This window comes from Cupressus sempervirens, chromosome 4 (genome assembly GCF_028749045.1).
Source record: "Cupressus sempervirens isolate cs-2001-9-10 chromosome 4, ASM2874904v1, whole genome shotgun sequence".
NCBI lineage: Eukaryota > Viridiplantae > Streptophyta > Pinopsida > Cupressales > Cupressaceae > Cupressus > Cupressus sempervirens.
Window position 1 is genome coordinate 500,240,251 of NC_143121.1, and position 72,089 is coordinate 500,312,339.

General features: G+C 34.8%; 2 protein-coding genes across 2 annotated transcripts; both read right to left on the bottom strand.

Moving 5' to 3' along the window:
• Positions 1-21,134: 21,134 nt before the first annotated feature.
• On the bottom strand, positions 21,135-24,403 carry LOC149562129 (ammonium transporter 3 member 1-like). The gene is made up of 4 exons (XM_089825667.1): positions 24,173-24,403; positions 22,823-23,490; positions 22,417-22,702; positions 21,135-21,901 (listed from the first exon to the last, which is right to left on the bottom strand). Exons 2-4 carry the CDS (start codon positions 23,465-23,467, stop codon positions 21,366-21,368), a joined length of 1,467 nt encoding a protein of 488 aa, XP_089681793.1. The 5' UTR covers positions 23,468-23,490; positions 24,173-24,403; the 3' UTR covers positions 21,135-21,365.
• Positions 24,404-32,127: 7,724 nt separating this feature from the next.
• LOC149562130 (uncharacterized) lies at positions 32,128-32,553 on the bottom strand. Its single transcript, XM_089827938.1, has one exon. It carries the CDS (start codon positions 32,551-32,553, stop codon positions 32,128-32,130), a length of 426 nt encoding a protein of 141 aa, XP_089684064.1.
• Between the last annotated feature and the right edge of the window lie 39,536 nt (positions 32,554-72,089).

The following is a 72,089-nucleotide window of genomic DNA, read 5'->3' on the forward strand; positions in this document are numbered from 1 at the left end:
TCAAGTAACTTCCTAAACTACCCAAATCAAGATTCATCCTCACAAGCGAAGAATCGTCCACTAAGGCAACATGCGAGTTCAAATCCTCTAATCCTACATATGATTCATTGACTAACTCAGTTTGAGAACTATATGTATGAACAACATCAACATCCATATCAACTGTGGAAGATTCTGAGAAAGAATCCCATTCATACTCATTAGAATCTGTTTCAAAGTCTCGACTAGGATGCTTATACCATGAATGCTTGGGATGTCTAGATGTGGAAGCTTCAATATCATCAAGAGTCACACTTTCTTGTTCTAAATTGGCAACTATCTCATGAGATACCAGATTATTTGAATCTCCCCAAAGGAGATTAGTAGAAGGGACCCACTCTTCACACATATCTTGTTGGTTTTCTGAATTAGGTATGTATTCTTGTTCTTCTTCACTATCTGACTTATCAAGGATAGAAGCAACATTCTTACTTTGATCCACATACCCTAGGCCAACTGACTTGTTAGACTTGCATCCAAAAAGTTGATGATCAAGAGGTTCAGCTCTAGCATCCAATCTATTACTAAGAGGACCATGTCCAGGATAACCCATTTTCTTGACAAAAGAATACCCTCTTCCATAAGCATTAGGTGAAGGAGTGAAATCTTCATTGTGCAAATACTTCTTTTCTCTATAAATCCAATCTCTAATAGCCACATCTTCTTTCTCATCTTGAATAGGCACTGATGACTGTACAAATGTGTCAAACAATGTCATAGCTGAAGAAGAAGGTTTCATCTTTTGTGAAGGTTTACCATAAGACCTAGGTGAAACTGGTAATGCAGCGAGGGAGTTGAGTTGATATCCCCCCATGCCAAAGTCTATGGACTTAAACTTGTTCTTGCAATTAGTTAAAACTGCATTAAAATCATCTGCTTGTCTATTAAGGGGAACATGAGTACTTTCTGAAATCGAGTTGATAGACAAAGTATTATCCCCAGGAATGCATATCTCTGTTCCACTGTAAGGAAACTTGACACACTGATGATAAGTAGATGGTACTGCTTGCATATCATGAATCCATGGTCTCCCAAGCAAAATGTTGTATGCAAGGGGTCCAGCATCAACTATTTGGAACAAAACATCTTTTTCCACGGGGCCAATCCTAACAGGAAGGACAGCCAACCCCTTTGAACTTCTCTCTGCCTCATCATAAGCTTTGATAGTAATCCTTCTTTTGCTATCAATAACATGTTCAGAATAACCCAATGTCTTTAAAAGACTCAAAGAACAAATATTAAGCCCGGCACCCCCATCTATCAACACACGCCTAACACGGGTCCGATGTATCATAACCTCAATATGAAGAGCAAGATTGTGCGGATGACCCAAAGATTTATCATCTTCCTCCGAAAAGGAAAGATGATGAGGGCTTGCAATATGATTAACCATGTTTTGGAATTGATCAACGTCTAAATTATTGGGGACATTCGCCATGCGCAAAGCATCCTCAAGAACCTGTTTATGTCTTGGAGACAACTCTAAAAGCTCAAAAATTGAAATTTGAGCAGGGGTTCTTTGCAATTGATCAACAAGATTATAATTTGACTCGGGATTAACCATTGGTTTTGAAGGAACATTCTTGGATTGCACTTGTTTTGGTTTACTTGGTTGGTTTGAACTAGATCCTTTGATAACAAGGGGACCTTGACTTCGTGTAACAGCATTGAGACTTTGAGAAGACACTTGCTTAGGTTTACTTGACTGGTTTGAATTGGGTCCTCTAATGACAAGGGGACCTTGAGATGACTCTCTAGAGTGAGTACCCCTTAACACCAACATAGGTTTTTCACCAAAGGTAGGAGAATTCAAATTTAAATTATAACCATTGGGATCTTTATCTTCCATCATGTTGACACTTTCTTCTACAACCTCAAGCATATTGATAACATTTTCTGCATTTGAATAAGTGTAATTGATTGCAGCCCTGCCATTCTTAGGTTGGGAAGCTTCCCCTTTCTCATATTTGGGCAAAGGCTCTTTGAATGCTATGTGATCAGCATTGGTATTTAGTCCATCTATTTTAAGTTTTCCATTCTCAATAAGATCTTGAACAATATGCTTGAATCTCCCACATTTTTCAATATTGTGTCCAATGCCATTGTGAAGCTTGCAATAAGCCTTCTCATCCCACCACCATGGCTTAACTTCAGGTATATAGAACCTTGCAGCATCATAAGGGTGCACGGTGGGCGCCAAAAATGTGTGCCAAAATATTGTCACACTTCTATGAATCATTACATGTAAGAAAACTCAAGAATGAGCCCTCACAAATCGATCCATAGCTCTCTACTCATAGAGTGCAAGGGTTTGCAATGGAGGCCCTCAGTTTGACCTATTTTTGTGCCCATGCAAGTACACCATGAGATGAGAGATTCAAAGAGGAAAAGCAAGAATGCTAGTCTCCATGATCTTCAAATATGCATGAAAATAAGATCTAATCTATGAAAGAAAAATCTAATCTATAAATGCAAGATTTAAGCTAAAAGCCCATGATGGGTGCAAGAGAGAAAAAGACAAGAAAATAGAAGTTCTCCACAAAAAGCTTTTGTATTCAAACTCCTTCAAAAATTAGTCTTCAAACCTGCAGCATAACGATAGCATAATCATGGGTGTCTAACATGAGGAGAGGGCTCTCCCTTATAAAGGAAATTATGGAGGTGAGAGGCTTCTCACAACCAATATGGGATAATAGAGCTTGATCCATGTGAGACAAAATTCCACCAATGAGAAAAGAGGAGTGGTTGAGAAGAAAGTGGTGATCCATGTAAGACAAGATTCCACCAATTAGAAAAGAGGAGTGGTTGAGGAGAAAGTGGAAAGATAAATCCCACTTAGATCACATTTTTAAGTGTAGAGAAATTAAATAAAAAGAATTTATTTTATTTCCTTTTTTCATCAAAAGAGATATTTAAGTGGGATTTTTATTTAATTAAAAGGGAGCAAGTTCTTTTTAATTAAATAGAAGATATTTAATTAAATTAAAAGAGAGGTTTTTCTCTTAATTAATTAAATGTGGATGAACTGTTTAATTAAAAGAGAGGTTTTCTTTTAATTAAATGGGGATTTTATTTTATTTAATTAAAAGAGAAGATTTTCTTTTAATTAAATAAGACTTGGAATAAGATGATCAATCTTAGAAATGAAATAAATCGAATTTGATCAAGGAAATTGATTTGAATTGATTTAATAAAATATTACAAACCATTGATTCAGAAAATTTGATAAATTGATAAATTGAATAATGGGGGCCTATAGTCTAGGCGACCATTTTTGGGTGCATACACCTACAACTTGAATATATAGTCTTGCTTCTTTTCTAACTAGTGCTGAAGGAATGAAGGAATGCTGGAAGATATAACAAAGGAAGTGTACAATCTATTCTCTTCACTACCTACAGCTTGAATATATAGTCTTGCTTCTTTTCTAACTATTGTTGAAGAATTCTCAATGAAAGGAAGTAGCTACTACTGTAGGCTATGGTGAATTGTGTGGAAGTATCTTCCAATGAACTAGTAGATAGACAAAATTCTAAACTCTTCTACACTATGAACCCCATATGTATAGATGCTACATACAAAGAACTTGGCAGAGAAAGAGCTATATAAATATGCCCATCACAGCCTAGAGTAGTGCAATTGTGAGCATACAAAGCCTACGAGTATGTGGTCCACCAGATTGTTTCAAGAATGAAAAGATATTGTAGACCGTGTAGAAAACCTCCACTCCATGGAACTCCAGATTGGTCCAGCAATGAGCTCCACTCCATGGAACTCAAATTAAACCTCAAGAGATTCGTGCTTCCTCTAAGCATAAAACAAATTCCATCCCTACCATCTGATGCAACTAAAAAATCTGTACCATGTGATGACTTGACGGCAGCTTCCAACAAATCTAGGGGAGACTTAGAAAGTAGAGACCAACTCTTATAATTTGATGTCAAATCCAACTCCCACAGCCCCACCAAATCGTGCTTTATCACAGGCAACCAGCCCAAGATGGGACTGCTGTTCCATAATCTCCCCACCAAAAACATCCTCTCACCACACACCAATAAGGAAGGGAGTGTGGCATGAGGATTCTCATCAAAATCAAGATAATCAATCATATGAGGCAGCCCTTCATCAATTTCTAGATATATTGCATGATTTACAAATAAGAAGACATTATCTACTGGAGTTCTCCTATCGCTGATGGTGAGAAGATTGTTCTAAACAAACGTAGAAACTAAGATTTGGAACATGAATAAAAAATCTGAGTTTTATTTCTGTTGTAGCAACATTTTCTATTTGGGATATATTCTGGTTTCTGCTATTTATTATGAGATTTATGCCTTTAAATATGTGTTCTAGCATATGCATTGTATGGTTATCTTTAGTTTTTCTCAAATTCTAAAATTTTCTGCTAAGAATAGTATTATCATATCCATGCTTGCAAATGCTTGTAGGATGGTGAAGTCTTTTCTAGCCTCCCTTGAATGTTTTGGCAAGGTGGGATTTTCAACATTTGGGTTTTTCATAGTTTTCTTGGTTTCTTTTCTACTGGTCACCATGTCTGCAAGCTCAACTTGTTGTTCCCTCACATTCATATGATTTGGAGCAAGGAACTTGAGTCTCCATTACAAAAACTTTCATACTGTCAATCTCTGTCTTAAAAACAACTACATGATTTGCCAACAGAAATAGCATGATTTTAACAGAAACAACTCGGTATCCTGACTGGGAAACTCTCACCTTGTTCTACAACATAATCATAAGCATAAAAAACCCTGCCAGGGAAAGAGCAACATACAGAATTCATATATCCTGTAGTCTCCCATGTCTTCTCATTCATCTTCTTCTAAGAGACACCACAAACTCCCCCATCACAAAAACAATAAAAAACAAGGCAAGGTGGTAAATTCATATTTATGGATATTGATGGTTTTATATTTTTTTACACTGAATAATATAATATTTTTATATTAGATTGTGTAGAGATTTTCATATCAATGGTTTTACAGTCTGTTCTGATCAGAGGATGTGATTTGAAAAATAAAAAAGAAGTGCATTGCTATTTAAAGTTTGTCCATTTTTAATGATCTAAACTTGGATGAATCTTTCTAAGAGGATTTTTTCTCAAGAGATTCCTCCTGATGTCACCATTGTCATAGGAGACACATATTTTTCCCTACACAAGGTATAAAACTTTCCTGTCAGGGTGAGGTAAGCTAATTTACAGAGAATTTGATGTGAGGAGAACCGAGCAACTCAGAGCTCGTACTGATGGAGTTTTAACAGATCGCCCATTTGTCTTGAATTAATGGAATTGATTTGCCTCTGATACATCAACTGAATATTTTGTGCACAAATCCAAAGCATGTATCTGTAAACCAAGTATAAATTTACACAAAATAATCCAATTGATTTGATTGTTGAAAGACATTTAATAAGAGATAAAGGATCTTGAGCAATTTATTCGAGAAGAGAAAAGTGAAAATTGGTTTGGTCTAAATATATAGCAATGGTTTAGGGAATAGCATCAACAAAAGAAATGAAAAGAATCAACGTCTCAAGTGCAAAATTATGTCATTTAGACCTTGTTTGTTTATAAGCTGAACATCTCTCCTGAAGGGATGACCTTCACAGCTTAGATGCCATGGCTGAATGGTAAATCTTCAATCAAATTCTCCCAAGCCTTGCGCACCTAGCCTCATTTATTGTAGTGCACTACACCCAAATCCTAAATACAAATCGATTGCCAAGGTTATCTAATATATTCTAGGTTTTTTTTTAGTAACATCTATTGCGAGCGATGAACTACTACAACTTGAACTCATTTCTAAAAGTGACAAAGCTCAAACCTGTGAATCCACTAGAGAGAAATTTGTCATCTTAATTGGTATTCTTTATTAATATTCTTACTAAGAACATAGGACTAGATAGCATAATGCAGCCTCAAGCCTAAATCTAGAGCCAAACTACAAGACACAAACCCAATCTAGGTTCAAAGATCACAAACTAATTTGTGTCAAATTTGCTTTGAGTTATTCAAAATTTAGATCACATAGCGGGTCAATGGCGTTTTCTATTCCTCCATTGCTTCTGTGTATAGTATGTTTTCCTTTTCATATCTGAAGATTGAATTGTTTTTTCAACAAATTGAGAAGATGGACATGAAAGAATATGTGACCGAACATGTGGATGGGCATCTTCACTTGACGAATCGGAAATAAGATATACACAAAGCTGAGGGTAAGGCCGGTCTTTGTCTTATATTCAAGTTTCGGAAGATCAACTCACTGCACGGTTTACATGAGATTGTCGGGCGGTCTAGAGATTTCTACGTTGCCAAATGTCATCGTGGGTAGGAAGATGCCACGAAATGCAGTAACACGTACTTACATTCAAAGGCCAAATTCTTTCTGGAAGTGCTTCATCTCGTCGAGTAAGGAATGTAGGTCCTTTCGTTCACCAATTTCCTATCTCCACCCCTTGATATGGTATAGTGGGGCATTTTATTTTTTTCTAAATTTTCTCAATCTGTGTAGGGTTGTTGCTTGAGCAGCATGTAAATTTAGCACAATGGCTTGTTGGTGTCCAACAATGGAGCTTACTGCTCCACCTTGTAGAATAGCATGCACTCACTTCTTGTCAAGGCCTCGTTTCCATCATGTCAATTTATTCACTTATTAGTTAAAAACAAGAAAGATTAAGAACTGGGGAATCTTAAGGGCTGTGTGTGAAACTAAAACAGATAGAAGAGGGAGACCAAATGATTCATGTTTCTGCTTAGTTGATAATGAGGAAGAACTACCTGCTGATGAATGGATTGTAAGAAGATTCTCTACTTCCCTGCATTCAAAACCTCCTCCCAAGCAAAATTATGGAATTCTACATCAATACAGGTTATGCCATCAGAGCTCTCAGGGAAGAACTTCCCTCTATGTTCTATAGAGAGCTTACACTTGATATCTATAGGTATGACTGCAAGCCCAAAACTTTACTTGTTTTTCTTTTAGCTCAAGTTATCACAAACACGACTTATGAATTGGAGAGTCAAGTTAGGAGAATAGGGGATGAAGAATTTTGCTAAATTTTTCAAATTCCTTTCCAATAACACATGCCCAGCTCTATGCTTTCAATATTTAATGTAAATTTTCAAGAAAACATTGTTAACAATTCATGTGCACTCCAAAGTAATCCTCTTAAAGTTCTCCGGATGGACAACAATAATTTACGCCAATCGTTCATAGGCTTATGCTGAAATATCTTAAATTTACCTGAAAATCTTCCCTGTGACAACTTAAGCATATTCCTTTTGCAACTTTCTTAAATTTACCTGAAAATCTTCCCTGTGACAACTTAAGCATATTCCTTTTGCAACTTCCCAAAAATAAAACATGATATAGATAGGTGAAGACATGAATCTGATGGAATGTTATTTACAATATAGTTGGAAAAATTGTGTTGGATTTTATGTGCTGGTCTTGCAGGGTTTGTTGTTACAACTTGATGCTAAAGTATCCAACAATGCCTACACAAGTTCTTAATTATTGTCATGAAATAACTAAGTTGTCAGGGGACCTTTCATTTTTAACTAGAGATCAGCTGAAAATTTTGTTGGGGGCGACATAGAGAGTGAAATGGGAATTATAGAGGAAGGGATAGTAGTTGAAACTTGGGAACAATTAGAACATGAATCAATACGAATAGGGAAAAATCAAGATGATTTTATAAGATTGATTCATTGCTTCACTTAGATCCATGTAGATTGATATTGTGATAGGATGTGAATAGTAAGGTTATTTGCATGGGAGAAGGTAAAGTTTGCTAACTTAATTATAAGCTTATCTTGAGGGCGATAAGCTTTACGGTTTACACTTAAAAGAGATGAAGTCTATAACGATTACTATATTTTTAGACTTTGTGGTATTTATATGTTAGCTAGATTATCTCATTTCATTTGATCAGGCTTAGTATAAATTAGAGCTCCCAGGCTCGAATTCAACAAGGCCAACTCAACTCGTGACTCGCCTATGACTTGGGAACAAATCTGCAACAAAAAAAACCCTTTAAATTATATACTTTTATAATAATATATATGAAATTGTATATCACATTCCATGACTTGGGTTGAGTTATAAAAACTCGGCCAGGTCTACTCGGCTCAATGACCCAGACTACTCATAGAGATTCATGGAACCACGACATATATATCCAAAAATGTATGTTACCAATTAGATCTTCTGTGGCTTATGCAAAGTTATGTAGTCACTGGTTAAATTGTGTTGGTACTTGATGACTATGGATATCATGGAATTTCCCCATGTGCATAATGGATCTATACTAAGTAATCTTTTATAAGTTAATAATCATTTTTAGCTTTTGGAATGAGCTTATTTTCTATGCGCAGTTTGGACATATAATAATGTTTTAACCAACTTTCGTATGGCTTCAGTAACTTCATTGTTCTAAATCTTAATTATAGACTCAATGACTTGTTAAATGCTAATAACTTAGTGATTGGTTAAAAGTTTTCAAACAAGGGCTCTGACTCCCACACACTTCAATATTTGAGTTGCCAATGTGGTGGTTAAATAGATTTCAAATAATGAATGTAGATTTGAGCTAGTGCTGCCCACAATTATAAATGGCTTGGATTCAGTGGCTGCCAATTGTGCTACTGCAAACATCCATAAACAAATCCAGGAATGCAGATGAAGGACATGAGTCATGCCTACACTAGCAAGACAGCTCACAGACAGGAAATATGGCAACTAGGTCTGATTGTCCAAGAATCATCTATTGAATTGATCATATAGGAAGTTTAAAGTTTCACTCCACTTGGGTTAAAGATAAATTGTAAGATCACTGATAGGAAATTCATTTTAAGGCTCTCCAAATGAGATAATATCAGACCTGACAGAGCGAGAGCTGACCTGATTTGAACTGAACTTGTATAAATGTTCTAAGCCAATGCACCAAGCCAATATATGAATGAGTAGGCCAGAGCATAAGTTACCTCATATATGATCTGATGTTTCTTGCATAATTTTCGGTATTCATCAACCCAACCCGACCCAACCCAATCAATAGGTAAAGTGTTTTATAACAGTAAAAAATTGCTCATTAGATAATTATCTTCGAAGATTTGAAAACCTATCCAAACACAACTTTCTTAAAAAGTTAGAAGATGCTCTAAAGATCCTAAAAACTAGTTTAGAGGCAGTCAGTTGTTCTCAAGATTTTAATACTACCAACAAATGCAAGGATGCCCAATGTAATAGGCGAAGCATTTACATAACATTGAAAAATATTACAGTGGGACCATGACCGTATGCATTTCTATCACCAAAAAACATAATAGAGACCATGACTATAAATTTCTCTCCCAAAATAATTAACAGACATCGTGACATCACAAAATAATTAAAAATACAAGAATTATGTGATCTATATCGTTTCCTTGGCCTTGGTACTATATCATTTGTCTAATGCGAAGATACCCCAATCTTATTGGAAAGCAGAGAAGTTGATGTGCTTGGCACTGAGAAAGAGAGGCAAATGAATCTCCTCGTCATATCTTGTCGTGGAGATAGGGTTTGGGGACCAATGTTTCGATCGGATTAGATTATGTTTTACGTACTAGTCAATGTCAGATTGTAATTATTTCCCCAATCTGTACACCCATTTTTTTACTCCAAGCATACAGGAATGAAATCTTCCCGTCGTCCTGTCCGATTATTTGAGCCTATATGTATTCATAAATTATTTCATGGGTTTCCATTCATTTGTTACTATTAGCATGGAATCCCTCAATTTGAATGATGCAATCACCGTAGGATTTGGGGTAATCAAACATCGTGACAGTCAATTTCTCTCACAAAAAAATAACATGCCTTTTCAAACTCATTCAAAAGTATTTTTTAAAGCAAATCTAGGGAAACATTGACCAAAAAACTAGATTGAAAAGAAAATTTCTTCTGGGCATTGTGGTTTTTCCACCAAACAAAACGACATGGCTGGCACAGTAAGAAAACAACAAAACCCTAATAAGAAACAAAGCTAGCAGTAAGAAAAGAGTTCTACCCAGCAACATTTACCTGGCCGCAGCGTGAGTTGTGTCGAATCCACCTGCATATAAATTGACCACCATTATTACTACCATCCAAACAACTGCATAAAAGGTACTCGATTTGCAATGTCATTCCACATGAGTGCAAAATAAATGGGGTCCAGAGTAGGGTTTGCCATACGACCCAAAAACTGAAGCATACAATCAAACAATTTTGAAAAGTCTATACTTGCAAAGAACAAACAAGCAGAGGTCGGAACCAGCAAGGCAGGAACGAGCAAGGCGTGAACTAGCAGAGATGTGCAAAGGCCAAAAATGTGGTGTTGCAAAATGAGCGCCAAATATGAGTCAATCGAGCGGACGCGATAAAACATTGTTTTTGCAATAATTGTAATGCTCAGTTTTATAAAAATGGAATTAAAACAGGATTTTGGGCAATTCCACCTATTTTGGTGGAAGCCCAAATCCTTGTTTTGGGGGGTAATTAAGCATACGGGATCCCACTTTTTTACAATTCTCGTTCCCATTCGGCGGACCCAAACGATGGATACGAGATTCTTCAGAATTTCGTATTCTAATACCATCTCGTATCCATGAGCCAAACGGGCCCTAAACTCTTCCTTGGCGTACCTTCTTACCTTGGATAGCACGACATACTTCTTTAAAGCACTTGGTTGTGGGTTTTAGGGTAGTAATATTTTATTTAAAGTTTCATTTTCAATTTTATTTAAAATTAGTTTTAGTTAGTGTGTTTCAATTAGTATTTTTTTAAATATTAGTTTTTTAAAATATTGTTATTATGTTAGTAAATTAATTAATGGAAGTTAGTATTAATAAAATGGTTGTTAATTTTAGTTTGTTAGAAATTTAATTAATGTGTATTAGTATTTAATAATTTTAGATTTTTGTATAAGTAGAGTTGTTAGATCTTAATTAGTTTTATTCTTATAATATTATATGTTAATATCATTATCATTTAGTGTTGAATTGTTTTAATAATGAATTTATATATATATATATATATATATATATATATATATATATATATATATATATATATATATATATATATATATATATATATATATATATATATATATATATATATATATATATATATATATATATATATATATATATATATATTAGTATGCTTTGTTTTAGTTTTCTTTATATGAAGTTAGTTTTAATGTTTTTTAAAATGTTAGTCATAGTTTTAAATATTAATTAGTATTAATGTTTTTTTTGTTAGTAATAAAATTAATATTTCTTGACTTTAATAGATTATACAGTTAATTGATATTGTTGTTTAGAAATAGAGTTTAAATTTGTTATGAAATTTAAGATAAAGATTAGTAGTTAGTAAAGGGATTATAAATTTATTTTAATTATATTAATTTAGTATGAGATGAAACATACTATGTAATAAAAGTTAAATTTATCTTTAATTATATTGTTATTTGAATAATTGTAAATCTATTGTTTTGAAATTAATATAAAATGAAGCAAGTGTCTAAATCGATTTGATAACGAAATTTTAACTTAATGATCTTGTCCCACACTTTAATTTTAAAACTAAATGGAATATCAAGGGTCTTGATTGAAGAACATGTTTCTATCTACGTTGTACCTACTCTTAATTTTATGAGAGAATAATCTTATAGAACTTAGTAAATTTAATTATTATTGTTAATTTAAAAAAAAAAAATTTGTGTGTTTTTGCCCTATATTTGGGGCATGACATTTTGGTATCGGAGCCTGTGTTTCAACACTAGGAACCTAAAACCATTATGCTTCTGAAACTTAAATCTAAAACTTTAAATTGTGTAGGATGCCTCCTGTTACACGAAGCAATCGATGAGGCAGAGGTCATAGGGTGAGAGGTGGTAGAGTGGGACAGGAGGATGGACCACCACGTCCACCACCACCACTGAACCCAAATCAAGATATTTTGGATGCCCTCCAGACATTGATTGGTGTAGTCTAGCAGAGGATAACACATGTAGTACAACCAGGGCAACAAATTCTCAAAGGGGAAGCACAGGATCCCAGAGGAGGCGAGGCCGGAGGCAGAGAGAGGAGTAGGAGTCCCCCACCAAGGCAGGTAGAGGGACAGGGCGAGCATGAGGGTGAGTCGATACATCATAGAGGACCACCACTTGATAGACCTCCTAGACATGTAGGAGATGATATCAGGGAGTTGATATGACTCGGACCACCATTCTATATTGGTTCCACAGAGGGAACAATAGTAGAGGCTTGGTTATAGAGTCTTCAACAGTGCTTTGGATTACATCCATATGGGAGTAATTTGAAAGCCCATCTAGTAGTCCATTAGCTAAGAGGAGATGCCTCCAATTGGTGGCATCAGGAGGAGACTATAGGAGGAGTGAGGATGGAAACCCTCACATGGGAGTCATTCTTGGAGAGATTCTAGGAGAGAAACCTATCTGAGCACTTTAGACAGAAGCAGATTGAGGAATTTCATTCTCTATATCAAAGGGGTCTCATAGTAGCTCAGTAGGAGAGAAAATTTCTCGAGCTCCTTCTATATGTTGAATACATGAAGGATGAGAAACTGCGAGTACATCACTTCATCATGGGCCTGAATTTCACACTCCAAGGTCTAGTTTGTTTGGCCTTCCCTACCACCTTCATACAGGTAGTGGAGATAGCACTAGTTGCCGAGGATATTCAGGGTAGATAGGAGTCACGAGATCGGTCCTCGAATCGAAACTCTACCCAGCAAAAACCCCCTTGTAATTGTAACCAGTACTACACAACAGGGTCCTCTAAGGGCCAACAGTCTCAGCAGCAGTAGAAACCCTCATAGGGTTATTAGGGCTCCAAGCCCAAGCAATGGCAATCACAAAGTTCCAAACAGGAGTAGAAGGTACAGGCCCCACAGTCACAGTCAGTGAAGACTCAGCAGTCTTCCAAGGGTGGATATAGTGGATCTAGTAGGACAAGAGGCCCATAGCAGTCTAGACCACAGGGTGTACAGACTTATACCCAAGGACCATGCTACACTTGTGGTGGCATGGGTCATATAGCTAGAGAGTGTCTACAGGGACAGTCATTTGGTGGTCAGAGAGGCTTTTTCAAAGCCGATAGTTGGTGATATGGGTAGATCTCACAGAGTTTTTGCAGCGGTTGACAACTGCCAGGCTGAGCATCAAGCTATAGTTATCAAGGCTACAGGTATAATACAAGGTAGTATGGTTGCTATTTTAATTGATTTCAAAGCTACTGACTCTTTTATATCTCCATATGTAGTGGAGCATTGCGGGCTAGTGATAGTTAGACAGGATGTCAGTTGGGAAGTAGAGTTAGCTTCAGGAGCTAGAGTGTCAGTTAGTTCCATGGTGCATAATTGCCAAATGTAGATTGGAGATGTGTCCATGATGTTTGATCTATGCATTACCCCTCTAGGTTCATATGATGTTGTCCTTGGCATGGATTGTCTTTATGCCCATAGTGCCAAGATGGATTGTCGATAGAAGAGGGTGAAATGTGGATGAAAATAGTATCTCTAGAGTGATCTTTGGAGTAAAGAGACCAGTATCCCTTCGTATGATTTCTGCTATGTAGCTTAGATGGTGCATGTGAAAGAGATGTCAGTTGTTCACTATCACCATTAGTGATAAAGAGGAAGATTTAGAGGGGGAGCCATCCCTTGACGACTTTCCAATCCTGCAAGAGTTTGCAAATGTGTTTCGTTCAAAGCTCCCTGGTATGCCTCCACCTAGAGCAGTGGATTTTCATATTGATCTTGTGCCAAGAGCCAAGCCAGTTTCGAGAGCACCATACATGATGACTACTCGTGAGCTCAGTGAACTAAAGACTCAGTTGGAGGAAATCTTAGAGAAGGGGCATATTCGACCTAGTGTGTCACCTTGGGGTGCACTAGTGATCTTCATAAAGAAGAAGGACGGATCACTTAGGTTGTGTATTGATTATTGGTAGTTGAACAAAGCAACCATCAAGAACCGATATCCTCTTCCCAAAATTGATGATCTCTTCAATCAGTTGCAGGGTGCCTGAGTATTTTTGAAGATTGATTTGAAGTTGGGTTATCATCAGTTGAGGATTGTGGACAATGATATCCCCAAGACTGCATTTCATAAGAGGTATGTTCACTACGAGTTCACCATGGTACCATTTGGCCTCACGAATGCTCCAGTTGTATTCATGAGCCTCATGAATGAAGTATTTCATACATTTTTGGATAAGCTTGTGGTCGTATTCCTTGATGACATTCTAATTTATTCTCGCAATGAGAAGGAGCATGAGGAGCACCTGAGACAAGCATTGCAGAAGTTGAGAGAGAATCAGTTGTATGGCAGCTTGTCAAAGTGTGTGTTCTATAGACATGAGATACATTATTTTGGCCATGTCATATCAAGCGATGATGTCTCAGTGGACCCATCGAAGATTAGGGCCATCATGGATTGGCCAGCATCCACCAATGTCACTAAAGTGAGGAGCTTTATTGGACTAGCGGGATATTACCAACGCTTCATTGTGGGATTCTCTAGATTGGCACACCCAATCACATCTCTTTAGAAAAAGGGGAAGAAGTACGAGTGGACAAAGAAATGTGATAGAGCTTTTCAAGAGCTCAAGAGAGCCCTCACGAGTGCATCGATTCTTGTAGTACCAGATCCTACTACAAATTTTATGGCGTGCACCGATGCATCTTTGGATGGTATAGGGGCAGTCCTTATGCAGGATGGATGACCTATTTCCTTCGAGTCTAGAAAGTTGAAGACTCATGAACTCAATTACCCTACTCACGACCTAGAGCTTGCAGTAGTGGTTCATGCTTTAGTGAAGTGGCGACACTTCCTTCTAGGTCATAGATTCGAGCTTCATTTTGACCACCAAAGCTTGCAGTATATATTTATTCAGTCGAACCTTAATGCTAGGCAAAGAAGGTGGATGGTGTTCCTTTGTGAGTACGATTTTGATGTTCATTACATCAAGGGAAAGGAGAATGTGGTTGCAAATGCCTTAAGTAGAAGGCACCATGAGCTCTCATCTATGACTACTTGCACTGACTTGAGAGAGAGGATCCTACAACACTTGCTAGCAGATGAGCTTTATGTAGAACTTAGTCAGATAGTACATTCTTAGAGACCCTTGGAAGGAAAGTATTCAGAGTATTCTTTGGAGTTTGATGGACTTTTGCATCACAAGGGACGTATGTATGTACCTTTCATTGGGGGTTTGTGCAAGCTCATTGTACTTGAGGCTCACATAGCACCTTATGTAGCACACCCTGGTGTTAAAAAGTTACATGTAGATCTGAGACAGTTGTATCACTAGCTAGGCATGAGAGTGAACATTGCTAACAGAGTTGTGAGATGCCTCGAGTGTCAAAGGGTGAAGGCAGAGCACCATCATCCTAGTGGGCTTCTTCAGCCTCATGAGATTTTAGAGTGGAAGTGGGATGCTATATTTATGGATTTTATTGTTGGTCTCCCTATGTCATCTCATCGCCATGATGCTATTTTAGTGATAGTTGACACATTGACCAAGGTTGCCCATTTCTCACCCATGAGTACTACATACACAGCACAAGAGATAGCCCAGGTGTTTTTGTAGGACATTGTCAGACTTCATGGCATTCTCCATAAGATCATCTTAGATAGAGACTCTTTGTTCACTTTATCCTTTTGGAGAGAGTTGCAGGCAGCATTGGGCACTAGGCTCAATTTCAGTATAATGTACCATCCCTAGACTGATGGTCAAACCAAGCGAATGAATCAGGTTTTGGAGGACATGTTACGTATGTACGTGATGGACCATCAAGTCAAATGGGAGGAATACCTAGATCTTGTTGAGTTTGCCTATAACAATGGGCATCATTCCTCCATAGGTATGCCACCTTATGAGGCCTTGTATGGAAGACCTTGCAGAACACCCTTGAGTTGGGATAGGATCAAGGATCAAGTCTCTATTGGCCCTCGGTTAGTAAAGGAGATGGAGCAGCAAGTGACCTTGATTAAACAGTGCCTGAGAGAGGCACATGATAGGTAGAAGAAGTATGTAGATGCGAAGAGGATAGATCGAGAGTATTAGGTTGGAGATAAAGTCTTCTTGAGGGTGCAACCACACAAGAGTCCTATTCAATTCGGAAAGGGCTCAAAGTTGGCACCCCGATTTGTTGGACCATTCGAGATCCTAGAGAGTATAAGACTAGTTGCATATTGTTTAGCCTTGCCACCTAGCCTGTCGTACATCCACGATGTGTTTCACATTTCAGTACTTAGAGGATATATTTATGATGAGTCTCATATTATAGATTGGGATGCTTTGGAGGTGGAGTCGAACGGCCAGTTAGCACTGGAGCCTATCTGTATTATTGCTTGACGGACCCAAGCTTTTTGAGACCGAGAGTTGGACCAGGTTAGGGTCTAGTGGGATTGTTATGATGAGGTCATGGTTTCATGGGAGGATGCAGCACGGATGCAATCTCAGTACCCTTATCTTTTTGATGAATTCTAGGAAGAAGTTCTTGCCTAGTGGGGGAGGATGTGAGGCCTTGCCCCGACCCATCATAGCATAGTTGATGCATTATTATTTTGATACTCACAACTCGATATGTCGAGATACTACCAGATACACTGAACATATTATATTATTTTATATTGTGTGATGTTTTACTTTCAGATATTTGATTTCATCATTTAATGCTTTATGAACATGTATACTGATAAAGTAAGTGAATGCATAATTAACACTTTGATTATGCAATTTTAATGATTAAGAATATGAACAGAATTGAGATAAATAGTTAATTAATTGAAAGATGGATGTTTTAATTTACGTGATTTCCCTAATACGTTTATATACATATATGCATGTGATTTTCTTGAGCTATCGATGTGTGCAATGAGTGTGCAGGAATATTTTAGCTGAGAAATCTAATGGAGAAACGAAACTGAACCCTATGTACCGATTGTGGAAACCAGGGTTGAATCCAACAAAGGATGCAAACCCTGTTGTTCATGTTTTATTTGTATTGTGGATTGAATGAATGTATCATTCTGTAATCTTTAAATGTTAATGTTTCGTAACAGTGTTTTTATAGTGTTTCTTGACACGTGAATTGTATATGCATTCCAACATGATAGATGGGTTAACCGAGTAACCTAAAGATCTAAGTCGGACTAGGTTAGTGACCTTTTTGCTAATCAATGAGTAATTGAGGTTAATTACTCTAATCTTGATTAGTGAGTAATCTACATTTTAAAAGGTTGTTAGTAAGTCCTAAAATTTTCTTAGCTTTTGACAGGTCCCTAATTAATCCTAAAGGCCCAAAATCATGAAATCTAAGTACCCAAGGGGTATGGGTATGGATTGGGGACATTTTCCACCTCCTTAGCCCTTTTGTTGACTTTTATGGTCACTCAAAAAGTCCATTTTTGCTTTAGTGCGAAAATTGAATGATTTCACCATGGATTGAATGACTTTAACTCCACCTTAAGGTTAGCCTTAGGTTTAGTTGAGTTAGAAGCCTCTAGAATTTTAGGCAAGTGGGGAGAGTTATTACATTTTAGAGGTAGTTGAGTTTATGACCTTATTTAGAGGCATTTTTGAGAGGGTTTGTGGTGTTCACCCAACCTCTAGTTTTAGAGTGGAATTGAGGATTGAAGGAGAAGGAGAAAGAAGGGATTGCTCATCTCAAATTTGTTCATTTTTCATAACCCAATTTTGAAGGTAGGAATACTTCACCTCATGTTGTTTATGTTTTGGTCATGCTTAAGATATTGTGTTTGCATTTGTATGTTTGTATGTGTGTTAAGTATGTTTTGGAAGGGATTGAAACAGGTTTTCTTGAATGTTTTTCCTTTGTGTTTTTGCTTATTTTTCGAAGGGAATTGTATGGGTTGTTTTGGCATTACTCACCCTCGGATAGGGCAGAAGTGGCCATGTACGGGGGAAGGTCTTTAGTTGGACTCCAACAGTGTAGAGTCTCTTCTCAAGATGAGAAGAGAGAGAGGGTAGGGTGTTATGGGCCCTTACCCGTCAGCACAAACCACGTATGAGTTTTGGAATGTAAGAATGGAAGTTCTTTAGTATATAGCCCCAATTGGGCCCCTATTTTGGCATTGCATCTGACATCTCCTGCTGGAAAAATCCACCTTCTCCCTTGTTTGGTTCAATGTTGAACCTGTTGTGCAACCTAGGATGGGAGTGAATATTCAATTCTATCTTTATGATATGTTTTTTTGTCACCTGGTTAGTTTTCGTTCTCTCCACAATCTCCATGATGCTTTGCATAATTCGAAATGGATCCCTTGTTGAGGGCCAAGAATAAAATTTAAAGTGTTATTGAAATTTAGTTATGTTCGGGATTGAAATCCTGTGTAAAAATGTATTTTTCAAGTTATTGTTGAAGTGGCAAGGATGTTGGGTTTTCTTACTGGTTCTTTCTCGATGAATCCTTGAACCAGGTGGTTTAATAAATTGAAAAAAAAAAGATAAAGTAATATCCTTGCTTTTGAGATTTAGATATTTCCAGTTATATGTATGTGTGTATCAAAAATGAGATTAAATGATGTTTACTCTTCCTATGGTAATCTTATGTTTTCGAAATTTTACTCATTTGATTATGATTGATTAGAAAAAAAAATGATATATAGTTTTGCATTCTATAATCAAATATGATAAATATATATATATATATTCTTGTGTAATTTAGATCTCATTTAGTTATTTTTCATGAGTAGTAGGAAGTTTAAAAGTTCATCTCAAATAATTATGTTTTACTTTTAGTCCTAAAATGAACTTTAAAAAATTATCTCCCTTTGATAAATTAAACAAGTTAGGAAAAAAAAAAAGCCACACTTAGGAAAAAATTTACATTAAAAAAAATCCATACTTAGACAATAAAAATGACTTTAAAAAAAAAACATTGTATTCTTAGAACAAAAAATACTCATGATTTTTGTATGAGAATTTTTTTTTTAAAAATCCCTAAAGTATCAGAGAATATTCTCTCTAAGATGCTCTTTAAATTTTTTATTTAAATCATTAAAAAATAAAATAAACAACACAAAAAGAAGTAATTAATTCATAAAATAAATATCCTAAATATCTACTATCCTAAGTTTCTACCTAGCTAACTTTTTCTCCCTTCCATATTAAATGGAGAAAGTTGGGCGGCTGGGCAAACCTGCACACATTTATTTTTAAAATTATAAATTCCTTTCCATCTTCCTTACACCACATGACTTGTCATTTGAGTTGAAAATTTGGGAGAGGCATTAATGTTGGCATATTAAATAGGGAGGGTGGCATGTTAAAGTTTGTGATTTAAATTTTGTTTTTTTTCAACTCTTCCTTGGCGTAATTCCAGTAATATTTTATTTAAAGTTTCATTTTCAATTTTATTTAAAATTAGTTTTAGTTAGTGTGTTTCAATTAGTATTTTTTAAAAATAATTTTTTTAAATATTAGTTTTTTAAAATATTGTTATTATGTTAGTTAATTAATTAATGGAAATTAGTATTAATAAAATGATTGTTAGTTTTAGTTTGTTGGAAATTTAATTAATGTGTATTAATATTTAATAATTTTAGATTTTTGTATAAGTAGAGTTATTAGATCTTAATTAGTTTTATTCTTATAATATTATATGTTAATATCATTATCATTTAGTGTTGAATTATATATTATGTTTTGTTTTAGTTTTCTTTATGTTAAGTTATTTTTAATGTTTTTTTTTAAGTGTTAGTCATAGTTTTAAATATTAATTAGTTTTAATGGTTTTTTTGTTAGTAATAAAATTAATGTCTTAACTTAGTTAATTGATATTTTTGTTTAGAAATAGAGTTTAAATTTGTTATGAAATTTAAGATAAAGATTAGTAGTTAGTAAAAGGATTATAAATTTATTTTAATTATATTAATTTAGTATGAGATGAAACATACTATGTAATAAAAGTTAAATTTATCTTTAATTATATTGTTATTTGAATAATTTCAAATCCATTGTGTTAAAATTAATATAAAATGAAGCAGGTGTCTAAATCGATTTGATAACAAAATTTTAATTTAATGATCTTGTCCCACACTTTAATTTTAAAACTAAATGAAATATCAAGGGTCTTGATTGAAGAACCTGTTTCTATCTACGTTGTACCTACTCTTAAATTTATGAGAGAATAATCTTATCAAACTTAGTAAATTTAATTATTATTATAATTTTTTTATTTTTAAAAAAAAAAAATTTGTGTGTTTTTGCCACAAGGTGCTACAAAGGAAACACATAAGTCATGCAAATTCCAAATTTGCTTACACACATGGGTAACTTGGGCTGTCACGGGTCAATGTGTACTCTAAGTACATTTATGTATGTAAGAGATGTTTAAGAAAAAGGTTAACACTTTTAGAAAGCGTAAGAGGTGAAAGAGTCCCTTGTTTGAGGACATCACGAAATGATTGGAAAGGTCATTCCTTGGGAAGATTGGGCCACGTGTGAGTAAATAATTAGTCCTAATAAGCTTGAAATATTAAATTAGCCTATTTAACCACAATAAATTAGTGGATATGTTTATTACGATTAGAGTGATGTTAGTAAGTCAGGTATAGGGTTAGATTTAATTGTGATTTAGGAAGAAAACACATGAAAGGATTAAATAAGTAGAATTTATTTAAAAGAGATTTAATGGAGCAACAAGTATTGAATTAAATTTAATACAATAGGAGTAGGTATTTAAAATAAATTTAAATACATTAGGAAATTGAAAGTATTTAATAAAATAAATTTAATAAATGAATAGTTGAATATAATGATATAATTGATTAATAATAATGTTAGGAAATATTAAATACAACTTAATTTAAACATTAAGAAACAATTTTAGATGTTTGCAACATCTAAGGTGATTTAGACGTTAAAATATGATATCTCAGCAATTTCATCATTACAATTATAATTATCTTACAAAGATCAAACTCATGGATAAATGTCACCTTATAGTAAAATTAAGAACTTAATTATAAATCGATTTTCCATAAAAAAAATGTTAAATAAACTGCAGCATATATTTAATTGACGCAATGTATAATGAACATATAGGCCATGCTAATATGCTTGTTACGAAGGGTACCCAAACATGGTACCCTGGAATCCGGCTGGCTTCACCAAAACAGATGAAAAGAAAGCATAAAGGCCCTGAATTACTCATTTGCTTGGATTCCATTAATCCCCTGACTGAATATGATGTAACATCTGGAGAACGAAGGGCATGGGAGGATCACAAGTCAATGGTTAGTCCTCCTGCTGCACCCCGCCCAACTCCATTCCCTTTAAAGTGTTGCATCTCATCAGAGTACCAGCCATGTTTTGTGTGGTCATATTTCTCCCCATCAGCCCACAGAGCGTACGCTTCCTCTCCATGAACCGCATCATCTCCTATCAAAAGCTCCTCGTCTGGCATCCTCAATGGAATGAAACACTGGATCACTAGCATTATTATACTTGTCACCACTATGTTCCATCCAATCACAAAACTAGCTCCCACCATTTGCTTCACAAATTGCATTCCATCCCCATAAAATGCTCCCTTTGAATTCTTCACTGCGAGGAAGAGGTTGCAGAGAGTGGGCTCTGCAAGAAGGCCCGTAAGTGCTCCTCCTAGTAATCCTGCCACTGCGTGAGTATGGAATACAGCCAATGTATCATCCACTTTCTGTAGCAACGCCGACCTTTTGTGAACTATCATCATGGTGAACCATGGAATGCTACCTGAGAGAACTCCCATTACAATGGCTGCCCATCCTTGCACAACACCTGTACAACAGCAAAAAGAGAACAGTGAGTTCCAATCAAATGCCCTTTACTTCACACTGTCATTAGAAGAGAAAAGAGAACATCCTAGAGAGATGAATATTCTGAATTCGATTGTGTGTCATATTTTTTATCAACATTTCGAATCACAAACAATAATTATTTATTTCCTCTAGTTCTTCCCATCATGATGCTGAATCACACTCAGTGATCACTTATCTCCACTCTTATCCTGATACTGAATCACACATCACTGAGTGTAATTCGAAACTTTGATGCAAAAATATGACACACAAGTGAATCCAGAATATGAATTTCTCTACCATATATAGGAATATCTCTTCATGTTATTTTCTACACAGTTGAATCCAGAATATGCTGTCTTGAAAACCTAGTTTCTAATGCACATCCATTGATTTGAAACAAGCTTGTTTCATAATCTATCCCACAAGGAAAGAAAAAAGGGGTATTGACTTCAGAGAGAAACAGGGCAAAGCTAATGAAGGGTTTGGTTTTACCTGCGCCAGGGGTAATACAGACAAGTCCAGTTATCATTCCCTGAACAGCTCCAATGACTGAAGGCTTCTTGAAGAATATAACGTCCAAGCAAGTCCATACAAGAAGACTGGTGGCCGCACATATGTTGGTATTCAGAACTGCCATGGATGAAACAACGTTGGCAGAGTAAGGGCCGCCTCCATTAAAACCACACCAACCCAACCACAGAAAACCAGCTCCAGCAAGCATTAAAAGCACATTGTTGGGAGGAAATCTTTCGCGGTCCTTTTGAAGCCTAGGTCCTACCTGTAAATTGTATTCCCCCCCACATTCAAACAATCAGGATATATTATTTAACAATCAATAGGTCTCTAAAATCCAGAGGTCAACGAGGAACCAAAAAAGGAAGAAAAAGAGTGAGCCTACCCAATAAGCTGCTGTAAACCCTGCAATTCCAGAAGACAGATGGATGACATAACCGCCTGAGAAATCAATGACCCCCCACTGGAAAAGAAACCCTCCGCCCCATAAGCTATAAGCTCCCACAGTATACGAAAAAGTGAGCCAGAGTGGCACAAAAGCCATCCATGCTTTGATATTCATTCTTCCAAGAAGAGAACCAGCCAAGAGAATCATTGTTATGGCTGCAAAGACGAATTGAAAGAAGACGAGGGTAGCCATAGGAAAAAAGGGCTCCAAAGCATCTGATTCGATGGTTCCGTTATTATACTTGTGCTTTGTTTCAGGAACAATGGCTTGCTTGATCAGAAACTTCTGGCCAAGAGCAGGTCCCGCCTTTCCCCAGAAGGGAAGGAGCTCATCCCCAAATGACATTTTGTAAGCCCATGTCACCCAACATATCAAAACAGCTGCGAATGCGTAGAGAGCCATGAATGCGGAATTAACAGCCCATTTCTTCTTTACAATGCTTCCGTAGAGGATAACAAGGCCCGGCATGCTTTGCAATCCAACCACGGTTGCGGCTACCATTTGCCATGCATTGTCTCCTTTGTTGAGCCATTCTGGCATTCCCGTGCCATTCTGGTACGCAATTGGAACTGTTGTAGCCATGCTTCAATTGCTCAATCCAAACTCTGCATCAAATTTATCACAATACGGCATGTTAGCACGTGACAAAAGCATCCCAAAGGAATTGGATTTTTGGGCAAATCCCCACAAAGGGCTTTTTAGAACAACATTTCAAGGAAACATCTGGAAAACATTCCTCGAAGCTACAGATTTCAAATTTGACATTTCGGTCCAATAAATTGAGTAGTATCACGGCAGGTATTAGAAATTAAAGCATAAATGATATAACACTCAAAAAATTAACCATTAGAGAATTTTTGTACTATCAGTAACAGAGAAGCGTCTCTTCCCCTGCGACGGGCTGAAAGTACGACAAATAAAACTCATCCAAATTTCACAAATACCCATGGGAGGAATTCATGCAAGAAATCACAGAAAGACATAATTCAACATATACAATCCCAAATATACTCACCGAAATCAAAGAAGTCTGTAATGAATATCATAAGCTAAAATCACCAAAGCTATCACAGAAAAAAACATGGACTAACAGAACTCAAGGACGAAACCTTAGCAAGAAAAAAACAAACTAACAGAATTCAAGCAAACCTCGAGAATAAAGCAATATTAAAAGTTCCACGGAAAACTAATACAGAATTTGAAGCAAACAGCATGACCCATTACAGAACTGCATCATTTTGAATTCCCACAGCACATGTTCGAATCTCTTCTGTTTCAGAAATTTACCAGTTGGAAGCTCTGTGGAAGAATTTTTTTAGGAAATTTTGTTGTTCCTGGGCTATCCAATCAGCACTTCTCCCCTGGATTTGCTCGGCTAAGGGCTCATACATGTAGACTGAATCAGATCTCTTGCGGCCATGTGGACAAAAACAATGTCTTGTACAAAATCACAGACACGTAGAATGCCAAACCAGAGACAGAGCGGATGTAATATGAGGCGACAGGCAATCCGATCGTAGCGGTAAAGGAGACGGAGGGAGATAAAATGCGTGTCTTACCCGGCGGCTGGAAAAAGTTTTGTGAGTCAAAGGGAAGGAAGGAAAGCAAAGCAGGTACTGTACGCGTGATGGTCTGTTACTCTATGCTTTACCACGTATGAACACCCAATTTGGAATGATTAAGCTCTCTTTCTTCATGTACCCACTAGCCCTACCAACCCTTATATCGTCATTCATATATGCTCTCAAGCTATATATGTATGATTTGTTTTCTTTTTATTATTATCATTTTCTAATTATAGGTTATTTTTACTATCATAGGTGATAAAATTAGTTTTGATTTCTTCTTTGTGGAAGTTTTTATGGCTTAGTTTTTAGTTAAGTTATTGTTCAAACATTCTTTGATTTCTTATTTTTAATGGATTTTTTATGATATATGTTTTGATATCTAGTTGTCTAAAAAAGGAATCCACACTATTAAAAAAATTACAACAAAGTTCTACCTAGTTTATTTTCCTTAATTAAAAAAATAAAAAATAAAAGTTTATATTTTTTAAACAATATATTATCAAATTTATTTGTTTGTTGTCTAAATGAATTTTAAAGTAGTATATTGTTAGAAGGGAAACAAAAACTCATAAGATACAATAAAGCTAATTCAATAATATTAATTTCTTCTAACTTAATTTATATCAAATTATTGAACTTAGATTTTTAGATATACCAATTTTTCAAAATAAATTATTATTGATTCAAGTGATATAATTCTATGAAAAAATGTAATTTTGGATCTACTTTAGATTTTTTCTTCATTTTATGTGAACTTCATGTTTGTTGACATATTGAATTTAAATTATCATATAGATAAAGCATGACCACATTTGTATACGAGTCTTGTTTTCTTTATGTATGTCATTGCTCAAATGTTTTTATAAGTATATTTTTTGTATGTTTTTGTACTTGCAACATAAGCTGATAGGTGATAGATAGTAAAATTATTTTTTAAATATAATCTTATGTGAACAAATTAAATTATTAATAATTTTCAATTTAAATATCAGAATATTTACTAAAATATTTTAAATAGATTAATAGATATTATTTATTTGAATTAAATTTAACAAATAGGAAAAAAATTCATTTTCAAAAATTCCATAAAAAAATCTATTATGAATTGCAGCCTCTAACATTTTGTCTCAATGAATTGCTTATCTTGGAATGTGAGGGGTTTAGAGTCCCCTGATGGAAAATTTGTTATCAAGCAATTGTTAAATTCTCTACATTCTATAGACTTTTTTATGATGCAGGAAGTTAAGTCTGTGGGATTCACTTTGTATTCCAATCTCAATTTTATTTGGAAAGATGCTATTAAGTTTTGCACTAACCATGAGAGAGGTGGAGGAGGAATTGCCCTGCTTATTAGTAATAAATGGGAAAAACATATTACTAATAATGGATGTTCTCCTTGTCAGAGAGCAGTGTGGGTTACTTTGCAATATGATAACAAGACCTTTGTGGTTTGTGCTATTTATGCTTCAAATGACCCCAAGGAAAGAATTAAGCTTTGGAAATGGCTTATAGACCTCCTAGATATGCCTTGGCTTTTCGGTGGAGATTTCAGCATGATTGAATCTCAGGATGACAAGTTGGGGGGCATTCCCTTTCATTGGAAGGACAATGAAAAATTCTATTGGAATAGATTATTAAATTCTAACTATCTTTTTTATCCTATTGCTGGTAACATGAAAACCAACCCTGGATTATGGCACAACTGGTGCAACTTTCAGTAGGGCATTGCTAGGATTTATTCCAAGCTTGATAGATTTTACGCCAATAAGTATTTTTTCTCTTTTCCTCCCAACATCTCTGGAAATATTGTTCAGATTATTGCCACCACTTTGTCTGATCATCACCCTATTTTGACCAAGGTTAATTTTAACAGTAGTCCCCTTCAACACAAGTCTAGAAGTAGTAAATTCATCTTAAACACCAGTCTCCTCATGGATGAGGATGTTCTTGATGTTGTGCAGATTATTAGAGGTATCAATAAAATTAACCTTCAGCACTTGTCCCATCTTGATAGATGGAAAACTAACCTTTCTTCATGGAGGATTTTTCTTCAAACCATTGGCCAAAAAAAGGCTAAGGATTATAGGTTTGTTGAAAAATAATTATCTTCTGAATTGCTAATAGTGGAGAACAACATCTAAAGAGATTCCTCTAATATGGTTCTTCTCTCCCAAGTTATGGTTGCCAAAGATGCTCTTAGGAAGCACCAGCAAATTAGGATTTGTGGAGCCAAGATCAAATCTAGAGCCTACTAGCTCCAACGTGGGAACAGGGGCTCAAAATTTTTCTTCAATCTTCTTAAGCATAAACATATTAAAGAGTCCATTGATAGACTCTTGATTGATAATCAAAACAATTATAGACCCTAAGATTATTATTCAGGTTGTTGCTAACTATTACAAGACTCTTTTTACTTCCGAGGACTCCTCTGAGGCCAAGTCTTTAAGAAATAAATGTAAAATTCTTATTCCTAAAAAGTTGGACTCGGATGATGTTGCTATACTTGCTAAAGATATCTCTATTGAGGAGATTGAGGGAGCTATCAAGGCTCTCAACAATAATAAGGCCCTGGGCCCTGATGGTTTTCTTGTTGAGTTCTATAAATCCAATATCAGTTGGATATGTAAGGATCTCCATGACTTATACTCTGAAGCTTTGACTATTGGCTCCTTGGGACAAGATGTTAATAGAGGGATCATTAAGCTCCTCCCCAAGGACGGAGATGAGACCCTCATTAGGAATTGGTGGCCAATTACCCTTCTTAATGTGTCATATAAGATTTTGGCTAAAATTATGGCTCTTAGGTTAGTCAATATTCTTCCTAAATTTGTTAACTCTACCCAAACTAGTTTCATCAAGGGTAGATATATTCTCGAGAATCTCATAACTAGTTGGGAAGCCATGGAGTGGTCTAAATGCTCACACCAAAACTCAGCCATGCTTCTGTTGGATTTTGAGAAGGCTTATGATAGGGTTGAATGTAAGTTTATTCTTATGATGTTAGAGACCTTCAATTTCCTCCCTCCTTTTTTAATGTTGTGCAAGTGCTTCTTAGTGATGCCTCTCCTTAGGTTGAAGTTAACGATGTTCTCTCCGCTCCTTTTTCTCTAGGGAGATCCATTAGACAAGGGTGCCCTTTGGCACCATCACTTTTTGTGATTTCTTTGGTGGCTCTTTACTATATTCTTAGAGATAATTCTTTATCTCCTGATGTCAGAGGTATCTATTTGCCTAATGATGAAGAGCTCATCAATTGCTAGTTTGTAGATGATACCGCATTGTTCTGTGAGCTTTCAGAAAGTAATTTTAAGGCTTTGCAATATAAACTCAATTTTTTTGGTTCTATATTTGAGGCTAAAATATCTCAAGCCAAATTAGTTTGTTTGGGGTGGGATGTGCAGCCCCGGATTAGTTTGTTCATTACAATTTTCAATGGGGAGGCCCCAATAAGATCACTAGATATCTTGGTATCCCTTTCTCAGTGGAACCTGCCCTCAAAGACATGTGGTCATGGGTTAAAGAGAAGATTGATAAGAAGCTTAACAAATGGCATAATAGGGTGTTATCTCTAGCAGGCAGAATTTAGGTATGCCAGAAGATGTTTTCCTCTTACACCATTTACTATTCCTCTACCTAGTTTTTTTAACAATTATCAAATTGCTGAAATTTAGAAGTCCATCAAACAATTTCTTTGGTCTAATGGAAAGGGTAATAATAAAATTCATTATGTTAAGTGAGCTTGGTGCCACACTAACAAGACCCTTTGGGGACTTGGGCTGAAGGATTTAAGAATTCAAGGTATTGCCCTGTTTGCCAAATGGATTTTTCAATCCATGTACGGGGATTGTCCTTGGAAAATGTTGGTTAGAAACAACATTGAGACGGGTGTGCCTAAGAAAGTCAAATCTTGGACTAATCTCCCCTTTTGCGACCTCATTATTGGTAATTTTCCTATCATGGTCCAAGGTTTTGCGATTTTCAGATCTATTTGGAAGGCTTGGGAGCATGTTAGTAGATTCATCATTAACAAGGATTTTCATTATAATAATCAACTCCATGGTGAAAGTTCCATTTGGTGGAATATTCACCTAAATGGTAAACCTTTGGCCCTTACCCAAGGGTGTTCTGCCAGACTATGGGCTAAGAAAGGTATTAAATAGTTCATAGATCTCTTTGAGCAGAATCAAATCACTCCTTGGGATGAGCTTAAAAATAAATATGATATCCCTAATTCCCATAAAAGAACTTATAATATGATTGTGCAAGCTATTAATGGTCTTCCCACTATATGCCATGTTGATTCTCAAAGGCACCTTAATTGTAATTGGCCTGGTGGAGTTGTCACAAATCTGCTTAAGGCCAAGAATATATACAGAATCCTTGATTGTAATACAGATATTATTGATCATGTCAATGTTGTTTGGTACTCTTCTTATGATGTTGATGTTTGGAAAAAATACTTTGATATCTTGTGGAAGAATTCTGTTGAGCCTAAAATTAGATGCTTCAGATGGTTAGTCATGTTGGACACGCTTCCTATTAAAAGAGATTTCTCTAATTCTAATATTTGTAATTTATGCAGAGTTCCTGAAATTGGTAGACATGTTCTTTTAGATTGTACCTTTGGTAAAGAAATTTGGAGAATGTTTGGCATTGTTTATCCTATTGGTGTTAATATTCTTGATATTATCACTAGCCATATTAATGGTCTTCCTAAAGATACCAAATTATTTTGGAATATATTATTGTCTAACATTCTTTGGCAAATCTGGAAGTGTAGGAATGAGGATAGGTACCAAGCTAAGTCGAGGGATCTTACTAATTTTTTTTCGAAAACTCACTTATTTTAAACTTTCTTTGTAGGTGCAAGCTACTATGTTGATCGAGTGGGACAAGATGAGAAGGTTCCTTCATGATGGGCATGCTATTTTTTTCTACTATGAGTTGAAGCATGGATACCAATGGAATAGAACCTTAGATGATCTGCAAGCTTTTGAGCAAGCTTGCACTAGGTTGAACAAAGAAATCAGTAAGAAAGTGAATGCTACAAAAGAAGATTTATTTAGGCTGATGCAGATTCATGAATTTAAAAGCGTCATTTGAATGGAGGGTCCCCTAGGTTGGATTGCTTGGGTGGTCAATTACTATGATGTTCTTAGTTAGATAGTCCTTCTTCTTCTCTTTTTGTTATATTGCACAGCTGGCTTTGTTCTTCCTTTGTGAGGCTTGGCCTCCTTGTTGACTTTCGTGGTGGTACTTTGGTTGCTTTGTATTTTTTGAAACTCTTATTTCTAATAGAAAAAAAAAGTGCACTTTGAATTTAAAGATTAAAAAATATTAACTTTAAATTTTAATTTGATTTTTTGAATTTTTAATATAAAATTGATGTATGCATTATATTAATATTAATATAGTATAAAGAATTTTTTTTCATAATTATGATATATATAAATGATATATTAAAAATTTGATTTTAAAAAAATATGATGTTAATGTTTCATATATGTTTATGCTTTAGAATTTCTAATAAAAATATTTAAATTTATTTTATAATGTTGAATGTTTTAATTTTAGTATGTAATTAGTTAATTAATATTGGATGAATATGTTTCATTACTTTTTCCCACAATTTGTAAAGTTTTGATATTTATTTTACATAATCAAATGTTATTCTAAATATTTCTATACTTAACATAAATAGAATTTATTAATATAATTAAGAGCTATTAACTTAACTAATTAAAATTAATTTATAATTATTGTTTTTGAAATTAAAAAAAAACCAAAACAAGGGGGTCAACCCTTACAAAAAAAGCTGGTAACTAGCACACTACCAACAAACACCTATAGAAATAACAAGGTGCAACCTAGCCACATAGACAATATCAACCAAAAAGCACCAGTAATAAGGAAACAAAACTAGCAGAAGTCTAAAATAATCTAACCAACTAATGTTCAAGATCATATAACCAAACACAGTAGCCAAAAGCTATAGTACTAAACAAACTATAAAGTTTCAAATAAAAAATCGTTGGCTTCACTTTGTTACTGTCTTCACAAAAAGTAATGGGTTGAAGGGTGAAACTGGCCGATACATGAGTCTTGGTGGTAATGTCTTTACCAGCCGATGCCAGGATATTACTAGCAAACACCTAGGAATTATCTGCTAAGTTTTCACTTTTCTCTTTTTTCCCTTCCTCATTATCTCTCTTGGAGTCAAAGAGATTTTCCTCCTCCAACTCCCTTTCCTTGCTCTTTGAACTCTCCTCTTCCAATTTATGTCTTTTGGACTTCTGCTTGTACCTTGCTTGGGATTTAGCCAGCCTTCTTGACCTTCTCCTACCCTTACCCCCTCCCTTCTCTTTTGACTCCTCAATTTCCACCTCTACAAGTTTTTCAACCTTAATTTTTTTACAACCCTTTTTTTCTATAGCCGACTCTGGTTTTTTCTTTTTCTTAACATCTTCGTTGGGGGAGGGGTGCAGGGTGTAGATTTTGGTACTTGTGTTGGTACTTGAGGGAGGGGGGGGGGGCAATTTTGATTTTGGTGCTGGTTATCAACCACTATAACCCTAAAGGGACAAAGGGCGAGGTGGAAGTGATAGAGCCTAAAAACCATGCCTTGGTGGATAATGTAAAATTTAGACCCTTACTCTTTTTTTCCCTAACATCATTAACCATATCCTCCAGGGAATGTAAGAGAAAAAATGGAATAGAAATGAAATCCCTTTTTCTAAAATGATTAAGTAGTGGAAAGTGATAGTAGTAGTAGACTCCAAACCTGCCTTCAAGCATAAGGTATTTCATTATCACCAGGCAAACATCATCCCACAAAGCCAAAAGCTTGTCCCTTCTAAATCCTCCCCTATACCTCACTGGTTCTTCATTATCCTCAAAAAAGCTGATCATACTGGCCTTGTTCGCCGTTTTTGTGACCTTCTACCATTCCCCCCCCCTCCCCCCTCATGGACAACCCAGTAACCATTGCAATCACTTCCTCATTAACTTGGAATGTAATGCCATTTATTGTAACCTTGCGCTCATTCCACCCATTCACAAATTGGAGTGCACAATTTTCATCATATCCCACCATCACCTGCATATAGGGAAGAAATCCCCCATCCTTCAATAGAAACCAAGTTGCCATTCTATCTTTAAAATTTTTAATCTTTGATGGTTCCAGTCTATTCAAATCTCCACCCATCTCCTCCTCACTAGTTTTCAACCCTCCAACCTTAGCAATTCACATTTGAATTTTCTTACTATTGGGATTCTTGTAAATATTAATCACCAATATCACAACAATTCTACAATTAACACCAACAAGGGTTTTAATCATCGCCCAAACTAGTTTTCGGGTTGCTTTGAAATCCCAATCAAAATTATGATGGGATTCACATGTACTTAGCATTATTATTCTCACATCCCTAAATGTACTGACAGCCTTGGTACTAAAAGCTTTCATACTTTCGAAAAGGAAGTAATTCAAAATTTGCCTTGTGTTACCATAATGGAAAAATAACTGCCACCTCAAATCATCTCCATTTATTATCCAATCAATATGGTACCATCTTATCAACTTTCCCTTAAAATTTCCACTAAATTTAGCACATTTTGTCTTCCTAGGTATAATGTTGCCAAAATTGGCACTGACCTTTATTTGCTAAATCATGCTTAACTTTTGCTCCCCTCCTTTTCCTTGCCGATCAAGGCCTTCATTTCCTCCTTTAAATTTTCTAAGTTTCTCCAGCATGTCAATTTCCTTAATTCAAATCCCATGGCGGCGACGGTGGCATCTGACACCATATTTCCTTCTCTGTAAATATGTTGTAATTGGAATTTCTCCATCCCATCCACAATATGTCTTATATCCATAATAACATTTAGGATATTCCAGTTAAGTTTAGAAACTCCCTTCACCAAATCAATGATTAATTTGGAATCCCCTTCTATGGTTATTTCCTTTATTTGCATTTCCCTTATCAATTTTAAGCCCCAAAGCAAAGCCATTGCTTCAACCAGATTATTACTTCCTCCTCCAAAATTTCCAGAATATACTAGTAGCACATCTCCATTTCTATCTCTCAGCACACCACACATTACTCCTATACCCCCTTTTGTAGCACCATCAAAATTTAGTTTGAGATGTGTTAAGGTTGGTGTTTCCCATTTTGCTTTCTATCTCTTTAAGACCTTGGAGCTATCAAAATGATTGAAACCCTACTGGATACCCCATCTCCCTGCTATTTGTGTTTCTTTTTCACCTGGTTCTTCCTTTGGTAGCTTGCATTTAGCAGTCATTATATTTTCCTTTAGCGATTTCTACATGATTCTTGTGACAAACTCCTTTGGTTTTTCCTCCTCCCGAAAGATTCTATTGTTTCTTTCTTTCCAAATGTGCCAACAAATATAGGGTGAAACACTTTTGAATAGAAGTATTAGTCTAGGGTGATAGAAGGGACAATCCTAATTTCTCATGAATTGACTTAAGTTATCCTTCAACACCCAACACAATCCCAATTTCCCCTAAACAAACTCTCATATCTTTAAAGTATATGGGCATTTTAGAAACAGGTGGAAGATATTCTCCTCTTCTCCTTTGCAAAGATAACATCTATTTGGTACAATAAAACCCCTTTTTTTCAGATTGTCCAATGTTAGAATTTTTCCATGCTTAACAATCTAACAAAAAATAATAATTTTGGGGACGAGATTGCTTATCCAAACTTTACGCCATATTAGGGGGTACAAGTCTTTACTCCATAGATGTTTGTAAGCCGAATTTACTATAAAGTTACCACTAGGAGTTAAGTCCCATACCACTTTATCCTCTTGAATTAGAATTGGGATTCTTTGTGCTTCCATCAATTCTTCCAATTCTTTAAGGAGTTGAATATCAATTATTATAATAATTATTAGAGCTAAAATTATATTAGAATTAATTCATAACTATTACAACAAGTACATGCCGCTACGTGGCACTTTTTAAGGTTGTCTGTGTGTGTTGCTAAGAAAAACTTATCAATATATTAAAGTTTGTAGTGTCTTGTCCTAAGTTGAAGGTCTTTCAAATTGAATTTAATATTAATCATGAGTTGGTAGAGGGGAAGTCATTACCTAACCTTCACGTCATAATCTTTTAATCATATGATATCACATATAGTTTTTTTTCCTTGAATGTTATTAAAATATATTTTTATGTATCTTTACTATAAATAAATGTTTCTAGTTTTAATATTAATTTTTATTATAACATCATAATTTATGAGTTGAAAAGAATAAAGTTATTTAATCTTTAATTATGTTTTAAGCTAGTAAGTCTCGTGACTCAAATAGATTGCCTTCTTCCTATTATGAATAAGATTGCTTGGTTCAATAATCTACAAATTGAATTTTGAATAGTTACACACATATTTTGGTCTTTTCATTTTATTAAAGTGATGAATCTATATTACCATGAAACAAAGTAAACATTATGATATCTTGAAAAAAGAAAAAAGAAAAAAAAGGAAGAGAAGAAGAATATTTTTTTAAAAAACTAAAAGAAAAATTCTACAATCTTGCATGCCACTTGCATATCAAGTAATTGAGAGAACAAATAATTAAGTTACTTAAGAAATAAAAATTGGTACTTATTCATGATAATCACCATTACTAATGTTTTTAGTTAGCTACTTCCTTTGACAATTATTTAGAGCATTCATGCTTGTAAATGAGCCTTATTAAGGGTGCAATGTTTTACTCATAGTAGAATGATTTACTCATAATAGAGTGGATAAGACATCATCATCATCATCATTGACATGAGTGAAATAGTTTTAAATAAAAGTTTACATTACTTTATAGAGATGAATATATTCTTTTGGGAATTCTTTAAACGCACAATGTATCATAAGGATCATTTAAAGAGTGCATGTTGGATTGTATTGTGTAAGAGTCTTATAGATTTTGATTTGTCTTTTGTTGGTGATATTACTTTATAAAGATGAATATATTCTTTTGGGAATTCATTAGACACACAATGTATCATAAGAATCATTTAGAGAGTGCATTTTGTTGGATTTTATTGTGTAAGAGTCTTATAGATTTTGATTTGTCTTTGGTTGGTGATATTCTTGCAAAAAAACCTTGTCATGCACAAGTATAAATTAGAATCTTGTTGATTTCAAAATAATATATTGAATGGCTTTTGAAGGGTGAAGTTTTTCAATTAAGACGTTTTTTCCCACACCAATATTTGTGTTAAGGTATGAATGATATTTATCTTGTTCATGTTTAGTTTCTATAACTATAGTAAAAGATTTGAAAAAGATTATGTAATTAGCTTCTCAAGATTAGTATAGAAGTTGTTCTACTACTTTAGCTTCCATACAATTTACCTAGTCATTTATATATAGTTGTACATGCCTAAATTGTTCCATGCTTCAAGGAACAATTGTAATGTTCCCATGTTTTAGCCTTCACGTTCTCCAAAGTCTAAGTGGAGGATAAGAAAAATTAAAGTCATTCAATTAAAAATTAAAAGGCAACTTTGTATTAATAGCTTCTAGGGTATGTATTAATTATTGGAAGGACGAAAGCCTCTCATGATTTAATTAATTATTGCCAAGGAGGAATTTCTAGGGTATGCATTAATTATTGGAAGGAGGGAGCTTCTAGCTCTTGCAATTAATTAATGTTTTAGTTCCTTCCAGAAGGATGAAGAAAAGGATAAATAAGGCTTAAAGTCATATTGCCGATCATCGGATGATTATGACTTGCATTTGATAAGAGCTTGGATGTGTGAATCACACTCCCTTCTTTTGGCAATAGAGGATGTTCATTCTTTGTTGTAACATTCTAGACATCATTCCATTAGGGTTTGGCCTTTGGAATACATCTCTTTGTAATTGATTGCAGCATTTTCAGCATTAATATAATTTCAACCTTGGTTCAGCTTTTGGGCATTCCTGGGTGTCCATTACAGTGGTATCAGAGCCATAAGTCCTGCCATCCTATGGAGATCTTCAACATTTATGTTTGAGCATGCGACAAGGGCTTTATAATTTTCACAATACCAGAGCAAGACAAAGTTAGAGTTTGGACTCGCTTAACAAACATGATAGTTTGTTTCTACAGAGGGACATACAATCTAGTCATACAGACACAGAGGAGACATTCTTTGAACAAGACAGTAGCATGGGTGACCAAGATGATAGAAATACCAGTTTCGACCAAGAAAATGTAATATTCAGGTTACTGAGTACATTAGAGGAGGGGCAACGAATGCAATAGGAGCATAATATGATGCAATAGGAGAAAAATAGGCAAATGGATATGATGCAACAGGAGCAGAATAGGCAAACAGATATGATGTTGCAACTAATGGCTAGACAGATGGGCATCAATATTAATCCAGGTGATGCCAACAATGAAAACAACAATAATAGGGGTAATGATAATGGAGGCCGAGACAACATTAATGGTAATAATGGACATGAAAACAATGGAAATGAGGCTGATAACTTTAGACATGTTGCACGACAAACTCAAACAACCAGCTCGAGACCTCTTCTACCCACCTTTCCACCCAGAGAACCAGTTCAACCGATTAATGAACCATAGATTGTAGAGTTACAAGATCAGTTTAGGAGGGATTGGGAGGCCATTGGGCCGCAGTTTCAGGTGGATATCTCTCTCAGAGATTACTTGGACTTGAGGATGAGACACATGCCCAGATTAGGGGGACGAAGTCAAAACTTTGAGTTGACAAAGAAAGTGGGGAAACTTTCTTTACCTTATTATGATGCTTCAGGGAAGATGACTGCACGAGCTTGGGTGTAGAAGATGGATACATACTTGTAGTTGAATCCTATGTCTGAAGAGGACGCTATAAAGTATGTAGCTATTCACTTGGATGGACCAGCACATGAGTGGTGGCACCATGGCATGGTAACCTTGGGACATAATTAGATCACATCTTATGAGGAGTTCACTGAGAAGCTCATAGAGAGATTTGATATTAGGGATCATGAATTACAGTTTAAGGAGCTGACACAACTCAAGTAGTGGGGATCAGTTGAAACATATATCAGTGAGTTTTAGAGGATAGCTGTGTTGGTCACATATATTTCAAAGAGGAGGTTAGTAGTGTTGTTTATGGATGGACTCTCAGAACCCTTGCAAGGTTGGTTCAAGGGACATGACCCAGGTACTTTGCAGGAGGCCACTAAAAAGGCTCATAACTTAGCACCTTCTTCATTTAGGAGCAGATTTCAGCACAAGGATTCTTATATGAAAAAGGACAAGGAGAAGGACAAAAAACCTTTTCACAAGGATGCTCAACCCAAAAGAGATAAGTTGGATAATGACACCTTGAATGATTTAAGAAAGAAAAAGTTATGTTTTCATTGTAGAGAGCCTTGGGATTTATCTCATAAGTGTCCTCTCAAGGCTATGGAAAATCAAATGGATTATTTGTCATCAGAAGAGTCATAGTCAGAGAGAGAGGATCAACACTCAAATTCAGATGAGGATAGCACTACAACGGAGAGCAGCATTCCTAAGGATGAGAAGTCATTAGCACGATTAACGAGGGCTTAGAAGGTAATCACACTCAAGGTCAGAGGTACTATCCAAGGGCAGAAAGTGATCTCACTCATTGAAACTGGGGCTACACATAATTTTATAGATGCACAATTTGTAGCCAAGAGAGGTCTACAGACTGAGGAGCACACTGAATTTATGATTATGGTAGCTAATGGTGACAAACTATTATGCACTCAGAAGATATCTAATCTTCACATCAAGTTTGGAGATGGCTATGAGTTGGAAGATGAGTTCTATGTGGTAGACATGGGAGACTATGATATCATCCTTGGCATAGTATGGATGGCCTCACTAGTAGAGTTCACACTTAACCTAGCAAAATTGGAGATGAAGTTTCAGCATGAGGGAAGAACTGTGGTACTTAGAGGACTTTCAAATGGGAGTTGGAGAGTAGTTTCCTTGAGGAGAATGCAAAAGCTTTTTCGGCATAGTAACATAGAGTGGGCAGCAAAATGCTTCACTATGCCAACTTCATAAGAGCCACAAGTGAAGAGTCATCCACCAGAGATTCAGGAGATACTTGACAGGCACACTAAGGTATTTGGCAAGATTTCGCATGGGGTTCCTCCTAATAGAGGGATAGAACATGTTATTGAGCTTGAAGAGGGAGCCACACCAGTCATGGTTACTCCCTATCGTCATCTTAAGAAACATAAGGATGAGATAGAGAAGGCAATTAAGGAGTTGTTGGAAATAGGGCATATCAGGCCTAGTAAGAGTCCCTTTGCTTCAGCAGTAGTGTTGGTAAAGAAGAAGGATGGGACAATGCACATGTGCATTGATTATAGGGCATTAAACATGAAGACCATTAAGAACAAATATCCCATCCCACAAATAGATGAGCTAATTGATGAGTTACATGGTGCATGCTTTTTTACAAAGATTGATCTACAGTCAGGGTATCATCAAATCAGGATGAAGGAGGAGGACATTGAGAAGACAACTTTTTGGTGTCACTATGGCCACTTTGAGTTTTTGGTTATGCCATTTGGGCTAACCAATGCCCCTGCTACATTCCAGAGATGCATGAATGAGGTATTTAGGGAGTAGCTTAGGAGATTTTTTTTTAATTTCTTTGATGACATTTTAGTTTTTAGTAAGACTTGGGAGGAGCATTTACAACATCTTGAGATGGTGTTGTCTACTTTGGAAAAAGAATCATTGTATGCCAAGGAATCTAAGTGCGAGTTTGGGATGATTGAGCTACTATATCTTGGACATATTATTAGTGCAAAGGGAGTTTGAGTAGATCCTGAAAAGATTAGGGCTATTGTTGATTGGCCTACTCCAACACATCTTACACAACTTAAGGGATTCCTTGGTCTTTGTGGATTTTACAAGAGATTTGTTAAAAGATTTTCATAGCTCGCTACACCCTTGACAGACCTTACCAGGAGATGGGCCTTCACATGGACAGAGGCAGCTTAGAGAAGCTTTGATCATTTCAAGAAGGTGATGTCATCATGTCCAGTACTAGCTCTACCAGATTTCACAAAGCCATTTGAGCTTCATTGTGATGCATCAAGAGATGGGATCGGAGCGGTCTTCATGCAAGAGAAGCATCCCATTTTTTTGGAGAGCAGGAAGCTCTTTGTAGTGGAGAGAAGCTATTCCATATATGATCAGGAGATGTTGGCTATAATGCATGCATTGGCTAAGTTTAGGTCCTACCTAGTTGGGGGAAAGTTTGTTATCAAAACCGATCACAACAGCATCAAATACTTCATGAACCAATGTGATTTGAATGATAGACAACAGAAGTGGATCACGAAGTTGCAGGCTTATGGCTTTGACATTGAGTTTGTCAAAGGTAAGAAGAATGTGGTTGCAGATGCCTTATCCAGGAGGCCTCATATTTGTGCTCTAGCTGAGATTATAGGAGTTGGGAGAAATAAGATCATAGAAGAATATGCAAGGGACACTTGGGCTTCTGGAGTAATTGCAGGCACCATACATGATGATCGCTATGTGGTGATGGATGGGTTGATAAAGTTTCAGGGCAGGATATATTTGATTCCTTCATCACAATTTAAGGAAGTAATACTGAAGGCATTTCATGATGCACCTATAGTTGGACATCTAGGGGTCTTTAAGACCTATAGGTAGATCCGTGAACGATTCACATGGAAAGGGCTCAAGGATGATGTTTAGAAGTATGTCAGGGAGTGTACAATTTGCCAGCAGAATAAGGGAGAGCACACATATCTTGCAGGGTTGTTACAACCTTTGCCCATTCCAAATAGGAAATCAGAAAGTATTTCCATGGACTTCATCATTGTGTTATCACGAGTACAAGGGAAAGACTGCATCTATGTGATAGTTGACTGATTGATGAAGTTTGCTCACTTCTTTTTTATTCCATCCACTTATACAATAGCACAGGTGGCTGATATTTTCTTTAGAGAGATATTCAGATTACATGGGCTACCTACTTTCATTGTTAGTGATAGGGATAGTAAATTCATGAGCACTTTTTGGAAAGAGCTGTTTAGGTTGTGTGGTACTGAACTTACACCTAGCACTAGTTATCATTTACAGACAGAGATTGTGAATAAATGGGTGGAACGATATCTGAGGAACTATGTGACTACATAGCAGAGGGCTTGGGTCAAATGGTTACATAATGGAGAGTACTGTTATAACACCACTTATCATATGTCCATTAAGATGACTCCATTCATGGCACTGTATGGTTATGAAGCACCTAGTTTCATGGATCTATTTTTGGGAGATAGTAGAGTGCCCAAAGAAAAAAACTTCTTGCAGGATAGTCAGGATATTTTGAGGGTGCTCAAGGAGAATATACAGCAAGCCCAAAATCAGAAAAAATTGTATGCTGACCAACATCGGATAAAGCGTAGTTTTGAAGTTGGGGATATGGTTTACCTGAGGCTACAACCATATAGACATTCATCACTCAAGAAAAGTGGAGCAGAGAAGTTGAAGCATAGGTTTTATGGCCCCTACAAAGTGATCCGCAAGGTGGGTGAGGTTGCTTATGAGATAGAGCTTCTAAAGAATAGTCGGGTGCATAATGTGTTTCATGTGTCAAGGCTCAAGAAAGCCATCGGACAAAGAGTTGTGCCTTCAGCAGAATTACCACCATTAGATGAGGAGCGAAAGCTTGTATTAATTCCTAAGGATATTCTAGATACTAGGGAAAGGACTGTGAAGCAGGTTGATTAAAGAATATTTAGTCAAATGGAAATATCTGCTAGAGGAAGATGCTACTTGGGAGAGTGAGCAAGTGCTACAGCAAACAGGATTAAGATTGCTTGAGGGCAAGAAATTTCAAGGAGGGAAGACGTGTAATGTTCCCATGTTTTAGCCTTCACGTTCTCCAAAGTCTAAGTGGAGGATAAGAAAAATTAAAGTCATTTAATTAAAAATTAAAAGGCGACTTTGTATTAATAGCTTCTGGGGTATGTATTAATTATTGGAAGGACGGAAGCCTCTTGTGATTTAATTAATTATTGCCAAGGAGGAATTTCTAGGGTATGCATTAATTATTGGAAGGAGGAAGCTTCTAGCTCTTCCAATTAATTAATGTTTTAGTTCCTTCCAAAAGGATGAAGAAAAGGATAAATAGGGCTGAAAGTCATATTGCTGATCATCGGATGATTATGACTTGCATTTGATAAGAGCTTGGATGTGTGAATCACACTCCCTTCTTTTGGCAATAGAGGACATTCATTCTCTGTTGTAACATTCTAGACGTCATTCCCTTAGGGTTTGGCCTTTGGAATACATCTCTTTGTAATTGATTGCAGCATTTTCAACATTAATATAATTTCAGCCTTGGTTCAGCTTTTGGGCATTCCTAGGTGTCCATTAAAACAATTTTAACAATATTTTTCTTAATCAATTCCATGCCATGAATCAAATTCAAAAATTCAACATTTTGTTTCTTTCTTATAATTAAATAATTTATATTATTTAATTATCTATTTTTATTTTTATTTTAATTGAATAATTTTATTATTTAATTAATCACATCCTTTGACTTCTAACTAAATAATATTTGTTAGTTTAATAAAATACAATCTTTTAACCTCATAATTAAATATTTATTATTGTTATTTAACTAGTTAAATATATATTTTATAATTAAATAAGTTCTTAAATTTATTTTTAAAATATCTTCTTCTAAAAATAAATAAAATTTATATTATATTTATTAATCTCATGCTCATAAATTAAACCATAATTTATAATTATTTAATTAGTTAAATACTTCTTATATACCTAACCATGTTCTCATGCACATAATTAAATAATTATTTCGATTGTATTATTAGTTGCATGTTGTGATGGTTAAGTTGTTGCGTTGTTATCCTTGCTATCCAGGTTCAAATCTCATGGGGATGAGGTCCCCCGTTTGTGGCCTCACTGGTTCATAGCTCCAGGTCAAAGCGTTGGTGGTACCGGTGGGCGTGTCGCGCCAGCGCTACCGGTCATGTTAAAAAGTTTACTAGGCGCATTTAAAAAAAAATTAAAAAATTATAAAAGATTATTTAAATTATTTTATTAGTTAACTAAATCCTCTATAATTAAATAAGTTCATTAAAGCAAGAGCCTCCAACACAATGGTAAATTGTGAGACTCTTATCTAGGAGGTCTTGGGTTTGAGTCTACTCGAGTTGAACACATAATAACAACAACTTATAATAAATAATATATACTTCGACCCATTATGTTCCTTGGCACCTAAAAGACTAAGGTTTACTAATAAAAAAGAATTTAAAAAAAAAGTTAACTACATCTTCTATAGTTGATTTAAAAAAATATTTATTCAGTTATTCTATATTTTAAAAAATTATTTCATAAAAAAAACTTTATTTTATTTATTTGTCTTTCACCCACATTTAAATAATTATTTATTTATTTATTGCAAATTAAATATTCCACTTGTAGCTCCCTAACTATCACTCACTCTTAGTCTAACTAGTCAATTGATCTCATCAATCTTCATCATACAACCAACCAACTTCTTATCACTCTTATTCTTTAGTTCATTCAATCTATCTAAGTCAGGTAACCAATTCTGCATCATTGTCATATTAGCCAACTCAAGCTATCTAACACACGTAAGTAGTTAGATACTATGTTATCATCACCAATAAGTTATTTCATCAAATATCAACTATCAACTATCAATTATTTATTATTATTTTTTGACCTAAACCATCCATTAAAGCCCTAAAATCTATATAATTAGCTTTGATTTTTTATTTAAGTCTATATGCAATCACAAAAAAACTTGGTGTCACAAATTTGAGAGCTTAATGTTACAACTTTAAGAAGATAAGGATAATAAATAATTCATGGAGATTGAGTGTATATTATTTTAAGTTGAATTGTATTAAATTTTGTTTGCATTCGATTTAATTATTCAATCTCTATTAGTATGATAGTACTAATGCTCTAAGAAATTGGTTTTGTGGTTTCTTTGATATTTCATTGCAAGTTTTAAGCCTAAATTCATATCTTGCATGATTGGTGAACATGATATAGAATATGCCTATCTAAATATAAATTAGTTTTTTAGGTTTTGCAAGTTACAAATTCTTTCATTGCATCTGTAAAATCTTTGTCACATCTATCAATTAAATACCACATATTTCTAGATTTTGATACACAACTAAAAAATATTATATGCATATATCACATTTACTATCATAATTATTTTGATTTCATCTTATTTGTAGGCATTTGTGTTGTCTATGTAAAATTGAAAACTACATACACCTAGTTTAGAGCAACATTTAACAAAATTAGTGATGGATCTACAACTTGAGCATTACAATTATTTGGCATTAAAAAGATGGAATAGTTTCAAAATTTCACAATTTATGTAGTTTTCTAGTTCCTAATTTAGGATTTTGTGTTACTAATCATTATTTTTAGCATTGCGATGTGGAATTAGAGAAATAAAAAAGGGAAACCCTCTAAATCTTATATGCTTGACAATGTGAATCACATTTTTATTTATTAGGGTAAATAATAGTTGCATGTCCATGTTGTACTTGTACAATCTATTTAGGTAGAGCCCAAGATGTTATCAAAATATTCTCTCCCCTTGTGTGCTTGTACAAACTTGGGTGTAACTAAAATGGCAACTTCCTCTTTTCTCTTTTAGAGGACCAATCTTTGGAGAAATAATCACTCTAAAAGGAATGAGCCCAAATTCATTTTTTCTTTGGCCTACTATTTGAGATTAACTTGTAATATCCAAGGATTATAATTGGATAGGTTGGTGTAAGTGCCCTAGGTATGGTTGTCTAGATGCTTAAGTTTGTCACCCCCAAATGTGTAGTTGGTGGTCTCTTGAACTATGACTAATAACCTTGTTTTAGAATACACCCATTTGATTGTGTGTTGTGTTCATTTCAGTGGAAGGAAATGCAATTTTTCTTGTAAGATGCTCATTGTATGTATTTCCATGGGATTGATATATAAATTCTTGACTTATTAATCTCATCGTGACTTTTGGAAAGAGGGTGAGTGCTTCTTGAATCAAGGCCCCATAGTTATCCTTCTCATACAAAAACATCTATAAAACAACTCTTAAGGGCTTGACTTTTCTAATATAAACCTTGACCTTAGATTGTAAGAAATTTATTCAAATTATATTTGTTTTGTGCTGGAGCTATGTAAATTTTGTCTTTGAGGATCCTTGGGCATGCCCTATTTTATTCACACAATCAATAAACATATTGTTTGGAGTATTTATTAAAGTTTTTATACTCACAATTTGATTTGAAATTGAAAACCAACTCTAGAGAAAATAAAAGTTATAGTTGTGATATTGCTATCAGGATTTAACTATGTGATTTTGAGTCAAACTCAGTTACCCATGTTTCGAGAGTAGTGATTCAACATGAATCCATCTCTCATGAGAATAAATGGAACACTTAGCACTCATTGGATCAAGGTGATGCTCACAGGGGTGAAGCACCGGGACTTCCCAAGAGGTCACCCATCCCAGTACTACTCTAGCTTTAGTGCGCTTAACTACAAAGTTTCCTCCATGGTTAAACACAAAGCTAGTCTAAAGTTATAGTTGTTAGATAAAATGCCACATGTGAAAAATCTTTACCATAATTACTAAATCAAAAACTATTCAAATTAGCACTCCATATGTTAAAGTTAACACTTCAATTATCAAAATTATCACCACATTTGTCAACTATTCTATGTAGTTGTTTTTCAAAAATAGGGTTTCTAAAAAATGAAAATACAAGCTATTGGTTAGAGTTTAAACACATAATTTTGAGAACATCTAAACTAGAAAGATGATTGGCATAAAAATTATATATTTATTTAATATTTTACATTATCATTGTACTTTTAGGTCAAACTTGTCATCCAAAATTTGTATTAAGGTCATATTGATTTTTCTATTTTTTAGTTTAGGTCTATAACATGGTTCGCTCAAGTAATTTTCAAATAATAATTAGGGTTCCAATTATCTTGCATTCCCTAATCCTTCTCAAATTTTGAATTTCAATTAATAGTTCAATCATTTTCATTTCAAGCTAGTCTAAGGTTTTTCAATCTTTGCATTATGATCAATAGTCTAATCTTGTCAGACAAGAACCTACAACACAATGGTAAATTATGAGCCTCTTATTTGGGAGGTCTTAGGTTTGAATCTACTCAATATTAATACACAATAATTATTAATCTCAACAAATAATAATAAATAAATTTAATGATATCTAGGCTTTAGTCCATTAAATATTTAAAAAAATGGTCTAATCTTGTCAATCATTAGCACATACTTCACACCTACTATGCTTGTACAATGACTCGTTAGGGAAATCTTTGAGGATTTGCGATTGCAAAACTTGAATAATTTCTCTGTCATTGGTAAGAAATCTTGAACTCATAAACATACCTTTTCTCAAATCAAATTCCATCAACAAGTCAAAACACATAGCTCAAAAGTCTAGTGAAGGCTGGGACATTTTTCAAGCACCATCACCATCATTTTTTCTTTGTAGTTTTGGTCTCCTTTTCCATCACTTAGGCCTACATTCATACAATTACATTCCAACCTTTTTAAAACTTTTCATGGGCTACATTGCCATACTTAAGTTATTATTATAATCATTTCCCAAAATCAAAATATTCCAAAACAATAGGTTCTATTTCTTAGTTGTCAGTGTAGTTGTATTTCCATCATAAGCATTTCCAAAAATTAAATAATTCCAAAAAATTAGATTTTATTCCTCTAGTTATCATTATACTCATGTCATTATAATCATTTCTTAAAATCAAACATTTTTTAAAGAAACAGAATTCATTCTTTATTTGTCATTATAGTCACATTGTCACGATTATTTTCCAAAAAAAAAACCCAAATATAGATTATGTTCCTTAGTTGTCATTATAGTTGTGTTATCATAATCATTTGGACAAAAAATCAAAAATCACAAAAATATGGCAATGGTTTCCTTTTTACATTTTAGATGACATATATGCATTCTAAAAAAAAAGGGACAAATGGACTCAATATATTATCCCAATTTCAAGCTAACTAACATGATTAATTTTGATACTTTCAAGAGCTTATGGTCTAACCACTTGGAGAGCTAGCTACATTCCCCCCTTCTAACTATGAGATCTTAGTGGAAGACATTCACAAAAATTATACAAAAGAAGAGATATATAGTGCATCCCAAGACCCTAATGTTCTCGTAGTTATGAATGCACTATTGTCTATGACCCCTGATAGGTATTTCTTCTTACTTGATGGGGAAAATTTTCCTTTAGCCTTGAACACATCTATCATATTAGAACATAAAATAATTATCATAGAAAAATCAATAGGGATCACACATGAATCATCTTCCCCTCATGTGTCCACATGCATGTCTTTAGACAACACATCCCATACTGCTACATTTGTCATTGCATCAACTGTGTCATATGGGATACAATACACTAATCCCCATTTTAGTGTGACATCATCAACCCAAACTAAAACCATCACAATAAAAAAAAAAGTCCCAATGTTCCTTTATTGATGTCACAAACAAACACCTATGACATCCTTCAATCTACATTAGCTTCAAAAATAACAACAATGCTAATTAAAAAAAATACATTAATCCCATTGGAAAGCAATGTTAGTATTCCAATGTTAGTACTCAAACTAACACCATATCCTAAGGTGTTCCATCCTACCAAATTTGGGTGGGGGTGGGTGGGGGTTGGGGAGGTCAAGACTTTATTCCTTATGGTGTTTTATGAAGTCAAAATGCTTGTAAGAAAAATTTTAGTGCCTTATCACAATCAAATCAAATTCCAATGAACCCATTTTTAAAAACCAAATAGCCATTTACACATAATTCACCTTAGAAAGAATTCAAAACATCGTCCCTCATCTAAATTCATATAATTTTCTAATATATGCCTAATTATCAAAGAATGTACACTTATAACTAGCCACCTACATGTGAAAACATGAGCCCCTTTGTGGACCAAAATCAAAATTTAAATGTGTGGGTTCCATTGACACCCACAAAAATATTAGCATAGTAGGTTGAAAATCTACAATAATAAGTGACCAATCTTTAAATTGTTGGCACTAGCAAGGCATACACATTACATGACTTATGTACTTATCTCTTTGACAAATCATAATGCAAGTCACCTTTTCCTCCAAAATTTGAAATGAATAAATTCGACAAGTATAGGGAAAAAAAGAGATACACAAGACCATATTGGAGAAATATGTTTTGCATGTATTAACCTTGTCTGCCTCTTCCTTGCAGGCCTTAGTGGCTTCACTATGAAACGTATCTTACTCTTACCATATGGTATACAATCTTGGAATGAGTTAACCAAGTTATTCATTTCATACTATCCACATAACATAGAGAGTGAGATGTCTAAACTAGACATTTGTACAAAAAACAAAAATACCTAGAGAAAAAGTTTCCTTATTGACACAAGGAGAAATTGAATAGCTAAGACCAGAGGCACACCTAACTATCTAATCACCTTGCTGAGTAAACACAACAGAAGCAAAAAACACAAAGAATAACACCAAGGAGGGAGGGAGGGAGGGAGGGAGAGAGAGAGAGAGAGAGCAAAAATGGCTTTACTGATTCATCCAATTATCAACATACATGCCTAACAATGAGGCCTTCTGGGTTACAACTAACAAGATTTACAAAAATCTAGACTTAAAATTTTCACAAGTCCTTAATTCAGACTTCTAGTTCCCTCAACTTCTCACTCTCCCTTTAAGAATACCTAACCTAACCTTGTCAAAATGGCTTACATAAGATTTCTATAACTTTACATAGTAGAAGGCTAACCTTAAAAATAGTCTGCACTCATCCCAAGACAAGATTCTTACATTAAATTCATGATCCAAATTAAATACATAAGTCAGCTCAACTAAGAACCAATCATAGAAAAATTGAGTCAAAGAAGGAATCGAGCATCAAAAAACATCAAGTTCACTCAACACATGAAGGAACACTCGGCCACCAAAGCACTCGATCAATACCGGGCTACTCGGCCAACACTAAACTCAGTAGCAATTATAGTTCAAAAACCATTGTAACTTGATACTAACAAGCATAACGAACAAAGATGAGAAGGGTAGAAAGGAAACCCAGGATGCTCCTGCATCACTTATTTTCATAATATTGGAGAAGTCATGCTTGTCAATCTCCAAGTTGTATACTAGAAAATGATTAGATTCAAATGTTCATAAAAAAAATTGCACTCCTAAAATAATGTGTTCCCTCCAAATGAAAAGTTTTATATACTTTTTAAAATGTGGCTGACCAAGGTCTTAAGATCAAAAGAGAACTTATAGATAAAAGACAAATTAAACTTTTTAAAGAGACCAATAATAGAAATCTCTACAAATAATCATATGAAAATGAAAATTTTGGTCAAAAAATAAAATAAAATGTAATGATGTAGTTGATGTTTAGGTAGTAAATAGGGTTCAACCCGTCATATTCCTACAAGGGTTGTCAAAAAGGATCGAATTTAAATAATATCCCACCATGTAAATATGATCATTCAACCCACACCACAAAAGAATAACATTGTGGTCCAAAAAATAAGAATCCAAGATGAAATATACTCCTCTAGTGTAACCACACAAGAACATATTGGAATGTCAACCCAATTAGGCACCATCACATTTCCAAAGGTGGTACATTGTGAACTAGACCCTTTTAAGCCTTCAAAGTGAAATTATAAGAATTTGAGGTGAGATAGAAATTGAAAAGACATTTGGGTCTTCAAATAGGGACTATACCATATTCAAAGATCTTTTACATAAGCATGAATCTCTTTAACTTAAAATAGTACAACAAGCTAGCTATAGCTAATAATATCTCTACTATCATCATTAAAGGAAAATATATGGATGAGACTATTACCACGTGAAGGTATGAGATTTCTAGGAAAGAAGTCCCATCAAAATTATAATCACCAATTCATTGCAATTTCTTAGATCAATTGAAAAAGAACTCAATCCAAATATCTACTTTCAAAGTCTTGCATACATATCAACAAATCATAAATAAATTCTAGTCAAAGCCTTGAGTCTTTAGTTCCTATTAGAATAGACATTGATGAATTTAATGATATGGTAGGATAAGTTTCAACCACACACAATATCAAATTTATTGAGAATGAATTGCCCACTCACAAACCTTTCCACAATAATCACCTCCACACACAATTATGTTCCCATAAGTGAAATATAAGAAAAGTTTGGGTAGTTGGTAGAGTGGGTCTCAACATTTATACAATGAAAAAACTATGAGGTCTATAAGAGGTAATGTAAGTAGGTGATCTCTGGAATATGTGGGATTGGAATCCTCATATAAACCCCTCCAACACTTGATGTCTTTCCATACATCTTGCATCTAATCTAAGGCATCCTACATAACAAAAAAATGCAAGCTATTAATGCATGTCCAAGCATCCTCCTCTACCTATCTAGCCTTGGTGACTTTCCTATCTCTCTTCACTAGTAATGCGTCCCCCTCCACCATAATAAAATATCGCTTAGTCTTTATAGCCTCCAAACTCACTTTTTTCAACCTCCAATATATCCTTTAGATCCCAGATGTGGCCTTTTTGTGTCTATACCTAAGCACTCAAAGTTCCCATATCTAGTATTATCTTTGCATCCTCTCTCACTACTACATCTTGATAATAACATCATACCTCCAATCACAATCATCATCTCCATTTTCACCACCAACCCCTCCACAGAGACCCACTCATTTGAAGAAAATTCATCTAAAATTGACTCCTCCACACTTCTCTCCTCCTTTGAATTATCCTCTTCCACATCAACCTCTATGTCCTCATCCATCAGAACTGCCTAGAAACCACTATATAGAAAGGGAAACACTCCTCCACCTCCCTTATCTCCACCATCATCTCCATATAACCATTCTCCACCATCTTTACCTCTACCTTCATGATCTCCCCCTCCACATATCCCTCTCTTTCTAACCCTCCCCTATCTCATATGCCTCTTCATTTCATTATCTATCTTTACCTCTATCTCATCTCAATGGGTATATGGATAGTAGGATTTCTAAGAGGAGTCAACATATGAAGTCCTTACTATAATTTATACTCAAGTTTTTTCTCTTCATCAATAATTATCAACCACCAACCACACTACATTGGAGCCAAGCTATTAAATTGTACATGTGTGGCTTCATAAATTGTACTCACCTTGTTAAGGTGCATAATGGGGGGTTGACTAAGGAAAACCCCTATAACCACACACACACACACACAAATTTTCCCTTTTGGTTCTAGATATAGGTTCTCATACCACATTTTTTATAATAAAAGGGACTTTCAAAACTTCTATAGTCCCATATCTATAATTTTAAATCAAGTTGTAGTGTTAGGGGCAACATCACTAGCAAGGGTAGGTTTATTTGCCCCTCATATCCTAGAATAGACTCAAAATTTTATGGTAGAAAGGTATAGTCCATGGGAAGTTATATACAAAATATTACTGTGTTCCTTTATCCATTTGACACTTCATTAGCAAAACAAGTCTCAAGTATTCTATCCAAGTGTACAAATCTAATAGCTTCCTTGTCTTTATGTTATATTTCAATATATGGCTTTGTTGTTCTAAGCATTTTTATCTTGAATTAAGTTTCTAATTAAATAGTGAAAACTTATCATTCCTAAGAATAAAATGATTAGGGACTATGAGGGCATAAATACTGAGTTGATCCCCTTTGTGAAAAGGGAGGTTGTAAGCCAAAAATTTCTCTTAGTAGACATATATTCCAATGTGGTTTAGAGAAAGGAATTCTCAATCCTATCGTGACTTCTCCTCAATTTTTATCCTCCAGAATATGCAAGTTACGAGATGATGATAGGTCCCCACTTTGCTACCTCTCTCTCTACTAGTCCATGCAAACATGCTAAAACAAACTGGGGCAACTTGTATCTCATCAAACTGCCTCAAAATTTGGTCAAGAAGTTGTATGTCAATAATCCCCTAACTTGAATAGTGAATCCAATGAAATATCTCAATTACTGAAATTATGATAAATGATCATTATCACCATCCTAGATAACTCGATCTATGTGTGGTTTCCATGTGAAATCCGTCATAACAACTAGCCAATGACATTGGTATGATGTGTGCCTAACCTTTTTCTGGATAATTACACCTACATAGTTATATACGTATTGAAACCTCACCTCGAGAACTCTATCACACAAGATCCTACAAATGGCGATGTGCTCCACTACCTAGATCTAAAGAAGAGCAGCTATGCATCCCAATAACTAGCACCTAGCTAACAAATAGAGTGAAGTTGATTAAAAGCATAGAACAAACATGGGACCGCCATGAGTATAATTTGATGTTTTTCCCGCATATCCTAATCATCTATCCCCAATTCATTGGAAAGCTATGACTTATTTCCTCAAGAGCCAAAATGTCTTCCATAATTACACATAGAACTATAAAGAATATATCATATAGTGACACCATGGTGGTCCACATAATCTTAGAATAATCATCCTTACCAAGATCCACGCAGTAGTAATCAGATAACCTAAATTTGTGTTGGTCATAGACGAATCATCTCGGTTACCATGTACATGATCCAACGTACATCCTCTACTCACAAATTCCTCTCCATTTGTAAAATAAAAGGAACATGTCTCCCATGCCTCCTATGAGACAAAGTAGTAATAAGACCCGTATTCACCTTGATCTCATACATATTATTAATATTTATGACACCCAATATCTCACGATCATTGTCACCCATCTAGTAATGTATAACTAGGGAATTCGGCCTGCTCTCTCAAGTGATAAATGCAAGCAGCCTTAACATGAATGATCAATTAACCATTCTAAAAGTTAGCCTACACAGTTAAAGGATCTAATTTGATCAAATATGAGACACTATACGATTGAGCAAATAAAATATTATCCATCTATAGTAATTGTAGTGAGTCAAAATAGTCAAAAGCAAATATGTTAACCAATCAAATGGGTAGCCTGTCCATCAAATGTGATGTTAAACTGGTGGTGATTGCATATCTAAATCCTTGTATTAACTATAGCACTATGTACACATAATTACAATACTTAAGCTTACTTGAAGCTCTAGAGTTAGAAAAGAAAATGTGCAACCAATGATGTAAATGCATGTCAAATTCTCAACCTAGCTTCAATTCTCATTTGGACAAACATATGATGACTCACTTCCCTAGTTGTTCTCATGTTTGATGCTCTCCATAGCTATACAAAGTCAATCAAAGTGCTCCTAGATCACTCCAAAATCTTGAAGGTTCCATTGCACAAATAAATTGAAAAAATAACTCTTTTGGCCCTATTTATCACACTGATGGATTTGTACACGGTCATTTTTCTAAGGGTCCTAGCCATTTTTATAAGATTCCAAAGCTTATAACTTGTACCTATGGACCCCTTTTTTTGAACTGAATGCATATCTAAACTCCTAAACACATTGCCAACAGATTAAACCTCATTTTGTTTTTCTGGTCAATTTATTGAGTGGGCAAAATATTATGTTGTTTTCATCTCATTGTCACTATGACATCTTAGAAAAAGAAATCATTGCTCATTCTTTGAAACAACTCTTAAAGTCACATTGTCTCAAAGAGGGAAAATTGAGACACATGAATTTGTCTAATATTTGTGAACAATAATTTTACTAACTTTCTTATTAATTAAAAAAATTACTAGCCACTTTTTTCCCCAATAATGTAACTAATTTGGTGTTCAAATTCAAAAATTAACATTTCTTTATTTTCTAGCGAATATTTTTTAATTATTTAACTATTTACTTGTCTTCCAATATTGATAAAATAATTTTATTATTTAATCAATATATTTTTCATATTTTAATTAACTAAATTAATTATTTAATTGAATTAATTCCTAATTTTACTCTCCCATAATCAAATGATTATTTTAATTATCTAATTAGTTAACTATATCTTCTATAATCAAGTTAGATCTTTAATTTATTTAATTAGATTCTATTTTTAAAAAAAATCAATGACTTCTAAAAATAAATAAAATTCTTATTTCTTTTCCCTATTCCCTCATGTACAATTAAAAAATTATTTAATGATAATTAAGTCTACTACTCTGACCTCCTTCAATATCAATCATTTTTAATCCAATTGATCAATTCATGAACTATCAATCCTTGTCATGCAATCAATCATCCCAGACACATTGCTTATCTCTCTAGTTCACTCAAAGTGTCTAAATTAAGTAATCCATTCTACCTTGCTTTCATCACCATCAATCAGGCTTGTTGAATCTTGTCAATCAAAGATCTGCTCACACTTCTTAATCTCAATCGTCTATTGAAGTCCTAAAATCTATGTAATCAACCTTGATTTTCCAATCTTTGTTAACCAAAATTTCAAATTTATTGGTCACCATTTCCCTTGTAAACCCAAAAAACTATGGCATAGTGTCGTGGACTATAAAACCCACTCACTCACTCACTCACTCTTGTGATTAAGGACAAGGGGCTAACTATTTCTTGTGAGCTATAAGTCTATTGGTTCTATTGGACATTAATAGGTTGATCTTTTGGTGCAATGACAACTACACTTGTATCAAGTGTTATCATAGTTTGGTCATAGGTTCAAATCCCCTTGGGTAACACTGAGTGGGAGATTGTTGGCAAAATGGTCAATGTTCCCCTCGAGATTTGTGACAATGGACTAACCACCTCTTGTGCATTCTATAAGTCTAGTGGTTGCATCAAGCATTAATAAGTTAATCTTTTGGTGCAACAACAACCACATTTGTAACAAAACCTTCATGCATCACATAATGATTGGTGTTGAATTTGAGAGCCAACATATCAACACGAGGAGAAAAGTGGATGGTCTTATGAATTTTTTTAATTTTGCATAGGATATCAATTGATTTCATTCTTCTTTTGCACTCAAGTACATTTCCATTCTTATATTGATAGAATAAGGCATTAAGCAAATTTTGTGATTATCTAGAAATCTCATTGCAGGTTTTGCCACCTAATTTTCCTATCTCTCACTTACAACTCACATGTATCTATTTTTTTTTAAAATAACAACTAATGTAGTAGTTGAGGGTTAAGACGAGGGGTATTATGCACTTCTTAGTAAAATTCCACATACAATTGAAGTTCTCCATCCCATGTTACTCATGAGAAAATACCCTAGTGAAACCCATTAATAAAAACTATTGAATAAAGCTAATCAAACACATGACATAGTTTGGTATAAATAACGAATCATTATGTTATTGGCATACCTTAGTAATATGCATGTCAAATATTGCACTTTACTATTTGGTGTAGGTACAAAGGTCATCAGGAAAATTGATATCAAGGTTCCATCTTTATGTGTTCCTATTTGTGATATCATTGATGACTATATCTATGAATAACTTCATTTATAAGAAGTTGGAATACTTGTGGATACAACGCAAATAATTGGATAGATTCGACATATATCAAAAGTAACTAAAAAAAAATCTATGGTAAAGAAATTATTCAAAGAGACAAATTTGACAATTCACTTTAATCATTCAATATTTATAAAAAAGAATCAAAATTAAGCCTGAAATAATAAGACCATATTTTATAGTAAAATTACATATATTAAAATTATCCAAATAATCCTATAAAATTATAATATTTAAAACTTTCTCTTTTTAATATAAGACAACCCCATCTTAAAATCTTAATTATATTTTACAATAAATATAATTCAGGCCTGCTTTCTATAAAAGTATGTAGATCTGGCGACTTTCAATATTGCAACAAAATCACGTTTGAAAATGTTCACGCGGAAATCAATCTTGCCGAAACTATTGACTGGGGAAATCACATTGTGGTGGTACGTACGGATGATTCGTATTTGCTTGACTTGACTTTTATTACTGAAGTTGAAGTTGAAGAGAATGTGCAATGAATGGAAGCGCTACTTGTGGCCGGTGGACATTATAAAAGAATATCAATGTTGGGGATGGGAAAGGCACTAGGAATATTTTAATACATCTTGCCACCAATTTTTCTTCCTCCCATGCATTCACAAATTCCAATGTTTATAATAATAATTTCTACTTTTAAATATCTATGAAGTCAAACATTTTCAATATAATAGAAAAAAGTAAGAATTAGGTGGGTAGAACTAGTCTAGGTTTTCTTGGCTCTTGATATTAGGTTTATAGGATGGTAGTTTAGGTTTAACGACTTTGATTTTAAAGTTTTTGATCGTTTGTTATATTATTAAATTTTAATGATGAATTAGCTTTGGTTTTTTTCTTTTGAGAAATTTAATTAAAAAAATTCTTGAAATATTTATTAAAAAATATTGTAATTTCATAATTTTCAAATAAATGTTCATTTGATTTATTTTATTTTTTAAAAATATAGTCTCTTTTTTAACGTATGTTTTTCTATTTTTTTAGTTCTTAATTAAGAAGGTTAGAATAGAGTTTATTCACTAACAACAAACAAATGGACCCAAACAAAACCATATTTTTAAAATGGAATCACAATTTGGTGAGTGACATGTTGCTAGCTTTGGAACAATTTTGGAAAATTATAATATCAATTAAATTTCGTCTACCTAGGATTTTGAGATCCTAAGGTTGTGTTGTAATGATTCAATTTTTCTTTTCTATGAAAATTTTATGACGACATAATTTACACAAACTATCCAAAAAAGATTATTGCAACAACAAAGATATTAAATATGGACATTTTTGAAATATTAAGCAACCAAAACAAGGGGGTTGGCCCTTACAGAAAGACAAATTGGCCAACTACCAACCACACAAAATCACCCCCTAACATAGCCTAACACACCAAAAACAACATACAAAAGAGCATAATAACTACCAGGCATCCTACTAAGATAACTTGTAACCGTATTGCTTAAAAGTAAAGAGATTTTAAACATAGGCAACAATGTCAATGCCTTAAAACTGACCAAGTCCAAGATCCACCAAAAAAACCAAAACCACTTAACCAGAAAGGAGCAAGGCACTAATTAGGCTTTCCATTAGCTTTTCCTTTGAGAAGGATATTCACCTAGTCTTTTGCCAAGAACTCGGACAACAATTTAGAGTACTCTTGATTTAGGTCCTCATCCTAGCTATCCTTCAACGAATGAAGGGTAGTTGTCATCACATGGGTCACCTTGATGGTGAACTTTGACAAGAGACCAAACCTTTCCTCTAGGACCTACATTTTCTTCCTCAGATCCTTTACCCCCAATTTTAGAGACTTCATAGTTTCCTTCATATTGCCACATGACTTGCCCTTCTTCATGTCCATGTTGTTAACCTGCAAAATCAGAGAGTCTGAAATATTTTTTTTCTTTAGGAAATACCCTAGTTGGGGAGGACATCATTAGAGGAGAGGGGGCCTTATCCATTGTTTCTGGGAATTGATCATGCATGAGGTCCACCGTACCCATCGTAAGTACCTCAGAGACGTGAGTCACCTCCTTACTCTCCTTTTCCTCTCCTCATAAAACTAACATAGAGGAATCCAAAATGTCCACCTCCCTATCCATATCGTCCTCCTTTTCCACTCTGAAATTTGACATCTTCTATTTCATCCTTTTTTTGTGGGGGGGGGGGGGGGGGGGGGGTGTGGGGCATTTCATCAGAATCCTCCTACTGTTGCTGCTGCAAGGTAGTGGTTCTTAGTTTCCTTTTAGCATTAGTTTTTGCTAGTCTTCGAGACCATCTTCTGCCCCCTCTAACCTCCTCTTTCGAATCCACCAGGTCCTTCTCCTTCCCTTTCTCCAAATTCACCCTTTTCCCAAGTGGGGTCTTCTTTCTCTCCTTAGGGGACCCCCTAGGAGAGGGTTGGAGGGTGGGGGCCCTTGGGCCAATAATTCTCAAAGGGACATGATGAGGGTGGGGGTTATGAAGAGCAGTGATATCAACCTCAATGATTCTAGGTAGTAACAAGGCCAAATGAAAATGATAAAGGTGAAACATCAAGCCCTAGTGAAGGATAGTGTAATTACCACCCTTTTTCATTTTTTCCTTAACATTTGAAACAATGTCAACTAACTCATGCAATACAAAGAATAAATGGAAAGGCTACCATGATGTCTAAAATGGTTTAGGAGGGGAAAATGATAATAATAACACATTCCATACCTCCATTCTAGAGTAAGATACTTCATCAACACCAAACACACCTCATTCCACGGCTCCAGAAGCTTTTCCCTTCGAAACCCTCGACAGTGGTGGATGGATTCTTCTTGCTCCTAAAAGAAGTGGTTCAGATTGACCTTGTCCATAACCCTTGTCACTTTCTGCCATTTCTTACCCTTCATTGCAAGGCCCGTCACCATAGCAATAACTTCCTCAAACACTTAGAACATGATACCATTCATTGTCACCCTTCTGTCCTCCTAGGAATTCACAAATTGAAGTGAACAACTCTCATTATAGCCATTCACTGCCTCCATGAATGGGACCAACCCCCCCTCCTTTAACATGTACTAGGTAAGGGGTTTTCGAGCACTATCCTCAATCATCAAAGGTTTGATTCGGAATAGGTCTCCCCCCATATCAATATCCTTCACCAAACTTCTTGTACCCTTCAAAATTTTAGGCCAAGAGTGAATTTTGAAATCACAGTCACACTTATGGAAAACAAGAAGTTGCATAAAATAATACCCATAAATGCCTTTAATGTCATGAATTCTCATGTCATTTCTTGATCTTATTACCACATGCCAACTGCCACTTCCCCTATTCCATTCTATCTCATCATCAACGAGAAGCCGATGCCATTTGAAATTTGAGTTTTTACTTGATGTCTAGTACAAAAATATAATAAGGAAAATCATAAAGAAATACACTCGAATCGTACTTCAATTTTCTTTCCCTCTTGAACCTCACATCTTTATTATTGGGAGTACCCTTTCCAAAAATTCTCTCCATCTATCTATAGTGACTCGGCCCCATCAGTCGACTCACCACTAAGTTGTCACCATAATCAAAATAACCATTCCACGGAAACCCAATCATGAGTGGTTGTCTTTATTCATCAAAGGTATTACCAAGTTTGGTAATAACCCAATTTCTCTCCAATAAAGTAAGTCATGCATCCTTAGACCTGTTGTCGCCATTGCATTTACCACCAAATTCCCCTCCCAATAAATATGTTGCATGTCATATCACTTCAGGAATGTTAATAAATGCCACACTTCTTCAATAACCCTTTTGATTGCCCAACCTGCTTTCATATTACCTTTCATTGTGTCTAAGATAACCTTTGAGTCTCCTTCAATAATCACATTCTCCCATCCCACACCCAATTATCAATTTCAGGCCCCAAAGGAGAGCCATAGCCTCCACAATGTTATTCAAAGCCTTTCTTAAATTACTAGCATAGGCCAACAACATTCTACCATTTCTATCTCTTACCATACCCCCTCTTGCCGACTCATCTCCTCTTGTAGCTCTGTCAAAGTTAAGTTTAACCCAACTTTCCTTTTGGGGGGCACCATCTTGTCCTTACTCTTGCTAGTTGCTTAGAATTATCAACTTCCATGAAACCTTCCTCAAGATTCCATTTCCTGGCAATCCTCTGTTCACCCAGCATGGGGAGAGACAACAGTTTCTACCACTTGCAATTTTGCATGTTATCCACTATTAGCTTGACAATCAATTCAATTATAATCTCTTCATTTCTTTCTTCATTTCTAAAGAACCAATTATTTCTCTCCTTCCAAATACCCTGACAGACATGGGGGGATCACTTTCCACATTTGGATGAGAAGAGGGTGGTGGAATGAGCTTTGCCGATTTCCAACAAATTGTTCAATCCCCTTATGGAAAACCTACTCCATCTCCAGCTTTTGGATAATCCTTCCCCAAATTTTTTGAAAAGCTACAATCTAGGAAAAGGTGGGGATGCTTTCTTCCTCATCTTTATAGAGATACCATCTATTAAGTAATTGGAAACCCCTTTTTCTAAGGTTATCAATTGTTATAATCTTCCCATGTATGGTGACCCACCAGAAGATTTTGACTTTAAAAATTACTTGACTTGGCCAAATCTTCTACCAACAATTAGGTACCATATCCTTCTCAAATACCATCCTATAAGCTAAATCAATTGAGAAGTCCCCTGACGAAGTTTCCTTCAATATGAAAGAATCCTCCTGAGCCACCCCTGAAATTCTGTATCCTTTAAGCATCTCTTCAAGATCCTCCACTAGACTCCTCTCATCCAAATATCTCAAAGGCAATTGTATCTTCCTCCACCTCCTGCCAACCCTAATGTAATCCATCACCTTATTTCCCATCATCAACTAGATTTCTGAGGACACCAAATTTTGAATGGACCAACGGTTTACCATCTAGCCAAGCATCCTCCCAGAATTAGCAATAGAGATGTCTATGGTTCTAGGCATGCTAGAATCATTGAATTGCTTGTACATGAAACTCCAGATATCACATCACATGTTGTATTTTTTCCTTTAAAGAAAAACTCTTATCTAGATCAACAAGAACAAGTAATGTTTATGTGGTTATCTATTTGGGCAACAAATGAACAAAAATAGTGACTTAATTGCAGCTCTAATGCTTCTTGAATTTCTATTATCTATGCCTGCAACTAGCTACAATAGAGGGTCAATCTTAGGAAAATACAAAGCTAGCTCACTCTATCATGAAAAATCTACCTTTATAGTTTTTTCTCATAATCCATCTACTATTTATTGTAGGATAGGTATGTTCACCCTATCAATACTAGATAGGTTGGTTTTTGTTCCCTATAAGCTCTTGCTTGACCCACTCCTTTTATCCTTATCGTTAATTATGTGAAGAAATAGTTGGATGATGTTTCCATATTGTTACCTTGAGGTAGTTGCTATGAAAAATGCTCCTCTCACTTCAAATGGATAAAGTAGATTGACACTTCTTATTCTATTATTGGACAATTTTCTAGCTTTGTAGCTTATTCGATGGAACTTGAGCATGCATCTTGTCTATTCATTGGATACCATTACTTATTTTTATCTTTTTCACTTTAATATAGTTCCTTCCTTTATCTATTATTCAAGTGGAATAAATAAATCTTTAGTTGCAATAAAAAATGTTAGCCAATATACAACTCAACTCAACTATTTTTCACTAGAACTATTATATAGTTTATGTTTTGTGTTTGTAGACAACTTGGTGATAAATGGAGATTTCAAAGAAGGCCCTTATATTCTCCCAAATTCTTTAATGGGAGTCCTCATACCCACTAATATTAATTATGAAACATCTCCATTACTTGGTTGGATTGTAGAATCAAGCAAGGTTGTGAGATACATAGATTCTAATAATTTCACTGTTCCAAAAGGAAACAGGTTCATAAAGTTTCTTTTTGGTACAAAATATATCATTTCAAAGGTCTATTAATCCATTTTATGTAGTTGTGGGTGTAATATAATTTTTTTTCATATTTTCTTGGGCAATCAAAGGTTCCAATAATAAACCATAAAAAATCTATCGGGAAAAAATATAGTCTCATATTTTTTTTAGGAGATCTGCAAGGGATAAATGCCATCAACCCCTTGAAATGAGTGATTCTTTTTAGGTCTTCAATCTTAGTTTCAAAAAGAAAAGTTGAGAACTGTAAGTTTTCCTTCTACAGTATGTACTACAACATTAAAAAGCTAGATAATAGTTCCCTGTGTAGCCATGTTATTCATCAAATGAAAGTCATTAATTTAACAGAAGTAAGCCTTTAAGATTGGTGTGTGGCTCCAATATGTTAGCTTTAATATTTATCGAATTCTTTCTTGAGGCATATGTATACCTAGGATGAATCTTATAATTAAAATATGTATTAGTAGAAATAAAAGAATAATATATTAAAATACAAACCTAGAAAAAGGCTTTTGTAGACCATTTACTCTTAAATAAATCAAAACTCTTAATTGATTTCAAAATTATATGCAAATATGAAACTTGGCAAAATATTGCTTCTACCATTTATATGAGCACACTTCATCTTTCTTGTGGGTATGATTGTTTGTTTGTGTTTGCATTATCTTTTCTAAGGGGAATGATTGAATTGGTATGATTTCTAGAGAAGATTTGGTATTTATTTTTATTTTTAACCTTCTATTCCTATTAAAATAATTCAAGTAATAATAAAATCCTAACATAGAACTGTAATTGACATTTGAAAATGTCATGCGCTCCCTTTTTTTCCTTGATTGATTGGATAATTATCTCTACATAATTCATCTCATATTTGTATTCTTTTTATTCTAGAATACCTTCATTAAATGCTTCATTAGAACACCAAAACCAATTCAAAAAATACTATTTGGACTACCTAAGTCTGACCATGTGTATATATGCCTTTGCATTAAGATACAATCATAAAAATTTATGTATCTCAATTGATCTTGGTGGATAATCGCAAATAATGTATGCACTTGCTCACAAATTATTTTCACATAAGCTAATTTATCAAGGGAAAAGTAGAGATGTTAACACCATAGGGTCTTTCTTTCCATTCTTTTTTTGAGAGAGATTTTCCTTATATAAGATGTACTTTAAAAACAAACAAAGAAATTAAGTAAATAGTATACTACTGAAATTTAAAGCATATAACTACAAATTGAAAATTTAGCGATGCTATTGACTTTGTAACATGGCCAATACTCGTAAACTAGAAATTCTAATGCATTATGACTTCAAGATAAACCTTATGGTTATATAACTTATTCTTACTTGTTCCTTGTATTCTTGATGTAATTTTACAATAATGGTTTAATTTGATTAGCCTGCATCCAAAAGTTATAAGAACTAAAAACCATAGAGAGAAAATAAAACAAATTATACCACCAAGATTTTTTCATTTGATGTTCTCTCAAGTATTCTAGGCAAGGATAATTTTTCAGGGAGGGTATTATTTCTTTTGAACTTGGAGTTTTATTTTCTTTAATTATGTCCATGTTTTGACCCACAAAAATTTAGAAAATACAACTAGTAATTAAATTATTCTTATGTGCATGGCAATAAGGATATGTTAGACTCTAGGTCATTGCTATCATTGAAATTTTTTTGTCATTCATTTACTATTTTCTATCAAATGCATTAGCCATTTTTAAAGAAGACTATCGAGTCTTTCATATCTATGAAATTGTAATTTTTTGGTGATTAGGTCAATTGAATAGTTTGTTGTTCTATTTGTTCTCTATTTTAATTTGATATCAAATAAAAAATCATTCCTCTAACTTTTCCATGTAAAGGTAATTTGAAAAGAAGAGAGCATTGTGTCTCTTTTGTTAGAGAGAAGACTATAATAGAAGCACATATCTATGTGAAGTCTACGACTATCTTCAAAATGAGATACACAAAGTTAAAGATGTTGTTATAGTTATATTTATTTCTACCTCTTGCTTGTCATATTTGATCACACTAATATTCAGGTTTGTAATCTAGGTCCTTACAAATAGGGTCAATTTAAAAAAAATCTAGCATCTACAGGGCTATTACCTACACAAATCACAATAACTTTTGTAGTAAGGTAAAATTACTAGTTGTAGTGTTTGATCACTTTTGCTACTTGAATAAAAAAAAATGGATAGTGTTTATGCTAGATTTCTTTAAAAGAATATATTGCATTGTCCACCCTATCTAGAATAATGGTAAGGTTGGTTATGTAGTTCTGTAGCAAGAAAGACACAAATTTTGTATATGTTATACACCTTTGGGATTTTAAAAGGAGAAACTTTTCCATTTAGTGTTCAAGTTTTGTGCTCCTAGAATTTGGCCTCATCACCAAGGTTAGTAGGAATTTTCATATCAATTGACATCCAAGTACTTCTTGTTTACAATGACATGAATCTTTATTCTTTGAAGCTTCCACCTAACTCTCTCTAGGTCCTACATGATTTGACAACTAGTCTTGCTCCTACCCTAGCTTCCTCTAGGGTCACCTTAGGTCTTTTACTTGACATAATAGGGTTGATAGTAACCCTATTCTCCTTAGAATCCTAACAATGAGAACCTAATACATTCAACTAGTGCACACCATTTAGTAAGAACAACTCTCTATCACCATTCCCTGAGTTGATTTCTAGAGAAGATTTGGTATTTATTTTTATTTTTAATCTTCTATTCCTATTAAAAAATTAAAGTAACAATAAAATCCTAACATAGAACTATATTTGACATTTAAAAATGTCATGTGCTCCCTTGTTTTCCTTGATTGATTGGATAATTATCTCTATATTATTCATCTCATATTTGTATTCTTTTTTTTCTAGAATACCTTCATTGGATGCTTCATTAGAATGCCAAAACCAATTCAACAAATATTGTTTAGACTACCTAAGTCTGACCATGTGTATATATGCCTTTGCATTAAGATACAATTATAAAAATTTATGTATCTTAGTTGATCTTGGTGGAAAATTGCAAACAATGTATGCACTTGCTCACAAATTATTCTCACATAAGATGGTTTATCAAGGAAAAAGTAGAGATGTTGACACCACAAGGTCTTTCTTTGCATTATTTTGTTGGGAGATATTTTCCTTATATAAAATGTATTTTAAAAAACAAACAAAGAAATTAAGCAAAGAGTATACTACTGAAATTTAAAGGATGTAACTACAAATTGAAAATTTGGTGATGTTATTGACTTTGTAACATGGCCAATAGTCATAAAATAGAAATTCTAATGCATTATGACTTCAAGATAAACCTTAAGGTTATATATCTTATTCTTACTTGTTCCTTGTATTCTTGAAGTAATTTTACAATAATGGTTTTGATTAGCCTACATCGAAAATTTATAAGAACTAAAAACCATAGAGAGAAAATAAAACAAATTTTACCACCAAGAGTTTTTCATTTAATGTTCTCTTGTATTCTAGGCAAGGATAATTTTTTAGGGAGGGTCTTATTTCTTTTGAACTTGGAGTTTTATTTTCTCGAATGATGTCCATGTTTTGACCCACAAAAAGTTAGAAAATATAACTACTAATTAAATTAGTCCTATGTGCATGCCAATAAGGATATGTTAGTCTCTAGTTCATTGCCAATATTGATAATTTTTTGTCATTCATTTACTATTTTCTTTCAAATGCATTAGCCATTTTTAAAGAAGACTATTGAGTCTTTCATAGCTATGAAATTGTAATTTTTTGGTGATTAGGTCAATTGAATAGTTTGTTGTTCTATTTTTTATTTGTTTCACTTTGATATTTAATGAAAAATCATTCCTTTGACTTTTCCATGTAAAAGGAATTTTAAAAGAAAAGAGCATTGCGTCTCTTTTCTTAGAGAGAAGACTACAATAGAAGCACATATCTATGTTAAATCTAAGACTATCTTCAAAATAGGATACAAAAAGTTAAAGATGTTATAGTTTTCTTTATTTCTACCTCTTGCTTGTCATATTTGATCACACTTATATTAAGGTTTGTAATCTAGGTCCTTACAAATAGGCTTAATTTAAAAAAAAATCTTGCATCTCTAGGACTATTAGCTACACAAATCACAATACGTTTTGTAATAAGGTAAAATGACTGGTTATAGTGTTTTATCACTTTTGATACTTGAATATAAAACAAATGGATAGTGTTTATGCTATATTTCTTTAAACAAATATATTGCATTGTCCACCCTATCTAGAATAATGGTAAGGTTGGTTATGTAGTTCTGTAGCAAGAAAGACACAAATTTTGTATTTTGGCCTCATCACCAAGGTTAGTAGGAATTTTCATATCAAATAACATCTAAGTAATTCTTGTCTACAAATGACATGAATCTTTATTCTTTGAAGCTTCCACCGAACTCTCTCTATGTCCCACATGATATGACAGCTAGTCTTGCTCCTACCCTAGCTTCCTTTAGGGTCACCTTAGGTCTTTTACTTGACATAGTAGGGTTGATAGTAACCATATTCTCCTTAGGATCCTAACAATGAGAACCTAAGCCATTCAACTAGTGCACACCATTTAGTAAGAACAACTCTCCATCACCATTCCCTAAGCTTAATTTAGCCTTTCGACTTCTTCACACAAAACTACAACCAACCCCAACAACTCAAATGTCACTCCAAATTAAGGAATGGTAATCTAGGAAGTAATTTGGATTCCCTTCAAGGTCCACAACCATAAGAAACCTTGAAACCCTAATCGAGGTCTAAAAATCATGCAAAATTGCACTATTTTGCTTGTAATAGGGCTACAAGCAATTAGCCCTCTAAATGGGGAAAATGCCAAATAGCTTTCAGAAATCCTTAACAAGGGGGTGAACTAAATCTTAATCCTGATACCCTTTCTAGAGATCTTAAGGATTACATGGTGGTCTTGAGTCCCCAACCAATCCCTACAATATGACCATAATTTTAGCCTAAAAAGCAGGATTCACAAGACCTTAAACCAATCTGAACAAGAATAAGGTATCATCCTTTATAGAGCCTTCACTAATGCCTACCATAGAGTTTGGGGCTTCTCCATATGTTCTACTACCTTCCACAAAATTTTATTGAAACAAACTATATCTTCAATCCCACTTATCAGTGTTGCATTTGACTGTGATTCTTAGACATACATCACTGGCTCGCCTAGGGCATCACCATGAAAATTATTGCCTTGCTTCCTAGGGCCCCTCCTTCACTATAAAATATGTAAAATAATTCATCTCCCAATCCCAAGAGGCCATACAAATCCTATTGTGGGAGAGGGAGTTATGACTCCATTTTGCCCAAACACTTGTTTTAGAACAACATACAATAAAAAACCAAAATAATTTATAAAAGAAACTAAAACCTCAAAAAAGCACAAAATAAAACTATAAATAATCACTAATAAAACTCCTCTAATACTTCCAACAACAAAAATTCCAAATGTAATCCATTAAAGTGCTAGAATCTTCAAAAGCATAAAACTACCACTATAAGCTTGCTATTCAATCTATACACATAGAATTTTCTCAAACTTCCAACCACGTAAAAAGGTCAAGGATGGCCTTATAAACACATCCCAACTCATGTCATAACTATTTCAGATAGTTATTTACTCCTAACTACAAATCTTCTCGAATGCAACAAAAAGTTGTCAATGTTGTCAATGACAACATTGACAATTTTTGAGCAATTTCTACATCTTTGAGTGTTTGAATCTAAAACTTGCTCCAAAGGTTACCAAACCTTCCCAAAAGAATTAAATAGATGAAAAACATGTAAGAAGTTCATAAAAACACTTATTTGATCATTCTACTGTACTAAACACAAAGATGCTCAATTTGACCTCATTGAGCAACTATGAGCAACTTAGGCCTCATTAGGATTTCTCACCATAACTCACCTCAACCTATGATTAAGTTAGTCCTATTATTCACCTAGTGGTGTGGCTAGAATCACTACAAGCCAAAATACCCTAGAATCCTTAGGTCTTTCACAAGCCTACCTAGGTGCCCCTACACCATACTCCTCCAAAAAAGAAAACTATGTCACTCCTGTGGACAATAGGTCTTGGGGGATGCCTACATTGTTGAAATATTCCTTAGCAACCCAAGTTTCTTTGAAATCAAGCTTTCCTTTCCACTTGATCAAGTGTTTCATATAGACCTAGTGCTTGTTGGCCTTCTTAACTCTGGAATCCAACACTTTTTCAACTTCCAACTTGCTTGATGTAGGTACTACTATAGGCTCCATATCCGTACTAACTCCATGACTACTCTGAGGTACTATACCCTTTAATTCAACCAAATATTGCACATTGAAAATAGGAGAGATGGCCAAATTAGATGACAAATCAATTTTATAGGCATTGGCACCATATTTGGCAATGACTTTGCAAGGTCCCACTCCATTTGTAGATTGGTTGGCATACCTTTTTGCAATCTGGCCTTGTTCAAATGCACCATAGCATAGTCACCACCAACAAACCAAATGTCTTTCATTATTTTATACACCTTGGCTTTCAATTATTGTGTATTATCTTGGATAGTCTTCTTGACTTGTTCTTGGATTTATTTCATGGTTCGAGAAAAATCTTCAACGTGTCAACTTCTATGCTCCATTCCTCCAAGATCCCTTAACTCACATACACCCCTTGGATGTATTCCATACATAATTTCAAAAGGGTGTCTACCTATGATCCTATTCCTACTATCATTGTAAGCATACTCTACTTGGGGAATGATCACATCCCATATTTTCCCATACTCCTTAGTTTGGCATCTTAAGAGATTAGCTATCACCCAGTTAACCACCTTAGTCTAGCCATTAGTATGAGGATGATATGCTGAACCAAATGAATAGTTTGTACCAAGTCTGCTCCACAAAGTCTTCCAAAAGTGACTTAAGAATTTGACATGTCCCTATCTGAAACTATTCTTAGTTGAAGTCCATGAATCCTTATGACCTCCTTAAAGAATAGGTGTGCAATGTGGCTAGCATGATTAGTAGTCTTACATGGAATGAAGTGCCCCATCTCATTGAATCTGTCAACAACTACATAGATATTGTCATAGCCCCATTTTGTCTTGGGAAGACCTACTACGAAGTCCATTCCAACACACTCCCATGGCCTATTTGGGACTAGTAAGGGCCAATAAAGACTTGCATTACTCATTCCACCTTTATTTTTCATACATACCATGCATTGCTCTACATACCTAGTGACATCTCTAATTCATTTAGGCCAATAATAGAACCTTTGAACTAGTTCTAGGTTTTTTCTCACATGAAAGTGTCCACTTAGGCTTCCATTGTGCTTCTCCTATATGAGGTTCTCCCTTGTTGAACCCCTTGGGACACACAATTGATTGCCCTTAAATAGTAACCCATTCTGCAAGGTAAACTCAGAGAACTTACTATGAAAATGGCTCTCAAAATCAGAACATACCTTATATGCCTCTAAAAAATCTTCATCCTCCTTATAGAGAATCTTGAATCTCTCTATCACAATGCTATGAAACTGAACTTCTTGGATTGTTAACAATCTCCTACTCAATGCATCTACCACCTTGTTCAACAACCCCTTCTTATGCTTGATTGTGAAGGTGAAAGCTTGCAAGTAATCCATCCACTTTAAGTGTCCGTTTCTCAACTTTTCTTGAGTGTTGATATAGCTGAGAGCTTGATTGTTAGTAAACACAAAAAATTCCTTAGGGAATAGGTAGTGTCTCCACTTCCTAAGAGACTAAACTAGGGCATAAAGTTTTAGGTCATAGGATGAATACTTCTTTTTGGCCTCAATAAGTTTTTCACTAAAGAATGCTACTAGCTTACCATTTTGACTTAACACTCCCCCTATTGCTAGGCCACTTACATCACACTCTATAGTGAAAAGTTTCTCAAAACTAGGTAGCTGCAAAACAAGTTGGGTAGCTACTTGTTTCTTTATCATCTCAAATGATTTCTCAGCTTCTAAGGTCCATCTAAACTTAGACTTGACCCCACCCTTTATGGTATCTCACAAAGGTGCCCATATGCCATTAAAATTCCTAACAAAATTCCTATTGAATTGAGCTAGACCATGAAAGAATCTTACCTTAGTAGATGTAGTAGGTGGTGGCTAATTTAGGATAGTAGCAACCTTCTCTTGATCCATCTTCAAGGATCCCTTAGACACCACAAAGCCCAAGTACACAAGCTCTTTCTTGAAGAAGTCACACTTTTCAAGGTTTATAGAAAGCTTCTCCTCATGAAGTCTTTGTAATACTACTTCCACATGCTCGATGTGCTCCTCCTTTGTCTTGCTAAAGATAAGTATATCATCCAAGTATAAAACCACAAATCTTCTAGTGAAGTCTTTAAGCACTTCATTCACGAGCCTCATAAATGTGTTAGGAGCATTAGAGAGACCAAATGGAATCATAAACCATTCATAAAGCCCATTTGTTGTCTTGAATTATTTTTCCATTCATCTCATTCTTTAATCCTGATTTGGTGGTATCCACTCTTCAAGTCCAACTTTGTGAAGTACATTGCTCCTCCAAGACAATCCATGATATCTTGAAACCTAGGTATGGGAAACCTATACCTGATTGTGATCCTATTTATAGCCCTTGAGTCCATACATAGTCTCCATTTTCCTCCCTTCTTGGATGCTAGTGCAACAAGGACTACAAATGAGCTTATGCTCTTCTTGATTAGACCTTGGTCCATTAGTTCTTGCACTTGTCTTGCCACTTCTAAATTTTGATCTAGAGTAAGATTGTATGCTGCTTTGTTTGTTAAGGATGCACCAGGAACAAAGTCTATCTGATGATTTATGACTCTTCTAGGAGGTAGGGTAGCAAGAGTGCCATCACTCAAAATGTCTTTGTACTTTTTAAGTAATGCTTGTACCTCTATAGGCAATGGATCTTTGATTGTATTTTCTTCTCCCTTGAACTTTAGTACAACTGCATAACTTTGGCTTTCCTCATCCTTGAGGTCATTAAAAAATTCTTTTCCACTACATAACAATACACTAGACATGTTGGAGTGTGACTCTTCTCCTTCTGACAAAGATTGGATTTTGAAAATTCTACCTCCTTTCTTGAATGATATGGAGTTTTCCTTGCCATCATATACTACCTCTTTGTCATACTACCAGGGTCTACCTAATAGTATATGAAAAGCATCCATAGGAAATATATCACACAATAACCTGTCCTTGTACCCTACTATGGAGAAATCCACCCAAGTCTATTCATTGACCAATATACTCTAACCTTTTTTGAGCTAGGTCACCTTGTATGGGTTCACATGTGGTACCTTGGTTGGTTTAAGATTTTCAACTACCTCCTTTGATATTATATTATTAGTAGAACTTGAATCCACCACCACCTTACAAACTTTCCCAAGGATCTTGCATCTGATCCTAAACATAGCTCTCCTATGCTTAGGTTCATTATGAGAAAGTTTCTTCATCAGTATCCTCCTAAACATAAGGTTCTCGCCCTTTTCAAACTCTATGTGATCCACTTCATTCTCCTTGCATCTAGAGTTATCCTCTTGTGCATATGCCACTCCCTTTTCATGATTTGAAGAAGAGGGCTTTTCAGGGCATCTATATGTTGGGTGGCCTAGTTGACCATAATTGTAATAGTTCATACTAGAAAACTATGGGATTCTTTTGCCTGATCCTCTACCTCTATTAGAATCTCCTTGGTTACCTCTTCCTCTACTGTAAACTCTTCTAGGAATTATTTTAGGGGGTTTCTCAGTGAGCTTGTTCTCACTTTGATTCCTTTGCTCATTACCACTTCCTTAGTATCCTCCTCTTTGTCCTCTCTGATTTCCACCCTTGCCTCTATCCTTGAAGTCTGATTCCCCTTTCTTCCTAGTCTTCTCTTCCACCTTTAGGGTTAATCGATGGCACCTTTGAATAGTAGTAGGTGTCCATATTCTTAGCTCCTCTTTGATATTCCACTTTAAACTATCCAAGTACCTAACCACCTTTATTAGCTCTTCCTCTTGCTTCTTGGATCTAAAGCATAGCCTCTAAAACTCCTTTGCATAAGAAGCCACATCCAAATCTCATTGTTTCAGTCCTTGTCTCCTTTTGCAGAGTTGGATCTCATAGTCCTCTGGTAGGAAATTCTCACTTAATTTGGTTACCATGGAATTCCAATTGGCTATAGGCTTCTTGCCTACCCTGACCCTCTCACATTGGACATATTTACACTAAGTCAATTCTCATCCTCTAAGTCTTGACTTGGCTACTTTGATTTTTTGTGCCTTTGACACCCCTTCACATTCAAAATGGTTCTCCATCCCATTATCCAATCCATCATTACATCTATGTCCATATTTCCACTAAATAGTGGCACAACTTCCAAGGCCTTCCCTTCTAGGGCTTTGATAGCCTTCAAGAAAGGTTCTTCATTCAAGATAGGTTCTAGTTAAGGGATAACATCTTCTTCTTCTATCTCCTTACCCCTAACATTTCTCTCTTCTTCCTTCTTGGTTGCATCAACAATTGCATCGAACTTCACATTTACCTTAGCTAAGGCCTCTTCAAGGAGTCTATTCTTCTTCTTTTTCTCATAAACTTCCTTATTTAGCTCTGCATTAGGCATGATACTTGGCTCACCCACTGACCCTCCAATAGCTACATACATGCACTTCCTTCCCAAGTCCTCAACTTTGTCTAATACCACTCTGATGTGACAACTAGTCTTGCTCTCACCCTAGCTTCCTCTAGGGTTACCTTAGGTCATTTGCTTGACCTAATAGGGTTGATAGTTACCCTATTCTCCTTAGGATCCTAACAATGAGAACATGTAAGCCATTCAACTAATACACACCATTTAGTAAGAATAACTCTCCATCACCATTCCCTAAGCTTAATTCAACCTTTCCACTTCTTCACACAAAACTACAACCAACCCCAACAACTCAAATGACACTCCAAATGGAGGAATGATCATCTAGGAAGGCATTTGTATTCCCTTCAAGTTCCACAACCATAACCAACCTTGAAACCCTAATCAAGTTCCAAAAATAATGTAAAATTGCACTATTTTGCTTGCAATAGGGCTACAAGCAATTAGCCCCCCAAATGGGGAAATTACCAAATAGATTGCAAAAATCCTTAAAAAGGGGGTGAACTAACTCTTGATATTGATACCCTTTTCAAAGATATTAAGGATTATTGTGGTCTTGAGTCCCCAACTAGTCCATACAATACGAACACAATTTTAGCATAAAAAGAAGGATTCTTAATACCTTAAACTAGTCAAAATAAGAATGGGGTATTACCCTTCATAGAGCCTTCACTGATGCCTCCCATAGATTTTGGGGCTTCTCCACATGTAATAATACCTTCCACAAACTTTTATTGAAGAAAACTATATCTTCAATCCCACTTATCAACTTTCCATTTGATTGTGATCCCTAGCCATTCATCACTAGCTCACCTAGGACATCACCATGAAAATGCTTGGCTTGTTTCCTAGAGCCCCTACTTCACTATAAAATATTTACAAGGATTCATCTCCCAAATCCCAAGAGGCCATGTAGATCCTACTGTGGGAGAGGGAGTTATGACTCCATTTTGCTCAAGCACTTGTTTTAGAATAATAAACAATAAAAAACCAAAATAATTAATACAAGAAACTAAACCTCACAAAATAAAAAAATAAAACTATAAAAAATAAAAAATAAAACTCCTCTAATGCTTCAAAAAACAATAGTTCCAAATCTAATCCATTAAAGTACGAGAATCTTCAAAAACATAAAACTATCACTATAGACTTGCTATTCAGTCTGTACACACAGAATTTGCTCAAAATTCAAACCTTGTAAAAAGGTCAAGGATGGCCTTATAAGCACATCCCAACTCCTACCCTAACTATTTCAGATATTTATTTAATCCTAACTACAAAGTTTCTCGAATGCAACAAAAAGTTGCCAATGTTGTCATTAACAACATTGACAATTTATGAGCAATTTTTACATCTTTGAGTGTTTGACACTCAAACTTGTTCCAAAGGTTATCAAACCTTTGAAAAATAATTAAATGGATGAAAAACATGT

Bases quoted from the DNA above. Each gene is read 5' to 3' on its own strand.
- LOC149562129 (XM_089825667.1), bottom strand. From the start codon at position 23,467: ATGGCTACAACAGTTCCAATTGCGTACCAGAATGGCACGGGAATGCCA. The intron at 22,703-22,822 runs GTAGGCTCACTC...TACAATTTACAG, and splicing joins GGTTTACAGCAGCTTATTGG to GTAGGACCTAGGCTTCAAAA. The intron at 21,902-22,416 runs GTAAAACCAAAC...GCTGTTGTACAG, and splicing joins CTGTATTACCCCTGGCGCAG to GTGTTGTGCAAGGATGGGCA.
- LOC149562130 (XM_089827938.1), bottom strand. From the start codon at position 32,553: ATGTGTGGTGTGCTGAGAGATAGAAATGGAGATGTGCTACTAGTATAT.